This window comes from Numida meleagris, chromosome 1 (genome assembly GCF_002078875.1).
Source record: "Numida meleagris isolate 19003 breed g44 Domestic line chromosome 1, NumMel1.0, whole genome shotgun sequence".
Classification (NCBI taxonomy): domain Eukaryota; kingdom Metazoa; phylum Chordata; class Aves; order Galliformes; family Numididae; genus Numida; species Numida meleagris.
Window position 1 is genome coordinate 83,478,669 of NC_034409.1, and position 72,089 is coordinate 83,550,757.

The 72,089-nt window shown below is 39.2% G+C and overlaps 1 protein-coding gene across 1 annotated transcript; it reads left to right on the forward strand.

Annotated features, from left to right (window-relative positions):
- Positions 26,725–57,513, forward strand: ZPLD1 (zona pellucida like domain containing 1). The gene is made up of 12 exons (XM_021400464.1): positions 26,725–26,918; positions 27,014–27,130; positions 36,731–36,844; positions 42,006–42,226; positions 44,535–44,716; positions 45,384–45,456; positions 48,037–48,134; positions 48,414–48,494; positions 49,333–49,504; positions 50,875–50,983; positions 54,276–54,305; positions 55,797–57,513. The coding sequence occupies exons 3-12, from the start codon at positions 36,739–36,741 to the stop codon at positions 55,967–55,969; spliced, it is 1,245 nt and encodes a 414-aa protein (XP_021256139.1). The 5' UTR covers positions 26,725–26,918; positions 27,014–27,130; positions 36,731–36,738; the 3' UTR covers positions 55,970–57,513.

Sequence of the window (72,089 nt, forward strand, 5' to 3'; positions counted from 1 at the left end):
TTTAAAGATGACAAAATCAGCCACATTTTATTTCTCTTCAAGTATTTGTATATTGTTAGCCTAGTAGTAGCTGTTGAGCAAGATGAGCGGAACTCTGGACAGCCACTGTTTCTCACCATCACAGGATATATTTGGTGATCAGATTTATTTACATTACATCAGCGTATGGAGCAGCAAGTAAGGAGATCAGTAATATGCAGACTAGATGCTGAATCCAAAAGCGATGCTGAATCCAAAAGTGATTGGTACTTTAATGAGCTGTAAGCCAGCTCAGAAACAAGTATCATCGTATTTATGTGATACCTAAATATTTGAGATTGTGCATGTTGTGTATGGATTGTGTATGTTGTGTATGGAGGGAAAGGAGATAAGGAGTGAAATGAAGTAAGGAATAGAACCTGGTTCTTTTTTTTTTTTTTTTTTTTCCTAGTCCAATCAGATTAGAATGCTAGCTTCCTTAAGTATTTGGTCCCAATTCACTTGGCAGAATGAGCCCTCTGTACTCTATGCTGTACGCCTCAATTTCTTCATTTGCAACCACTATTATAGTACTGGAGCTGACTAAATAATTCACAATGACTTATCCTGCAGATAGCTTCTTTTTTTTTTTTCTGCTTGTGGAAAATCTATGAGTAGCTCTTGATTTCTTGTAGTAGTTACTCAATAAACACTATTTTATATTAATACATTGAACATAAACTCAGTTCTGTTGGCATTTATGTGCTGTTTGAATTGTGAAGATGAGTGGTATTTGGGGTTAGTCATTTGGTACTGTTTTAGTTACTAGGATGCACGTGTAGCTTAAATAATTTTGTACGGGCATCTTGGCATTAAAAACTCTGTTTGTAATACTCATTTTTGGCAAATGTGCGCATTGGAAATTCTGTTTCGGGCATTTATGCTAGTATAATTCAGATGCACAAACACTTTAGAAAGTAAATACAAAAGCAGGTCTTGTGAGTATTTTCAGGCTTGAAAATACATACAATATTCAGGCAGATCTTAACTCATCTTTATTCAAAGGAGTTGCAGAAATTACCGCACATCTGTAAGGTGTAATGTGATATCTCAGAGCATACACTTGGAATGGTGTATTTTTTATCTAACCCATATATTTTGGGTCAGAAACTGCATCCAGAGTATAGCCAATTAGAGACTGTCCTGATGATGTAATGATTTTCCTGTTCAGTGCCATTGGTTGCTTGTGGAGAAAGTGGGTGGAGGTATGAGAGCCCTACAGATCTTGCTCTCTGTTGCATGCATTTCATCACAGCTTTTAATCAACTCTTTCTTTCCTCACTCACAGCATCAAACTGGTTTTGGAAAGAGGTGTTAAACCAGCAAAACAGACCCATTCTTCATTCTTGAGAAAATGTCACTGAGCACAGATGACAAAATCTTCTCTGCAAGTGCAGGTAGAATTTCTCTAACACAGCTAGATTTGTGTATAAATAGTCAATGTGAGGGAGTAAGTCATGCTTAAATCTTGCCCATTTCAACTCAAGTGGTTGGATTTTGCCCATTGAAACAAACAGCACAAGTTTCCCTAAGGAAGCAGTATGTGCCCTCAGTGATGGAGGAGCTGCCATATTGCACATGATGAGAACGTCAGCCAGAGAGCAAGCAGTACAGCCGTAAGCATTGACTTTAATTTTTCATTAGTCCTATTTCTGGGAGCTGTGACTTCTGTGAATGTGTAACGTGCATGAGGAGTATCTAGCATTCACACAGCAGGTGAAGATGGCAGGCTTTTATTCATTTACGTCCACTTTATGCAAGTGGATTATGTTCCACAGAGAGAGAATATGTGGCAAATTAATGCATTTTCAGTTAAGCAAAAGGTTATGATTTAATTTCATTTTTGAATTTCCTTATAACCGTAGCTTCAAGTAATCTCTTCTGTTACTTTTCTCATATTTTTCCAGTTTGGTTGTACATGGATACAGTATTTTATGCTACAGTTGCGGAGATGTGTGACAAAGACCATGTGATCTGTATAAGAGAGCTGACGTGCATCAAAATACTAAGTTGCATTCTCTTTGGTGCCACTAATCTACGCAAACTAACAGCCTGCAACTGCATTAAATTGCTATAATTTTTGACAGAAGAGACCTTGTTTGCATAAATCCCTTGAATACCAATGGGAGTATGATTACAGCCTTAACAAAGGGAGAGGCTGAATACAAATTTGGGAGGGCCAGAAAGTGTTTAGTATCTTATTGTTTTCATCAGAATTCTAAATCTCATTCATGCAGATGACTCTGATCTTTATATCAATGCACAAAAAGCAAAGAACAAAGGAAAAAGACTCTTCTCTTTTGACTGAAACGCTGATTTTGTTATCGTGTTACCAATGAGGGTCCATTTGGGATATTATTCAAGCACAGAGATCAGTGCTGCCTTTTTGTAAGAGCCCTTAAGTGTTCGGAATACATTTGCCTTTGAGGGAAATAATCTGAAAAAAAAAAAAAAAGTTAAAAAAAAAATCAGAAGATAGAGAAGGTGTGATTGTGTTTAGAACATTGATGCTTGCTGGCAGAGCACTTCTGCCTTAAGCTTAATACTATCTGTGTTCTTTTGTAACCCTCTACACTTAATAGCTGGATTCTGTGTTTTTGGGTGTGTGTCAGGTTTTGTTCATGAAACAAATTGGCAATTAGCCACTGACCAGGGAAACAAAAAGACATTTGTTTGAAGTAAATGCAATGATCATGATATGTCTTGCTATTTGGTTTCTTTTGAGATCAGAAATACCAGGTATGTGTTTTGGAACCAAACAAGTTAAACAGACTGCTTGTTATACTTAGAAAACAAAATTTCAATAGCTATTATATCATGGTAACACCATATTGTGTGTTTTTGCTTCTAGGGTGGTAGTTTCTTGCTACAAATGGACAATGTCAGGTTGGCTTCTGTATTGACTCACAAGACAAAAGAAAAGATGAACCTTTTTCGTGTCTTGTCTTGTATAACTAGGCCAGTCTTCCACTGGGAAGCGGAGTTGCTCTTCCCTGCTAGCCTCCTGAAAGGAGGCGTGGGGTTTGAGGCCCATGCTGAGAAAACTTGTCATCTCTGAGGCCAGCAGAGCTGCTATAGGAGCATATGCTGCCCTGTATGACAAACAAAATGAAAACTCAGGTTTAACTTGCAAGGCTTGGTCTTTCGGTCCTGCAAAACAGGAGAGAAGGTAGTCAGTCTTCAAAATGGAAAAACTTATTTTTGGGAATGAGTCAAAGCTGGAATAAGTAAAGTGATCCTTCCTGGATTCAGGACGCTCCGTTTCAGGCCTGCAGTGATATGGCTGCTGCTTACATTATATTCTGAACATACCAGTTCATTGTAAATGTGAACCTCAGACTAATTTGAGATTGTTTCAGTTCTAAGCTTATGCCTAGATGGTCTCCTGGCAGACCTGGATGTTACTGAGAGAAAGCCATGTGTTGAATTCCATGCTGGGAGGTATCCTTGTGAAACCTTATGTTCAGGCTATGTTATACCTAATGTGGCAGGTTTAGTGAAACGATGTATTCGTTGTGCCTGAGGATTTGAAAACTAGGCAACTAGACACTCTTAACTGTCTGGGTCACAGCAATATGTTGCATCTGCTACCCAGCACCTGGAAGACCATAATCTAGCATCCTCTACAAGTTTAATGTGCCAGGTGTGTCAGCTCCCGTTGAAATTTAGCAGGATTGGGAAATTTTTAGGCCTTTTTGAAAATTGCCACCTGAAGTCTTTTCTTCCTACAGAATTGTACTACCAGAACTGCACTGATGCAGTGCCACTTCTTGTATACTAGTACAGTCTTACCCATGTAGATACCAACGTTCAGGATTTAGGCTCAACCTTCTAGTTCTGCTTGCTTTTGTTTAATAGTGTTTTATGAACTGCTCTAATTCCTAGAAGTGATCTGCATCCAAAATTACATTCCGTATAGACAATTTAATTATATACTTAATTGTATATTATACAGGCATTGTTTTTCCCATGGTCTTCCACAAATGAACCAGATCTATTTCTATCCGTCTTCTTTTCTCCTTCCTTTCTTCCTCCCTGACATGTCCAAGCCAGAAAAACTGCCAAAAATGAATATTTCTCCTTTCAGGAATAAGACCAACATAATTCAAATGATCTTTTTAAGTGTTAGCTTGGGCCATTGAATAACATTACAGAGAAAAACCACTCCAAATTCTATTACTTGTTTATGCTTTTATCAATACATAATGCCTCGGAAGTCAGTGCTTTACTTTAGGTCATCAGTTTTGACAATCTCAAAGAAACTTGTTAAACAAATGCTTCATCAATAATGCAGAGTTTCTAGGAATGCCCATTTATTCTTTTTTTGTGTGTGTGTGCACCAAGTAGATGTATCAAGAGTAACTAATATGCTCCAATGGAGATGCAAGTATTATCCTACTTGTCCGGTTCTCCCAGTGAACATATTACTCTATACCCTCATATTTTTCTCTGGTGTTTATCCAGACAATGCTACCATGGGATCATAAGTACAAGAATACTTGCAAAGTCAATCATCAGTCTAACTGCAGGGTGCAGTTGCATGTTATGTAGTCTAGTGTTGTTATTTTTTACATTACATTGTCAAAGATGGATCTGCTTGAATACTTGTACATTGAAGCTAATGCAGGTACATCTGTCTGTCTGCCCCTTTCCTTAATGCTGGAGTCCTGTGACCTTCAGGTGTCCTTATGGTTGTGCAAGATGTTGAACTGGAGCAATGTGATGTGCTGTGACCACTCTTTCTGTTGTATAGGTTACGTGACAGTGTATCTCATGTGACAGAACAGCAGTTGTTTTCTCTGATCATGGGGAAATGGTAGACTGCTGTCTAAATATTTCACTGTGTTTGTCCAGAGGCACTGCAAGTTATTCTATGTGATAATACAAATCAGAATGATCCTTTAAATATTTCTTCTTCTTCCATTTTCCTTGACATTCCTAACTAAAGTGATGTTCATATCCTCAATTATGTTTTGTGTTTTTCTAGTTTTTTTTTTCTAAAAAAACTAGGAATTGTGAAGTAATTTAAACTATCCTACTGCTCAGTTACTGCTGTGTTTTGGCAGAATACTTCAAAATAAAGATAATACTTAATCATGTTCTACAAGAGCTGCTCTGAAAGTAACATCTCTTACTTTATGATGTTGGCCCATGACATCAGAGGCAGATGTTAGTGGTACGGCAGTAGAAGCTGAAAATTCCCACCAACATTCCCTTACGTTTTGTTGCCATGTGACAGATGGCAGCAAAGGGACAGTCTGACAAAATGGCATCTGACATGGAAGTGTGAATGAAGCAAAGGTGTGTCACTGAATTCCTCCGTGTAGAAAAAACGGCACCCACTGGCATTCATCGATGTTTGCTGAATGTTTCTGGAGACCAAACAGTGGATGTGAGCACAGTGAAAGTTGGACTGCATGGGCAACACTTTCCTAGCAGCAATGTTGCTATGAGCAGCTGTGAAGCAGTGAATCACCTCCACTGGTTCAGATTTTGACAAGTGCAGTGTGCAGGCTCTTGATCACTGCTGGCAAAAATGATTGTGACTATGTTGAAAAATAGTGTCTTGTTGTTGAGAATTTGCTCTGTAAAAATGTAATTTTGTTCTTTGTATCTTTTGTGGTTTCCATGGACATAAGAAGGAGGCATTGCTTTTGGAGCAACTTACTTAGTTTATCAGCTGGGATTTGCGACATTTAAACAGAATATTTGTAAGTTCCTAGCTGTGACTTTCTTGCTGCACAATGACATGGATAAAGCAGAAATATCTGGAGGTTTGTTTTGATTCCAAGTGGAGTACACTTCCTGACACACTGTCACCTATTTTGTGGCCCTTATCTAGGGCTCTGTAAAGAATTAAACAGGTACCATTTAAAGGACGTCTTTGAGAACTTGCCATGCTTCTCTTATGTCATAGGCAGGCTCAAGTAGCACTCATTTGTTTGTGAAGGAAATTCTCATTCTCTTCATTACATTTGATTTCTTATCTCAAGGATTATAGCCATGCATAGCACATGAAGTCTAAATCCCAGTGCAAAGAAAGAAATGAAGATACTGCGCCTAGCATTCATTCAGCTTCCAACTTCTTCCATCTTTCTCATTTGGTTACATTTTACTTTTTGAATATCGAATTCAGAGGTCTTGCAGATCATTCTAGTTCCTGAAATATCAGCCCGTAGTATGTGTATTTATTTTCCTAAGTAAAACAAATTATTAAATCAACCTCAAAGTCTAATCTCCGCTGTTAGAAGACCAGTTCTACAGTTTCTGTTTTTAAAAGTATTGACTCTGCTTTTGTTTAAGCAGTGGTGTTTGGTCCTGACACTTCTCATACTCCACATACCTAGAGTTTCCTTTCTGGTCCAGTAATGTTCATCCTATTCTGACATTATTTAAACTTCAAGTCTGCTGATGCCTAAGTAGTACTGCTCTCATTGACTTTAGCAGAGGCATGCCTATGTACTCAAGGGCAGAAGTTAGCTCTTAATTAGCATGCTCTGGCTTTTTTTCAGCTCTTTACCCAGCAGAACAAATTCAGAGCAAATGAAGCATCTAGAAATTCCAGAGAACTACTCTCAGTAGCCAAAAGTGATGAGCATCAATATTTAGCTTGCCAGAGGAGACTGATACTGTCTGTAGGCAGAATGTAATCAGTGATTAATGTATTTTTATTCTGCAAAGAGAATGGGACTGACTGAACATATGGAGGTTAATCAGGGGAGATGTTCAAATCTGGGCTAGACAAAGCACAGCATATAGTCATTAGAGCTGGTTCAGGGAATGGATGGGACAAATAATGTGCTGGATTCTTTCAAATTAATTGATTATTAAATTTAATGACATGCATGAAAAACAGAATGTCTCCCTTCCCCTTGTAACTAGGTTTTATGGAGCAATAGTTGTAATGGGGAATAAATATACAGCGGGCACACTGCAACTTGAATTTCTCTAATTTTGCTTTGAAATTCTGCCTTTGCAAGACCCTCCCGGTCAACCATGAAGGCAGAAACTTGTTTTTCAAGTGACTGAGAAATCAGTAGACCTGATGAATGTACTTCAGAATGAAGCTTGACCATCACATCCTAGCCAAGCACCTAGCATGGCAATAGCTTGAAAATCAGCAGAGGGGTGAAAATGTCCCAGTGGTTTTTGTGTTGTTGTTTTGGCTGCAGAGTTCCTACGACATTAATCTTGGAGATGCAATATCACTCATTTGCTTATTCTTTGTATTATGTGAGAGCTTGCACCGGGGCCATCTTGCCAGCTTGCTTCTTGTCAGGGCTTTTGCAGAGAGCATCTGCAGATGAAAGACTGGTGTCCTGCCAATTGTTAGCTAATGGGAAATTAGACACTAGCATAGATCTCAGGCCTTGTAGTTCAGGGCCTGAGCGCCTGTCTGGGTAGGTGTAAGCCCAGCACTTACCATCTCAGTTCTGATTCTCTGTGGGATTAGTGTGTTCCCGTGAGAGAAATACTGTCTGCATCTGCTTTGACTGGCTCTTGATTTGCACTGCATTGCATCAGGGAGAGCAGGATAGCTGTGAAAACCTACTTATGGTGCTCTGAGGGAAATACTGTTTTCTTTAACCAAACATCTTTTGCAGAAAAAGGCCCTGAGGCCCTTTGGAAAGGCCTTATATAGGTTGGCTTTGTCAACTATGTTAGGGGAAAAAGGGAAAAGGAGAGGAAGGAAGCTGTTGTAGAGAACACACAGATTATTTATAACTAAACACTGAACATGCAGGTGAGGTGTTGCATCAACACCTTTTATCATCTAACTTGTGGGCAAACAGTGCTGTGGTTTGGTTTTTGCTCCTAAGGGAGCAAAGTGTTGTGGGGGAAAACCTATCACTGCAAATGTAATTGTAGCAGCCTACACCTTGCAGCAGGTGGCTATAACTGCAAGCATTTCTGAGTACAAAAAGCCTGCCTCATTGCTTAGTGACGTGCAGCACTGCTGTTATTTTGCTGCCTGCATAGGGCTGCCTCTTCGGTCTTGAAGCTTGTCCAGGCTGAGAGAAAGGTACCATAATAACAGTAATAACCATAACAGAAAGCCCATTAGAGTATGATGGAACCTCCTGTTGGGAATGCGTTGTAAGCATGTTGGCACATAGAAATATACTGTAGTCTGTTTAGTTGCTTCATGTTTAGTTTTGTACCTGTGCACTGTAATCACTAAGCAGGAGTAATGCTTGAGTTCTCTCACTTGGGGTATGAATCCCGTGTGCACTGCAGCTGAGCACACACATGCTGGTTTTCACAGCACCAACAAACAACTACATTAGAAAAGCATTAAGGCTGTGAAATAAGCATGGTGAGGTGGAGATGAGGATTGAATCTACAGTTTGCTGATATGGAGTGTGGAGCAATGTAAGACTGCCAAACCACCATCTCTCCTGCAGAAGTTTAATGCTTGGCTGTGTGTTTCTATGCTTATCTCACTGCTTTAATAGTCACTTCCCTGTTCAAGTTATTTAAATACCTTTGTCAGCTGATGCTTGCAGGCTGCTGCTTCTCTGCACACCCCACCATCCCACACTTATTGAAATAACTGAAAAAGAAATACTTTTATGAAAGGGCAACTGTGTGAGAGCAGTGGCTGCCATCCATGTGCTATATAAAATTTTCTGTATCAATTTTTACTTGACGCACGTTTACATAATGTAATTATATGCAGCTAACCATATCATATAATTAGCTACTTACACCTGTTTTATTACTGTAAGTCATTAAGAAATATACTCTTTATTGACCACAAGTTGGTTGTTTTTCATTTTGCATAAAAAAATGTATTATGCAAGGACCTACATATCCTAGGCTTGGACTTGAAAATGTCTCAGCTGCTTGAAGATGATTTTGCTCCAAGGATTTTAAACTTAAAATAACAGTACTTTTCTCATTATTGCATCTGTAACAATTCTGTCTGGAGTTAGTGCTGCTTATGGCACATACAGTACTGTGTTTGCAGCAGTGATGGCATTTCCAGATACTGCTTTACAAAACTGAATCAAGTATCTGTCTTCTCTTGTGCGTTTTCAAGTGTAAACTGCGGTATTTTCATCGTATGGGAGTATTTTAAACCTTGTTTTACAAACCTAGATTTGTAAATGAGGTGTGTTTGTTCAACTCCTTTGGGGTTTACAGAGTTAATCATGAGCCACGGGGAGGGTTTTACTTTATATTTTTTTTAAATGTACCCTTTTCTTGTAGCCTGCCTGGTTGAGAGCACAATTGTTCCTAGAAGTTAGTGAGGTTCAAGCAGTAACAAATACAGAACGATTTTTTGTTCATTTTTAGATGGTATTCCTGGATAAAGGAAAGTATATCAAAATTTAAGATATGCATTATTAACGTATTTACGTCATCTGAGCCTGAAAGAGCTTGGTATTCTGTAATAAAGTACAAAGATTTTTTTGTTTGTTTTTAAAGGAAAAAAAACCAGTCTTTATGCTCAGAATTTATTTTTATCTTGGCTCCTTGATCTCTACTTTCCTTACACATTTCTTCTAACTCTTATTTCTTCTGTGGAGCAGAAGTGTTCAACAGCTAGTGCAGAAAAAAAATGGAATATGTGGGTGCTGCTAGTTCTAGCAGGTAATGTTTGATCCTCTTTTTCTTGCTATGAAGATCATTCAGTTCTTTAGCTGTAGAAAAATCAGTGCTGTGCTTTGTACAGTAAATCTAAATAAAACTGTACATTAAATGTTTCTATAATGATTCTGAATCACTGTCAGGTTCAAGAAAAAAAAAACAAACTACAGGGAAAAAATTTTTACATTAGCCCTCTTGGTTTCTTGAAGGAAATGGTTCAAACAGGACATGGCATTTCTAAAATAGTAAATATTGCTCAACTGAGTTTTGTTGCACTAACAGCAGTCTTGAAATCCAAAAATATCTCCCATGGCTTTATACTGCATGTTCTTATCTCCCAGTTACTGGATGCAAACTGGTTTTATTTTTTGGCCATCCTGATACTCAGTACCACCAAAACAGTTCTTCTATGGCTGTTGTTCTACCACTGTATCTTCTGTTACATTCAGCTGCTCTGCTGCTGCTCCAGTTGCTGCTTTGGTACTTGCGCCAGAGAAGTACTTAAACCACTAATAATGTGACTAAGTGTTGAGTCTGTCAGCATTCATCTAATTACAAATTCTACATTGATCACTGGAGTGTTGGTATCAGCATTATACTGATTGAGACAGCTATTTTGGGAGACTGTAGTTACAATTTAAAGAAGATTGTAGAAGACTTTATGCATCGTGGACACTTGTTTTAGTATACGTGCCACATAGATAATGTGAATAAATTCCTAAACGTTATAGAAAATGTGTAGATCAATGCAATGTTTGACCATTGCTCCAGGACTCTAATTATGGAATTTTTTTTTTCAACCAGCACAAAGATCTTGTTGTTTTTTCTTTGAAAATAACCTAGGAGTCAACAGGAAGTATTTTTGCTGTTTTTTTTAACCTGTCTTTTATCTGTACTATATCTCTTCCAACCTCAGAGCATACATTTTTGTCTGCTTTTATTTCTTCAGTTTATTTTCAATTTTATTTTACTACCTAGAGTTGGCAGTATTCAGTCTTGTGTTACTGACAAGCCCAGTCATGGCTGATTGATCAGGATTAGAAGCAGCATCCTTTTATTGCTTTCAAATCAAGACTAGATATGTTTCTAAACAAAATAAATAAAAGTATTACTGCTCAAGAAGGATTTGAAGCCTGATATAGAAAGAGCTGGGGAAGATTTTTGGTCTGGCTTACAGAAGGTCAGGCGAGCCTTCTGGGCTTCAGTATTGATTTGAAGTTAAAAATAAGATTTATGCTTTCTGAGGATGAATCACTACACAGAGATGGAGTACATAAATGTTGTTCCTGATTGGGGTGGAAATGCCAGTAATTGAATTCATATTATGGAGTATGATACTGAGAACTCACACTGTGTTGTTTTTTTTTTGGCATTCATAAAAAACTCACAGTGGCTATGTGCTGCTGCCCTTCGGTACTTTTTTAAGTTTTGAACAATGCTAATTTTCTCATAAGATTTTGCCTTTTTTTTTTTTCCCTCCATTACCTTTGCTTCACCTGTGTTGGCTCTTTCCCGAAGGCATTTAATGGTTCCTCCAGGGAAAAGACTTCCTGACAGGAATGCTTGACGCAGGCATGGCACAGTATCCCTTTTTAACTGATCTCTGTGGAAGTATTTCCAGAGCTCTGGCGTGAGCAATCAGTAGCTGGAGAGAGTGGATGATGGGATGGAGGTCTTTGGTGGTAACTAGAGTAATTAATCAGCGTGGCAAGGGACCCCTGGCATAGGAAGTTTCTATTATTCCATAACAAGAGGTGGGGATTTTCCTGATTACTAAATAATCTAAAGAGTAGCTAATTCTTTCTTAAGCAGAACTTTTGCATAATCAATGAACCAAACATGAATCGCAATCTGAAGGTGGCACACCTTCCACTTCTGCCTGCTGAGGGAAACGAACTGCTTAATTACAGGACCCTGCAAGCTTCTGTGTTGTTCTCTGCCACCAAGAAGGTGCACATGTAAATCTTCAAACGTTGCTGGCAGGCTGAGCCTCGCAGGGCTGCTGCAAGCACTGCTAGGAAACTGGACTGCTACTTTCCTGGGCACTGCTGGAAAGGGAGGCCCGGATTGACGGGAGGAAAACTTATGTCCTGCACCCAAATGCTAGGGTCTTAGGCACACTGATCGCTCTGACTGTTCCTGCCCAGCTCCCCCCAACTACCAAGTGCTTCTTAATAAATCATAGATGTGTTAATGGTGTGGTAAACTTGGCTACAAATCTTGGTCCCAAATACAATCAATCTGGATTCCAGCAAGGCAAACCAGAAAGGTGTCTGAAACAGTACTGCATGCAGAAACCCACAAAACATGTCCATTGCTTTTCTATGTGACAGGATGAGAGAAAGTGTGTGAACTGGTTGGTATCATCATGCTGCAGGGGTGTTTCAGATCTGAAAGAAGGCTGGGAATGCATTCAGTTGTTTGGCAGTGTCAAAGCCTGGATAAACTATGGCCTTGAAAAATAGGTTTCAGCTTGTGAAAAGCTTTTTTTTCCCCATGGCAATTTTATGCTTAGAAATAAATTGTAGGAATTAATTTTATTGATGTTGCCCATATTAATGTATCACTTGGACTTCACTGAAGTTTCCTTTATGCGTCTCCTTAATGCAGGAGCAATACTTATAGGAGGTATATTGCTGAGGAAAGGGAAACTACACTGATGGAAGTCAACTACTATAAGCTTTTTTTGTGCCAGGGGAAACCAAGTAGTGGCATAAAAGCAGTGTCAGCTTTGCTAACAACTCAGCTTGCTTCCTAGCTGATTGTCCTTTAGACTTTTTGGAATCTAAGTTTTGTTTTAATTTGTTTTCATTTTGTAGTATTTTGCTCAGAATTCTGTTGGAGTTTATCAGGCATTTACCCAGTGCAGAAGCTTGTGCTTCTGATTGAGAAGTGGGAGTGATGTTACACAGAAAAACAGAGGGTTGGAGTGTTGCAGTGTTCAGATGAAAGGGATGTGAGCAGGGATTTAATGCTGAAGTTCTTGGGTATGGAGCATAGTAGTGTTGACGTGGGCTGGTCACGTTTGGTTGGGAGAGCAGGGGAACTTGTCCTTGGTGCATGTAAAATAAAAGACTATCTGCCTTGCTTTACATATTTAAGTTGAATTAATCAGACAAGAATAGCAGTGAAAATTATGGAAATGCAGTTGGGTGATTATAATAGAGAGTGGCTAGAAGAAAGGAGTAGATGGTGTACATTGGGTGTAACATCATGGATTGACAAGGCTCCTAAAAATTTAATACTGCAACTGTGAGGAAAGTGGCAATGTGGATTTTACTTTTCTTGCATAAAATAAAAACAATATTTGTAGGTAGTACGTTTAAGCTCTGATTTTCTGGGCTTCTATTTATCACCCAGAGTTCTTTGAGGAACTACCAAGTTGTTGGGGAAGTCTGTTCATTTGCAGGGAAGTCTCACGTTATGAAACATAAGCTATTAAAAGCGTTGAGAAACTTGAACTTTTGAGGAAAGTAATAATTATATTGTTTAGCCAGTTATACTCCATTTCTTTCCTACTCCCCACGCTGTCAGGGTATTGATTTGTCTTGTCAACTTCTCTGTATTACTGTTGCTTGTAGATAAACATATCTTTTTGTCCCAACATGTTTGCTTCCAAACACCCATCTTTCTGTCCTGGTCTGTGGAATACTGGCATATGGGCACAAAGTAGGAACACTGCAATAGCTTGGATGTGCTGAAAAGGCCTTAGGCTGGATCTAAGACAAGAGAATTTTTGTCCCAATTCGCTTAAAAGTAAAGGTGACGAAATAGCATCTAAGTATAATGTACTCTAATTTAGTAGGGCCAGTAACTTGACTTTGTCAACTAGTTACCGAAGAGCTTGAATACATATATACATACATACTTAGAAATACAGTGAAGTCCCACCTCATTTTTCCCAGCATAAATATTTGGCTCAAAAACTAAATCATCTGAAAAGCTAAGACGGTTGGCAGGCTTTTTTTTTTCTTTAAGGCATGCGAAAACTATCTGGCCCAATTACTACCCAATTACTACTAATACTAGAGGTGTATCTTAGCTCCAGTAGCTCTTAAATTTACCGTGCTAACTTAAGTTGATAAATGAATTCCCATGAAACTGCTATTGAAAGTTAAGTCTGTCTGCATCATTAACTGCATGCTGTCTCATATCCTTGAAACAACCGTCTCTACTGTGAAAAGAATTTGCCCAAGGTCAACTGTCCTTCTGAAGTTACTGTTTGCAAATCAGATCTGGATATTTATGCTGATAGTCAGTTTTGTTCTCCTTTGGCTGTGCATAGTTCATAGGCTTTCTTGAGTTACCAAATCTCACTGAAGCCCAGTATAAGCAGTATTTTCTAGCTGAGAGTCCTCTTCTAGTACTAGTTAATGTAGATTTTTGAAATACAGTAACAAAACAATTTAAATTACAGTGTATATGAAAACAAAACAACACCTTTAGATCATGTAGAAATGAATGAATACTGGGAGTAACAACTTCCTAACATACATACCCAGATGTATTGATCTGGGTTAATGTGATTATCTCCAGGCAGTGTGTAAGTACTGCAGATCCTTTCTGTAAAATCCCTGTGCTTTTCCTGGCTGTGCATGTGGATGAGCCTGTTCTTGTCCTTCACTCGGAGTAGTTGTTCAGAGGTGGGAGCTGCATCATTTTCTGTCTGCTTGCTGAGTGCATTGCATACCCCTGGGGTGCTAAGAGCATGATTTTAGCAGAGAGTACAGGGTTGCTTGTTTCCTTATTGGCTCACTGCTGCCTTCTCTTGTGCACTGACTTTGTGTTTTTAGCTAAGGTCATTCACAGCCTTACTTTTTGTAGCTTCTTCCTTTCTCATTCAGCGTGGAGAATATTATCTTCTTCTTGTAGCCTGCGACTTGTCTTGGTTAAATCTTCAAAAATTATCCATCTCCTTTTGCTTCCTCTCATGCCAGGAAAAATTAACAGACATCTCTAAAGCCATTTCACTGCTCTACTGTCGCAGCTCTCCTTTGCCTCGAGGCCTGCACAAGTCTTTGCTGGACTGTTCATGGTCTAAGACTTTTCTGCTGCCAACATGCCAATGCAGGTGGGCAGTCTCTGCAGAAAAACATGTCAGGCTTAAAAATAACCCAGAAAGAAATCCCTGAAGAGGTACATCCGCAGAGCAGGGAGGGCTGGGAGCAAGGGGATGGAGCTAGGGCTGGGAAGAGTTGAAATCAGCTTGTTTCCCTCAGCTCCCCAAGTGAATGGCCTCTGGTAGCACAGCCAAAAAGAAACCTGCAGTGTCTCAGTCTGTGCAGTGGGCTATTCTGGCTTTCCCAGCTGTCTTCATGCTCTACACGTACTTCAGATGTGATTGTGAAGTCTGAGACAGGCTATCTTAATGGTATTTGTGTAGTATCTGTCACAAATGTGACATTATTAGGGTGGGAACAGTACATAATAGTGGATTTTATAGAGCAAGCTTTAACTGGATTATTTTAGCTGAAGGAGAATAGAAATAAGCTTAAAGAGAAGACTGGAAATGTTGAAATTTAAGAAAAGAATTTAAATCTCCGTGTAAAACTTGTGCATACTGTTGTGTATTCCTTCCATATATTATTTTTATCTCCACTTGTAGTGTCTGATATTAAACGAGACATTAAGTTCCAAAGCACAGTTGTTTTTCCAAATGTACTTATGTTACAAGTAGCAAGCCTTGATCTAGAGAGAGGAGCTTCTTGCATATAATAATAAAAAGCAATAATAATTACTCCTGTTTGGAAGACATGTTGAAAATGATTTGAACTATACAGAAAAAATATTTTCTTACAGGAAGTGTAAAACCAGTAAGTCTTGTTTATGGTCTTCCTTCTTAAACTGCAGTCATGGTTGCTGGAGTTTGCGGGCACATGGACTCAAAAACTGACACAGGATCACATCCTGATACCTTTGTTCAGAAATAATGGTAATGATTAGGGATTAGAGCTGTACTATATTTTAGCAAGAAATCCTACTTTTTCTAGATTCCTTGGGCTGACACCTAATAAGTGATTCTTTATCCCTTATGAGACCCACTCCCAGAGGACGTATGCTGTTGAGTAAAGAACAATATATTCTCATTTAGATTTACTATACAAGGATGAAATTCTATTTTAGAGAAATTTTATGCAAGAACGGTGCATTTCAAAAACACACAATCTTCCGCTTCAGTGCCTATGGAATCTGGTGACAGGAGGTCTCTGGCTCCAGTATTTAATTTCAGCATAGGTCTGCAGCTCTCCTTTGCAAAAAGGATGCTTTTGAAGCTGACACATGTATTTTATTTAGGAGCAACATTGCTAAAGTTCTTGCTGCTTCTCTGTTTTGTGACCATTGTTATTTATGTGTTCTTTTCTCTGTTCTAATTTTAAATCTCCTTCTCTATGCTAATTTAGCTGGAGTGTTCAATTATTTCCTTTTTATGTCCCTTATGTGGTTTTCATATCTCTTAGTGGCTCGATGTCAGAGAGATATCTGTTACAGCCAGTAACTGAGAAATGGATTTCTCCTTTTTCAGAGCAAAGAACCCAAGCTCTTATTTCAGGAAAGTGATTTCTTTTTCTCCCTGATTTTAAACAGAAACAAGCCTGAAAATTTTGTGGAATTCAGATTCTGAAAAAAAATTGTTTCAAGTGTACCTAGAAGTTAAATAATAACAATCTGTGATGCACTTAGTGGCTTATTTAATTAATATTTTATGATATTCTCAATGTTCATTTTAATACCTTGATCCCCTTTAATCTAAATTTATTTAACTGCTCAAACTGTTGAGAAAAGAGAAAAAGAATAAGTACCTTCAGATGCAATAAAAGAAACTATCCTACCAAAATATGAGTACATGTAGAGCAAGAAATAAAATTTGTTTTGAGCATGGCTTTGATAACAATCTTCCTTTTGATTTAAACTTAAATTTTAAATAATGCTAATAATGTCATGAAAAGGCAAAAAAAACCCACTTAACCTGCAATATTTCCTTCAGCCAAGCAGATTTCAAAAACAATGTTGATGTCTTTTCTGTGTGAAGAAATAGTCTGTTGTTGATTTAAACACCATTTTGAACAGTGTATAACTTCTGACATGGTACTGTGTTTAGTCTTCATCGTGCATGTTATGATGAAGTGCATGGTTTAACTGGTGTTTTATAAGGGATATAACACTACTGTTGACTGTAGCATCCAGACAGCTCGCAAATCCAGGAGTTTGCCTAAAAAAGCCTTGTTTTGAAAAGAATTGTAATCCTCCAGTGGCTGATAATGATGGTGGGAGCCAGGGGCTAGCCCTGCGCTATGCAGCCACCTCTGCTCTGCATTTGGACAGCAGCAGCTCGCTTCCTCACAGGTAGGCATGCGTGCCTGAAATGTGAATTCAATAGGATCTCGTTTTTTGGAGCAAGCCTTCAGACTGTGGTGGTTGGTGCAACGTGGCTCTCATGGATCCTGGGATCATGCATAAAGGAGGAGGCTGCCTGTTGCAACAGACAGAAGAAAAAAACACTTGTTTTTTACACCTTAAAATGACTTTCTCAGCTGTAACCACATAATGTGCCCTCAATCCAGCAAGCTTTTTATGCTGCTGTACATCACCATGGGCCGCAAATTGCTATTATCTGTTACTGCTACATTTAGCACTGCACTCTTATTTAAAATGACTTCTGAGCAGTTGTCTTGATTAGAGCACTTAAATGAATAAATAATGCAGTGGACTTCACAGTGAGGGAAGAAATAGATCAACTGTAGCTGTAATTCTTGAGAGGACACATTTTTCTCACTTTCTGATTTTATAGATTATTTAAAAGAAATAGCTCTAATAGCAATGGTTCTTGTAGTGTTTTCATTTAGTATAGTAGCATTGACTTTGATCTGTTGCTATTGTATGTAGCAGGCAGTCCTGATATTTGGCCTATAATATCTTTCCATAGTGTACGGACTAATGAAGGCTTGTAAGCATTCATTTCCTGCTATTTTTTTTCTCCAGAAAATGAATGTAAAATTCAGAACTTTGTAGCTCTTTGTATTAGTTCTGCATGGAGAAAAAGAAAAGTAAATAAATAAGAAGCAGATCTGTGATGTGGTACCGAGATAGTGTTTTAAACACCTGGAACAACTAAGGTGACAAAATCATCAGTATTTCTGAGACTGGCATTTCAAAGGGGCAAGAAGTCATACCAGCTCAGACATACTTGCTGAGGTTTGGGGATGGCATGTTCAGCTAATGAAGAAAAGAAGCTACAGCTTCTCTGAGTTTTCTCATTGCATAACTTGGATAATGTCATTTCTTGTTGTGTGTGTGGTACTTTGCTAATAAAAATACATGTTCAAACAACACAGAGCAGGTGAGCAGCAGGATCTACTGCAGACAGTCTTTTTCCCTGTTTATGTGTAGTCCTGCATTTCTGGTCTTATTTTCCAAACTACTAAGATAAGGGTATTCATCTGCAGTCTAATTTTTAGTCTCAGGAAAGCATGTCTGACTTTTGCAGAATGGATGGAAGAAAAGTTGTACGCAAATCCCAGAGCCCTTATCCCTATGAAACAAGATTATTTTTTTTAAGTAATGAACTTTTCAAAAAAAAAAGACAACAAAAAAACCCCACAACAAACAACTCCCCTACCTGTTCAGCTGTCCGAACCTGCCAGAAGGTTCATTAAGCTTTGTACATTTTGGTGCAAACTGCAAATATGACATGTAGAGGAATGAAAAGAAGAGTGTGGATAGGGGATTGAGATGACAGGACTGTTGTTTCTGATTCCAAACTTTCACCTGAAAAATCACTGCTGTACACTCAGCATAGGGCTCTTATTGGTGGATAATGGTGGAGAGAAACAAGGCTGACTCAGTGTGGCAAGACTGTAGGTACTTATGTGGCTCTTTCTTTTGTGCTGTGATGAGGCAAATCAAATGTGAATTTGAATGGAAAGATCCTTCTATGTCTATCATGTTACTCCTGTGTTGCAATATATAGCAAGTTTCAGATGCCGTAATAGAAACTTGCCTATGCAATGGCCTCTCCTGTTAGTCCAGTGGTCTGGCTACTTGTCTAAGATGTAGAAGACCAAGTTTAATGCATTTCTTATTCTGAGGGACTCTAACTTATTTGTCAGGGTAGTGCTTTAGGCACTGATCTACATCTAAGCTGTATTGTTCTCTCTCAGTTGTCATAACCGATATTACACAGTCCGTGTAAACATTTCTGGTGGGGTGGGGACGGCAACTTGTCACTAACCCCAAGGTAAGTTTTGCTCATCGACCTAATACAGCTGTCCCCAAGGGAAAATATGCTCCCTTGAGCTAGAGGAGAGACCTTCAGTCTACTCTCTCATGTACTTGAGAAATGCCCTACTAGTTATCAGGGTGAGGAGTAACAAGGTAGTGACCATAGGGTTGGTAGAACCATGGTGGTGGCAGCAAGGCTGTTTTTGTGATTTAACTGTTAAGATTAGCCCTTTGCTACCTCTGAAAATGCCTCAAAGGGGAAGCAAAATGTTTTTTCAACATGCAATGAAAACGCTTTGTTTCTCAGCTTCAGCAAAGACCACAAAATATCCATCTTGAGAGGATCCAAACTCATGACCTTTTTGTACCTCACACAGACATTGAACTTGTAAATCCTACTTGTGTAGGTGGAGTCTCACTGGCTCATGCCTCTGCCTGGTGGGAGCCTGGGGCAGAAAGGTGCTCTTGTGCTGGATGCTCATAAATGATCTGAAGACCAGTGAAATCGATGCACCCTTGGCAAATTATGATTTGGGAGCTCATTATCTCTTTGTGAAACTCATTTTCCAGCCTACTGATTAAGCTTATAAAAGCACAGTTTTAATATGCCTCTTGCTCTGTTTTTAATTCCCTGGCTGACAGTAAAGAATATTCTAAGCAACTCTCAGGACAATTTATACCATTCTTTTATCTCAATGGCATATTGATCCTCTTGAACATCCCTTCTGCAAAATAATGAACATGCATCTTAAATCCAGTTCACAGAGGTCATGTAGTGAGCTTTGTTTCTTCCTAGGGGGGTAGTCTTCAGTTCTGTATTCTGATACTGAGAACTGCCTAGGAGGAATGGGTCGAGACTCTTACGTGTAAAAATCTTTCTGATCTCTTCTCACATGTTCTTTCTCCTTGATTGGTTTCCCGACACTTGATGCTATTGGGGTTTTGAAATTATTTCACACTAAATGATAGAAAATCATCCTAGTAAATAAAACAGGAACTGCATTGACCTAGGAAAAAGCTCATGGAAGGTAGTTTTAGAAATCTATCTGTGGCCTGAACAAACATGGGAAGCTCTGTACTTACTATGCTGTTGAGCTTGCGTTGTTCTTAAATAAAAGTAGCTCTAAAAAAAATCAGAACAACATAAATGCTTACATATTAAAAAACAAACAAAAAAAAAACAACCTAAAGGAAGCTCCTAGTGCAATGTCAACCACACTCCAAAAAAGAAAAACCCTCTTACAGCAGCGGAAGGGCTAGCCCGGGCGATCTGGGGAATTTTGCCGGTATGCTAAAGTACATTAAACTCACATCCTACCTTATGCAGAGATCGCTTTCCTTCTTTGAGAAGCCCAAGTGTGTATGCGTGCATGCAGTCGGCAGCAGCATACACTTGGGCTGGCAGCCCCATTTGCTTCAGCTTCATTCAGACTCTTATTGAACATGAGCAGTGACTGGGACTATCTCTGTGTAATTTTCCACCATTGTGAGCATGGACTGTGCTTCTGAAAAGGAAATAAGCTTCAGGATTTGTCCTTGGAATAATGAGAAACTCAGGCATGTTTCTTTGCAATGCAGGCAAAACTACCTGTGTTTTTCAAACGAATTATTATTGCCTCACTCACCCAATACTCTGGAGCCGAACAGGCTCCCAATCACATGAATGAGGTAATCTTTCAGCAACTTAACACTAAACTTGAGAACAGGTGAAAGAAGGAAACCACTTAGAGGAAAATAACCTCTCTGTGATGGCCCTTTCTCAGAAATACAAGATTTGCTGTTGAGCATCAGCAAGTGTGTAGGGAGCTAGCTGAATGGGAGAATCTGTCCACTCCTCTGAGTACTTAATGGGACACTTACTTCCTTTTTCTAAAGAAAGGCTGGTGACATCTGAATTTAGTTTAAGAAACTAATGGCAGAGAAACAAGGAAGGGCTTTGCTGTAAAGCAAGAGAGCCAGATTGATGTTACTTTCAGATTGAAAATAGCCTTTCTCATTTGAAAATCTACAAGCCTCTCTGGAAGATAAATGTTTGAAGTAATGAGAAATATTAGATGTAATCTCGTTCTTATAGGAAAGGAATACTGGCTGTAGATTTAGCTAAAATTTGGAAATGGGTTCAAAAATGAGCATCTTGCAGTCAAGGGTAGGAGATTGTGATGTTCGGATTTAATGTAAAAGTAAGAATGTGTGTGTATATTTAGAAATGCTGTTGAAGCTACTATGGTCTTAAGCTTTGCAAATTGTTTGGATAAAACATAGGTCACTCCGAAAGTAAAACCTCCTATTTATTTCCATGGAAATTGCAAAATACACAAAGAACACAGTAACAGCATTTGGTAGACTAAGTTCTCAGCTACAAAATAATATTTTTCATCACAGTCACCGCCATTAGCTCTGCATTTTCACCAGCAATGTACTAGAGTTTGCATGCCTTGCTCATCAAAATCTGCAGCAGCAGGGGTGACCCACTGTTACCACTGCTGAAATATACCACCCACTGCCTCAGTGTGCTCACATCTGTTGTTTGGTCTCCTCCAACATTTAGCAAGTGTCAATGAATGTCAGTGGGTGCCGTTTCTTCCTCATGGAGGAATTTAACGACACACCTTTGCTTCACGTGCACTCCCATGTCAGATGCCATTCTGTCAGACTGCCCCTCTGCTGCCATCTGTCACATGGCAACAACACGTAAAGGAATATTGGTGGGAAGGTTCCACCTCGACTGCCATCCCACCAACATCGGCCTCTGGTGTCGTGGGCCAATATAATAAAACAGGAAACATTGCTTTTGGAGCACTCCCCGTATAAGTTTCTATAACTAAAGTGGAAATAGAATGATTTTTACTTTTGTGTGATTTGAGGAAAAAGCAAAATTCTCTATGTAAATCCAAAGCAATGTGTGATTCCAGGTTTATTTTTAGATCTGATATTGTCAACGTGAAAATTGTTTTCCGGAGCACCCCTGGTAAACTGAAGCTCAAATGTAACCTGATGTAGATTCCCCTAGTAGGATCCTATGGATATAAAACAAAGAAACAGAAAAAAAAGAAACAAAAACAGACAAACCTGTGAAACAAAATATTTTAATGCAAGGAGCTGACTGTTTTTAATGCTTTTTATATAACACTGTGAGAAATATTTCTTGCTACCAATCAGGTTGTTTTCAATAAAGCTGGAGAAGCTGAATGTAGTCTCATGGGTGGTGGTTTGTTTTTTTTATTTAGTCCCAATTCACAATGTTACCACAACAATTTCTTTTGTAAATTTACCTCTGCTGTTATTGAAGCACGTCAGTCCTTTGATGTATGTTGTTGTGCACTGCTATGTCTAACAGGGATTTATATATCCTAGCTCTATGGTCTTTCTGCAGATAAGACTGGTGCCAGGGTTATTTACAATCTGTTCAGGTTGCATTTTTGCCTTTGGTAAAGATCTGCATAAACTGGATTTGGCTTCTATGTGATGTTTCATTACAAACATAATTTCATGATCATTTTTCTCACATGTGCTTCCTGTTTTTCTAACAGTTTGCATTAGAGAGATTTAAATTACCATTGCTTTGGCAGGATAGAAAGTGAACTGGTTGGTTCTGAGGCAGAATACTCTTCAGTTATTTAAAACTGGTACGCACTCTCTAGATGCCCATGATATAAATAGAGATGACTGTTTTTAAGCTATGTCTTTGTGTGAGTGTATTTGACTACTGCTAGGGAAGAATTTCTCCTGCAGTACTGGTTCTTTTCAAACCTCTTTCCTTGCAGCTACAGCAGGTATTGGCTACATATAGTAAGAACAATATGAGCTGCTAGTCTCTGTTAACTGCATTCTGTAGTACATCAGAAGTTTCAGGAAAGAATCATAGAATAAATAAAGGTTGGAAAGGCCTCTAAAATTATCTAGTCCAACCACCAACCCATCCCCACTATGCCCATTAACCATGTCTCTCAGTGCCACATCTACACAGTTCTTAAACTCTACCTCTGTGGATAGTGGCTCCACCACCTCCCTGGGCAGTCTGTTCAAATGCCTCACCACTCTTTCTGAGAAGAGATTTTTTTTCTAATATCCAACCTGAACCTCTCCTGGCACAACTTGAGGCCATTATCTCTTGTGCTATCAGCATAAAAAGGGTAGGAGTGCAAATTTCTTATGCCAAGGGGCTTAATATGGACTTAATTCTGAGAAGTGGTTGGAAAAGCAAAGTTTGAAGGTTTTAAAATGCAAATAAAACTAAATACATGAGAAAAACAAAGAAGCAGGAGAAGGGGCAAGCAATGTTTGTAGGCCTCTGCAATTTAGTAATAAGGAGAGCAGAAAGTACCATTGTAGACCTGTTTGGAAAAGAGGCAGATAAGAGGGTACGTAATAGAAAGTGGTTACATGTAGAGAGGAATTCCATGAGAATGCTTCCAAATATAGGTCTGTGTATGCTAGTACGTATCCCAAATACAAGCCAATTTCTGTTTGCCTTTTTTTTTTTTTTTTCCCTCCTCCTATTTAACAAGTTAGCAATCTAGTTGGGCTTTGTGGAATTTCTTATTAATGTTGAAGTTCTCATATTGATGTAAATCTGGCAAAAGAAAATCTAGGATATCTCCAAAGCTCTACAGAAGAGGATAATTGTGATACAAGTGTGGGGGAAGATTCTCCCTTTGGCTGATTAAGAATAATATTCTTTTTATTTATTTTTCTAAGAGAAATGTAAACCTGGCAGACTCAGAATTTCTATCATGGGCAAACAGCAGCACAATTTAGCTTGTATATGAGCTGGTTAAGAATCTTCCAATATACCCTTTTTATTAGATTTTTTTCTCTTCGTCTGAGTTTTTTTTCCATTCATTTGCATCCATTCTGTCTCCTTGTATGTATTTGGATATCAGCACGGATTCTGGGTGAGTGGGGACTTTCCACATCCTGAAGGAGAGGATGGGAGAGGTGGCTTTACTTATTTATTGTCTCTGACTACATGAAAAGAGAAAGCTCTTGAGATGCCAGTCACTAAAACTTGCAATCAGATTGTGTCTAGAAATTCTCCAAAATCACTGCTTTGAAAAAACAGCTGTTCTAATATAAAAAACAAACAAACAAACAAAAAAAACACCAAACTCAAAATAGATAGTGAGACAGGCAAAGGGATTTATGGAAAAGAGACAGATTTTGATTTTTATAAATAGCAAGTGTATTATAGTAATAATGAGGTATACTTGGAAAGCTGTTATTTGTTTTTTACTTGTTATATTCATAGCGTTGTTGTCTTATATTTTTTCTGACCATAATGAGTGTTTGAAATCATGCTGAAAAAAGCTTGTAAAACTATTAAATATTTTACAGAGCAAAAATCAGTGGTTTGGGGCAGATTCCTTCAGGGAGCAATGGTGAAATACTTAGGTTTGTTTTATTTTGCATCATGTTAATGAATACAAGGATTTCTTTTTATTTTTAAACCGTAGATAACATTATGTAACAGTGGAATTACTGAATGCCATTATTTATAGAAAACTAAAAACAATTTGGGATTTTATGGGTGCATGTAGCATATCCTTCAGATTGTTTATAGTATTGTGTGATAGCAGCGAAGTGCTGTTTCTAGAAAGCACAGAGATTTGTTCATTGCTTCCTTTAAATACGTGCCAAGTAATTACTGTCTGAACATGTTCGAGCTGTGTTCCTTCTTACCTGTTCTAATGGATTGAGGGTTGAACTGCTGCAATCCCAAGCTGTGTGAGCAGTCTGGGAATGGGAGCACGCAGCTAACTGTACTTTCAACTCACCATATGCTTCTCAGGGAAGGTCGGCAATAATTTTAGTAGAGGTGCAAAATGATGGACTGCCTAGCTGATAGGCCTTGGAAGAGTTATGACCTGCGAGGATGAAGGCTGGTCTTGCAGGCTCCCCTGAGCTGTGCTGCCCAGCCAGCTTTTAATCTTTTTCTGCTTGGAGGTGGAAGTGTGTTCACACCAGCCACACTGCTCCTGCAGCTGATGGGGAGATCTAAGTCTCCTGAAAGTGTGTAGCCACCATTCCTCAGTGTGCGTAGCTCCTGAAATGGCTGGTTTTGGTGTGAGCTAAAGTTGCAAGGACTATCCTGCTGCCTAGTGCATTCAAAATACAAGTGAGGAGAGTTAGATTGGACATAAGGAAGAGGTTTTTTACCATAAGGGTCGTGAGGCACTGGGCCAGGTTGCCCAGAAGGGTGGTGTATGCCCAGTCCCTAGAGACATTCAAGATCAGGCTGGACCAGGCTCTAAGCAACCTGATCTAGCTGTAGGTGTCCCTGTTCGTTGCGGGGAATCTGGACTAGATGGCCTTTAAGGGTACCTTCCAACTCAAATGATTCTATAATTCTATGAAAAACGTAATCTGTGGCAAGAAAAAGATGGGGTGGCAGCTGTGATTCTGGGCAAGAGCTTGATTGCGTGCGTGTCCTTATGGAAGGAAGCAATAAAAACTTTCCAGAAGTTGTACTTGCTGCCACTGGAAATGGAGAGAAATTGCCCACAATGTCTTAACGTGATTTGATGTTTTTTAATAAACTCATCTGAAGGCTATAAGGCAGGGGATAACTTTTGATTTTATAGGTGTCTTTAACTGAGATTCTTGCTTTGGAAACCTACTCAAGGGTAAGACCATACATTAACACTCTTGTTTGTGAAACCGATATTATATTGAGATATTTCAATGTGGTCTTGTGATTTGAGGCATCGAACTTGTCTAAACACTTAATACGAAGTGAAGGTCTTGTCACTGCTGCATATCCCTTTGTTTATCTTTTTATTAGTCCAAGGCTACCCTAGTCCTTGCTGTATTGCACTGTTTATATTGTAGGGTTGGATTTAGTTTCTTGAGCCCCTACCCAGCCAAACCAACATTAATGTTATAGGATATGTGTCTGAAAATAGAACTAGAAACTTACATGTGTAAAAAGCCTTTTGATGTCTGATGATTTCAGAGTATATTAGAAAAGATTCTTTCTGGAACAAAACTGCTGGAAGCAGCAAAAGCTCTGTATGCCTGCATGGAGGGGCAGCACTGAACTCTCCTTCCTGGATCTGGAGCAGCCAGGGATGATCCACCATTCCCATGGGTGCAGAGCACAAGGCTTATATATGAGGAGGCTTGTTGTTCAAGGGAAAACCTGCTTTCCTGCTTTCCTTTTTCATTCACCTGATAGAGCAGGCCTATGAAGTGGGGAAGTCAGCATGTCAAGCCATCAGGTGGCTATCCATCTGGGCTGCCAGGGTCTCTGTGGATGCGCTTAGCAGCACTGATGTCTATGAGGAGCCAGCATAAGTGAAGACATGGCAGAAACCAGGCTTCACTCTTCTGAAAACCACACTATGCCCCAACAAATCCAGACACCTCAAAGCTTCCTCGGAGATGCCAAAGCCGACGAACTACAGTTTTACCTGCCCAAAGGCATAATGAAAGCTTAGAGGCATAGATGGCTGTAACAAAAACTAAAGGGAGAAGGTGAAAAGAGGCAGGAGGGAGAAAAAATCTAATGCAACAAAAGGGAGTGAAACATCTCCCTCTGCCCCCTCTAAGTCCCAAGGATCAGGGAGTAGATGTTACGAAGCAGGTTCAGTTTCCAGCAGCTTGATCTTGCCTTTGTATGCAGTTGGCTTTGTGTGCATTGATGTCCTGTTGGTAATTATCATTCTGTTGTCACCTGTATTCATAGTGACACCCCCATATCACATTTTCATCACAGCGTGAAATGTCGCTCTTTTTGCTTTTGTTTTGTGGGTACTATGAATTTAGCCCAGAACTGAAAAAACTAGACACTTCTCACAACACACAACGGGGCATTGATAACCATGCAGCTTAGTAACTGATCCTATCTCAGTGCTTCCATCTGTCTCTTTCCTCCCACCCCTCTTTTTAAGCAGACAAGGTTTTCCCTCAACAAGCTGATGACAGAATAATTTCTTCACATTGATTGTTTGCCCCACTTGGACCTCTGGAGATCTTTGTACAAGTGGAGAGAAGTAGATCAAAAGGCTGCAAGAAAAAAAGAGGCAGAGAATTGAAAAAAGCCACCATAAAGATCCTGCTCAGATTTCAGCCTGGTGATGAACAGACTTGTAAAGTATTCTGAGACCTGTCAAATTTTCCCATCTAAAATCCAGACCTATTTTAAAAAGAATTTTCATAATGAGTGTCTCTTTTCCCCCATCAGCAGGCTCAGAATGTTTTCTGAAAAAGTTCTGCAGGACAGAGAAGTTGAACACTTGATCACATGCAGGAGCACAGGATAGATGGAGTACAGCTGACTCAACAGCTACAGGGGACTTGGGTAAGTGCCCACTATGTCAGCCAACTAGAACTTACTAAAATATTGGAAAATTTCACATTATTTGTTATTTGAAAAAGTTATCATTTTAACACTTGTTTGACAAATTTAATCTCACTGGGAAATCTCAGAGGGAGTTGGTTGAGGAAGAAGGACGTAGGGAATGGATAATGAAAACAGGAAGGCAAATTATCATCCAACTGTGAAAAGAGTTGTTATTTTTTTTTTCTCAACTTAATTTTTACCTAAAGGTACCCAGACCAGATCCTCACCATTAATATGAGGGGAGGAAGGTTATACACCTTTTGCAGTGCTGAGGTTACCAATGTATGTCAAACCCATTTGCTTTGCTGTCAGGAAGAAAACAATAAATTTCTTGAGGGAGACAATGTTATCCAACTTGTGGTGTCAGTCTGCCTGTTCCCACAATCGTTGCATTGATGGAAGAAAATTTTGATAAGCGAGACTTCTTATCTGTCTCCCTCTGCAATATAATGACATGGGTTTGCTGATTGGAAATGACATTGTCTGCAGTAACAAAGCTGGCTGGATGTGATAATTGCACCACCTTTCATTATTTTTTTTTAAAGTATTAATAATGACAATATACTCATGAGTGAAGATAGTGGGGATTTGAAATCAAGTCTTTAGTTAAGTTGATGAACTGATACAGACCAAATTGACATAGTTATTCTAATTGCTGTGTCCACTGTGAGAGGAAATTTTACCATGGTCCAAGAGCAGAGTAAGAAGGTACTGTTTGCCCTACTTGTGTGCTTTTGATCAAAGAATGTTTTTTAACAGCGCGTGATGTTTTGTTTTCCTTTAGCTCAGGCTTGTTTTAGAGGCTGGCTTAAAAATTACTTCAAACCTTTCTGTAAGTCCAAAATGGCTAAGAGAGGGACTCGAAACATGGTAAAAGAAATATTCATAAGCAAATCTTTTTTATTTCACAGTAAAATAGCTTGTCTTTTTGTTTAAATGTAATCTTTGGAACAGTATGAGCGCACTCTGATTTCACGCGTTTATGAAGTCTGTGGGTTTTTATACTTGTTTAGACCAAGATATTAACAGCATTATTTACCCCATATTTGTTTAACTTTTAAGGATTAGATAAGATTGTTCCATACTACAGTGGCATTCTATAACTTTACTGCTTAATTTCTATTCCTAAAAGTCAGGAAATTGAAGTCATTCTGATAGCATAAACTGTTGGTGCTTTTTGTCAGTGAAGTCTTATTTTAATGGTAACTTTTCAAACTGCAAACAGATGGCTGCACTATAATCTACTTGCTAGTGACATCAAGCATTATTTACTGAAGATTTATATTTATATTGCTCTCTTCAAAAGCGTAAAAAGAGTAATTAAGGAGAATGATACTCATTTAGATCTTTATCTGCCCACGTGACTGCAAGGCTCTAGGGGCAGGCAATAGGATTAGAAGTGTCTCATCACTGTATTGGTGTTTTTGAATCCAGACCATGGTTAGAGGTGACTGAAGGCCATTACCATGTGACGACTCTTCAGTGGCCTATATCAAATGATTTGATAGTCTCTGTAAATTTACTAGCTGATGGAATCCCCATAATAATCAGTGATGTGAAAAAGAAATCAGTAGACAGAATGTGCTTGTGCTGAATATCTTTAAATCTAGAAACAACCTATTCATTCCAGGCTTTAGGGATGGTCCCTGTTTGCCCATACAGGGGACTGCGCAACGGTTGCTTGTGTTTGTCTAAGATGGTCCTGGACTTGTTTTAGTCTCTTATTGTTTTTCAGGCTGCAGTATCTCTGCTAAAATGAAAGAGGAACACAATGTGGAACAGGTGCAAGAGAGCAAAATCAAACTGTTTCTCTATGTAGTCAGTGTAGTTAGCCAATGACTCAAATTTCTGTTGTCGCTGTGTTCACTGCAGATACAAGTTATAGCCAGTCCATAGGTGGCTGCTGGTGGTTATGTGATTAAACTTGTTTTGTAGTCAGTTTTAACTGTTAACTGTAGATTTTTTTCTCTTTTTTATAATATTCTGTGACCAAAGTGAGAAATACAAAATGACTTTCATTTTATGATGCAAGTTAAATACACAGTGACTTTAATAGGAAGTCTGTTTTCAATTGGTTTAAATTCTTGGCTTTTCATGTTGAATCCACCAAAGTTGCATGAAGAATCTAACTTCTAACTCAAGATTAATGAAATACAGGGCAAAACGTCAAATCATGAGTTTTAATAATGAAAAGGATGTCTTGCTTTGTCAAGGATTTCCAGATTTGGAATAAATCAGATCACTACAGTTGTCTCTAAATTCTAATCTGAATTTGCTTCTTTTTTCTCAGTCTCTTTGTGATAATTTTTTTTTGTTATGTAGTAGACAATGTGAAGTCAGAGAAGAATTGTTCCAGAACTCTTTAATTCTAGTCCAAAGCTTTGACAATAGATCACTTCCTTTAGTCCTGTTTTCCTCTAAAATCTGAGTTCAGTGCCAACATTGCACAGTTCATAGCCTATGGGAAACCGTGATTATTCCTGCAGGTCGGAAGGACATCATAGAAATCTGTCTTTCCTGTGTGACTTGAGAGGTGCAACAGTTTTTTTTTTTTTTTTTTTTGTTTTTTTAATATCTGAAGTGTTAAGTTGACTTATGTTCTCACATTTTATTGAGGCATCTGTGAATCAAACATTTCAAACATAAATTTCAATTATTTTATTGGCTTATCTATCTGGTACATAATGTTTCGGTACTTTCTTTGTATGATATAATAGCTATGATTTGGAAAACACTAGTGTTCTCAAAAGCCTTAGGGTGTTAATATAAATGTCTGGAAGGGTTTCAGCAGTATTTTCTGTGAAACCCAGCAAGATCTAAGTTGCTTATTCAGGTAATTTCTATGGGAGGAAAAAGCCAAATATTCTGACAATACTTAAAATTGAACTGATCACTAACTCTAATTACAGTAAAAATAATATAGAATCACATGGAAGAAAGGTAGCCCTTCTGAAGAATATTGGTATTTTACTCATGGATGTAGGAAACAGCTAGAATAACAGTTGTACTGTTGTTTAGCACAGAATAGCAGGTAAACTGCTTGTGTCGTGATTTCAACTGTCTTAAGTGGAGAGTTTAAACAGACCTAGACTGTCAGGATCTATGACTTGTTCAAAAATAGCTTTTTAAAGTGCTTTAATGACTGTTTCACTTTTAGTCTGTTATCTCCTTGGAAGATATTGTGCTATTTTGTATAAATCTCTTGGAAATATTTTATATAGTTGTACTATTCATTTGATTACTGTTTCTCTTTTTACTTTGTAAATAAGCAGTCAATTTCCTTTCAGAATAGAATAATAATAAAAAAACCTCAGTGCATCCAAGGATTTGTCCTAACGGCAAATAGACTTGTATGCTGAACTACAGCATTTAAAAGATTATTTTTATGAATGTTTTGAAGTGTTAAAATATATTTTTTTAATATATAGCACAGTGATTAAATTTCCCTAGCCTTTAGAATGGCAAAATAAAAAACAGTAATAAAAAAGTCTCAGCTAGGGTTTTGCCTACCTAAGGCTGTGAGATGAAGCTGCAGATGTACCAAGGCTACTGTGGATCTCTAAGTATGCATTACCCTGATTTTATCGGTTGAAGGGCACTGCATGGGTTTAATATTATCTACCCAACATACATGTTTAATTCTCGTTAACAGTAATATGATTCACAAAAGATAACCTGAGCTGTGTCTTTAGGAACCAGATCTAGATTTTCAGCCTCTCGGTGTTCAGCAGGGCTTAGAATGGTTATTTCATTTCAGTTCAGAAGAAAGCTATGTATTACTTTTACATTACTATTTAATGGTCTTGAATTATCATTGCCAATGTAGCATGCTGGTCCAAATTTGAAGCCTTTATGGACTGACCACCTTCCAGATTAAATTCTAGCAATTTTGACATGGGTTACTTTTGTAGAAAATTAACATGTCTATCTCTTAAAAATATATATATCTTATTATTATTCTGCGTGAAAGAAGTTGTTGTAGAGGGACTGGAAAAAAACCCAAAACTTTAGAATAGAGCCAAAAATGTGATTTATTTTTCCTTATATAAAAAGAGAGTCCCTCCCAAATTTGTTTCCAGTCTCATTTTCTTTGGATACCATAGGCACCTGAATGATTCACCAAATATCTTGGCATTTGAGATTTTATCTATGATTTGTTCTTCATCAAGTACAGTTCCTGTTTGGTTCTATTAGAAGTTTAATTTAGTTGGTGCTCAGAGCTTTGACCCAATATTAATTAAAAAGCTCATATAGTGTAGAGACAATCCTGGATTTCTGTTTTAAATTCTCAGGAATGGAGTGTAAATGTATGACTAGAAAATGTGCATGAGTCATTTCTGGGACCAAATAATTGCTACTGAAAGCAACTGTACATTTCACGCATGGTCTTTCCTGCATAGTCCACCACTGCTGTTTGTGTTCTGAATAGTTAGTAGAGAGATTTGCTTGCCTATTTAAAACAAAATTATTTTCCCATCGTATTGAGAAAAGAAAAATCAGATGCATTTTTTACATTCACCAGTATGCTGATTTCTAGTGTTCTTAGTTTTATTATTTCCTTGTATATGTTGTGACATTATTATACTTGTATTCCTGTGCTGAATACCTTCAGATGCTATAATTTTGGGAACATCCAGTCTGTTTTGCAGGTTTATGACTGTCATCAGCTTTGCTTTGATTAGAAAATACTAATCTGTGTGTGTGTGTATATGTGTTATGTATGTGTGTGTATTTCTGTACACATATTTTCACCTTCGCAGCTTTTGCATTATGTCATAAATAGCATGGTACTAGAGTCTGAAGTCTGAGGCATTTATAAGAAAGAAATTCTGATTTTCAAAGTCTTGACACCAAAGATTGTTCACAAGTGGATAGAAATACAAAACAAAAACAAAAACAGGAATTATACCATTTGGTGGCTTTGTCTTCAAAACAGATACTGTAAAGATCCAAGTCCTGTTTTATCTGCATCAGAAGCGCCAAGGACGTAAAAAAGGTGATGACAGAGAAAGCGTGGTCTGGATAATCTGTTAGAGTGGGATGTAGGAGCTGAATTGGAAAGTTCAGCTGAAGGGCTGGATGTAGAGAATTATTATTCTGGACTTGTTTGTCACATTACTTTTAAATGCAAGTGGTCTGGTGTATGTCTGGGAGGAAAGCAGTTCTGGAAGCTCTGATGGAGGTACAGTTAACACAACTCTAGTGCAGATGCAGAAGCAAGTTTAACAGTGAGACAGACATGAACCAAAAGGACTAGGGAACTATTTTGTCATGAAATTACTATAAGAAGTACTTTTCATTGAACAATATCATGATAACTTCAAAAAATTTTTAAGTAAAAGGAATCATTTTTCTATTCCATTACTTGTAGACACCTAATGTATGTTAGATGTAGGCTAGAGAGCCTTTAGTCAGTTAATAGATCTAAATGAAAACACTTGTAAATGGAACATTTATTCTGCTAGTTTTATTATGCACCAGTCAAGAAACATAAATATCACTGTATTATTTTGCATTATTTCCACTCCATAAATGGAAAATGAAGAACAAGCAGCAGATTATAAACAGTTCTTATAAAATATAGGATGAATATTTGAAATAAAAATTAAACTCAAAAGTCAGAATTAGCTTACAAGTGAATTTAATTAAAATGAAGGACCGAACCAGTAGTGAATGCTGTTCAAAATGGGAAATCATTGAAGATCATTTGAAAATGAGAGGATGAGAGAACAATTGAATTGAGTGCCAGGTAATAAAAGAGGGAATTTAGGTAGGTCACTGCTGTTCCACAGTATTTCTAAGCTGAATACAAAATGGCTTTTATTTAAATTGCAAACATCTTTACTTAGAAATTTTGTGTGGGTTTTCTGACACGGCAACATTTGTGAAAGCAGGGAGAGGGCTTTGTAGAATAATAACAATTAAATTGAGGGATGCATGTTGCAACTGTTACCTCTTTGTACTCTTCAATGACATGCAGCACAGAACAGTAAGGCCTGCAGATATGACTTGATGCTGCATATATAAACAACTTCAGTTGCGCAGAGATTCATGCCCGGTCTACTTCAGCATTCTGAAAGCTTATTGTCCTTCTGTTAGATTGGAACCCAAATATATTGTGCTCTTTTTCCACTGAGTTAGTTGTTTTAGAAATCTAAGTGATCCACAGTCTCTGAAATTATTAATTAACCTTTTTTGGTTGGTCTTCAAATCTCTGTCTCTTTGTCTATACTCATCCTTTAGATCTGTTCTACTATGAACACTTAAGTTAGTTGCCATGTGAACTTTTTGGGTGTTCATGGAAGTCCTGTCCACAGAGCTTACCTCCATCTCCAAATCAATGGAAAGAACTGTTCACTTGATAAATAGAAAATACTAAACCTTGTTTAGAAGATATCCTTCGGTGTATATGTAGAAGCAGAAACTAAGTGAAATTATTTATGTGGCTTTGAAAGTATTTTTTTTTAAGGTGATTTGGGCATTTCAGTGAGTCCAAGCACTACACCGATTGTTGTAAACAAACATAGTAAACCATGTAAACATCAAGAGATCCTCGAAGATGCTCAGCAGAAAAAAATGGAGAATGAGGGCTGAAGAAAACAGAAGAGTACTTTGGTTACAGTGGTGAAACCTGGAGTGAAGGAATACATTTTCTGTGCAGTTTGTGTCTTTGGAATCATGAAAATGCCTTTTATCAAGCAAATATATTTGTTACTGGACCAAAAAGCACTTTTTTTGGAAAAGCACGAAGAGCTGTATTCTTCAGAAATGACCCAAAGAACTCCATTACGTGTTAAAGAGCAGGGGGGAAGGAGAGCAGATGTATATCATTTGTATCTTTCATATCAACACGTCAATTTTTGGATTATAAATCACCCTATTCCAGAGGCTTGAATTTTACCTTCCTTTTTTTTCCTATGTGCATATTTCATTTCATAGGCATATACAGACAAATGCCATTTTTATGAAATAATTAGATGAAATATTAAGCAGTGTCTGTATGGTTGGGGGCTGCAACTTGACGATCCTTGGGGTCCCTTCCAACCCAAGCCATTCTGCGATACAATCTTTTGGTCTGGATGACTTGTACATTTAGTTGGCTGAGGTTTTAGCATTTTTTACTGAGAAGTTGCTGGAAACATTTTAAGAGCAAGTTGGGAAGGAATCGTTGCCTTGATTCTTACAATGGTAAATGGATAGGTGAAGTTGACCTCTCAGGGTGTTTTCTAGCCCTGCAATTCTCTCACAAGAAATAAAAAAATAATGCACACTCCTAACTTATTTAACTGAGATCAGCAGGAGTCATCCCAACTGGTGCTGTGGATCTGCATGCTAATCCATATGCAGATGAGTCAGTAGTTGGAGAGCAAGAAGAACATTACTGGTTGTGTTAAAATTTGACTCGCTCTGAATGCCACTAGAGAACTAATGCAATAAATACTTAATGTCTTAATTCAGTTTTGGTCTTTAGCAATCATCTCTCCTTCTGCTGAAACACAGCAACAGAAGTTAAGTTTAATAATTAAAATTTTAGGATTTACCTGAAGGTCTGTTTTTCATCTAAAGTAATAGTTACAGCTTTGTCAGTGTTATTTTTCATTAAATCATTTTCGAACTTTTTTTTTTGGTAGCAAAAAATAATGTAGTAGTTAGGAAATTGAAGTCAGACTTAGATCTTACTAAATTGCCCTTCATTTATACAGACATCAGGAACTACCACATTTACAAGACAACAGAAACAATCATTTTAATGAAATCACAGTTGTACAAGCAGAGCTAAGGCTCCAATATACCAGAGAGACGTCAGTTTTCCCCAGTAAAGATTGTTTACAAAATAAAGGTTGAATTTTCCTTGTTCTAAAAAAAAACAACCCCCAACAAAACTCCAAACACCCTAATTCTCACTGAGAGTAATAGAGAAGGTAAGGAAATGATGAAAATGCAGAGGTTCCACAGCAACCCAGTTAAGAATTTTATTTTCTTTGTTCTCACTTTTTTTTTTTTTTGGTCAACATTAGCTGCAAGTGTTGTCAACCTCCTCAGGAGTCTAATGGAAAAAGGTTAAAGGATCAAAGAATTGTTTTATTTAGAGTTTTGTATCCACTTGAGACTAAAAGAAGGTTGCAGTGTTGCTATAGGTGATACTTGGATCAGGAAGATGTGCAAAAGTGACACTGCACAACTGCTTTTGGAGAGGATGGCAAAAGTTGCACCTGACTTATTAAGAATAGAATAGCTTCAGTTGGCTGGGACCTACAAAGATGAAGTCCAAGTATCAACATGCATGCTTAGCAGGAAGTTGGTGCTGCTGATTCTGTTTTAATCCCGGGTACTTCCAGGCAGAATTATGTAGGAGTGAATGACTGGACTCCTCTGGTGACACAGGGACATTCCTTTGGCTTCTTCAGTAGCGTGTGGCTCAGTGCTTTGCTCTAGCTGGCTAGTTCACTGCTGAGGAGCGTTTGGAAATGCACTGTGTGGGTCTCTGTCTCTCAACACAAGGCTTTAAACGCCAAACTCCTGTACAGTCACGAATGATCCAGATAAAAGAGTGGGAGTTTGTCCCAGATGTTCTCCCCATGTGCTGTTGCTAGCTTCTTCCGTGGCTGCATGGAGGTGTGCTGTGTCTGTGAATGTTCTTTCTCCTCTCGGAGAAAGGTGATGACCAGCATCACCTGCTGTTGTGTTAGAGGTAGCAAACCTCCCAAATCTCTCAGAATTGCTAAGTTCCTGTGTGGGAAAACAGAGTATTGTTTCAGGTCAGCAGAGATTTTTCTGTTCATAAAATAATTAAAAGAAAAGAAAAAATGAAGCTTAGATCCATGGACAAAATCTCTGGTATACTGGGATATTTCTGATGAATATGTGAATCAGATGTTTATTGATTGTGCTAAATATCATAAATTTTACACTTTGGAGAACTCCTCCTAGGAAGAATAATTACTCAAGGCATGAAAAATTCATTTGTTCTGACCTTCTAGTCTGGTTGCCAGGTATGATTCAAGTAGATGTAATTTCTATGCCAAGTCCTTACCTGAGCTCAGTGCAATTGCATGCATGCCTCAAAGAACAGATTTTTGGCAATTAGATATGGACTGATTTTATTCCGGGACCTTGAGCCTGGGAATTGCTCAAAACGACATTTATCTGCACTGTTTTCAAGGACGTGGCTGAAATAAAACATTGTTCTGCTTAATTCATCTTTCTCAATGGATTTTTACACTGAAATTTCAAAAAAGCTGCCAGCGTTCAAATGCGTAAGCCCTCTCCTATCAATAAATTTTAGGGGACTTTTTTTTTTCCACTTTTCTTTCTTTTATACCATCCATGAGCATTTCTTTGCTGCAAGTTATGATTAAAAGCTGTAGAAGTTAATAGAAATTACTCGTGACTCAGAGAAATGGGCCCAGCTGCCTGTGGCCTCTTCCCATACGGTTGTGAGCTTTATCCATGATTCCTTTGCTGGAGGCCATCACCTCCCAAGTGGTAAAATGTCTGCAGTAAGCATCTTCAACGCAATGAGCAGATGTGTGTAATAACCACCTAACGTTTTGCTAGGTTTTGCAATGGAACAGGTATGGTTACTGCTCCTGCTGACGATTAAAGTGCTTTCGGTGACTGCTCAGTTCAACGGCTACAACTGTGATGCTAACCTCCATAGCAGGTTTCCTGGTAAGTGTTTAATAGACTTTTTTTCTAAATGGCTTCTTTATTGTCTTGATTCAAAGCAGCACTTATTTTTAAATACAGAGCTTTAAATCTGTCTGAAGCCTAGGGGTAGGGTTTCACATTAAGTGAATATTAACTACCTGAGTGACAGTGAAACTCCTGTAATGTTACACTTTACACTCTTCTTAATTGCACACTGGGTCAAATCCAGCCTAGTATTAATGAATACAACTACCTTCACATCAGTGGGGTTTGACCTGCTTTTGCCAGAGCTCTGTCCTGTTCAAGAAATTCACCAGAAGTCATGTTGTTTGAAATGTTCTTTACAGGTTTAAGAGTCTGAAACTTCTAACTAGGTTTTCTTTCAAGTTCTATCTGAGTGAGGTAATTATGTCCTTTTAATGAAATACAGAAATAGATACATATTTTTGAGCAAAAATGAAGTTGATGGCTAAATTTAGTGCTTCACTTCACCATTAAGCTCTTGCCTGGAGGCAGGTGAAGCAGTGTGATGTATCTGTAGATGATCTATATTCATGCCTCAAGAAAATAGGAATTAAGTTTTTCTAGAGACATCAGACGTCCAAAACTGTTAATGCGCTGAGAAATAGATATGTATATCAGAATTTACTCAGCTGAAGAATGTTGTTAGCCTGTTACATGATTTATCCTTCCTGCCTCCATAGGTTCTTGGTCAGAATAATAATAATGAAGGGCTGATTCTGCCTGACTCACATCTTGTGTTTCTGAGGTAGTGATTTAATCAAACAGTAAAGTGATGAACTCTCAGCATTATGCTGTAATATCTTTTAGTATTTTTTTTTCTAAATAATAATAGTTATGATTCTTCTTCAGGAAAGATCACTTTTATTAAATTGGCTGTTTTCACTGTTTCCTATTATTAACACACTGCTATGTGCTTTGCTGATATAAAAGACCAGTGTGTTTGACTAATCTTTCCCTTGATTGATGTGAATATGAAAAGTAGAGAAATACAGGACATACAAAAAGGATCAAATATGTTTTGTTCATCCCTGACAAAAATCACCGTTAGGCTGAGTTTTTTCACAAACTACTTCTATATTTCTATTCCTAGAGTTTTACAGACTTGCCTGAAAAGTGTGGGTTAATTGTGCCCACCTATCTCAGATCTACCTTTCCTTGTTTTCCATGTATTTTTTTTCCTGTTTCAGACTTCTTAAGAGGATTGCAGCCACTAGAGGGAAGCTTAGATTCTTCTTTCTGTGCATTGTAAAAGCTTCTCTGGTCACCTTTCTCACTAACCTCGTGCCATGGTTTTATATTTGCTACGTGATACCCACAAATTGAAGCCAGCTCTTACTGTGGGTATTTAGGGACCACTTACAGTTCTGTCTCGTAATAATGGCTATATCAGATCCCATACCTGCTGAATCCCAGAGACTTGGGCACATCTGTTAGGCTACAAGTAAACAGATTATTGTTTTTTTAAAGTAAATTCTAATCATGCTGCACTGCCCATAGCAGGTGAGAGCAGAGTCTTGCTCCTTCCTGTTTGTGATCCCAAGCAGCAGAAATTCAAAGGCTGAAGTTTAATCAGTGCTCTTAGTGCTGATTTTGAGAGCTAAGAAAGAATAATAATTCTGCTTATGTTAGCCATGTATTTGAGTGAGAAATGAAAAACCAAAATGCTTTTGTCCCAAAATATGACAAGTATTTTGTGCAAGAGGGACTGCTAAGTGATGCACTGAGGCTGGTGGAGCTCAGTAAACCCCCCAGAGCTCTGTTTGATGGGTTCAAGTACCCCAGGAGATGGGCCAGAGCCTGTGCAGGGAGTGGGGGGCTCGCTTTTCCTTTGCTTGCTACTCTGGTGTTTGGCTCAGGCTGCGGCTCTCTGAGTGTAGACCTGACAGCCTTCAGGTGTAGACACTGTTCAGGTGTAAGGGGAGAATGAGAGGTCAGATAGAAGAACATGTCAAACAAGTGTCTTTGAGGCCGAGATACTGCCTTGCAGAGCCTAGTTGTGGGTAGGATTTTCTTTCCTGTTCCTTATTTGTTCCTCGTAAGAAGTATCTGTTCTTGTCAGCTGAAATTCCAAACACGAGGTGACAGTGGACTTTCTAGCTGAGGTCTGTGGTGTGCAGATACCTCAGAAGCCATTGATTTTTTTTGAAGTTGTTTGCTCTTTTATTTAATGCTGAGAGGAACAGAAGTTTAGGAAGCTTGTCTCCAGCAAAGATGAGAAATTAAGCCTTCCTAAAGACCCTCAGAGCTCATCCATTTTTCATTTGTTTGTGCTTTTATCATTCACTGCTTAGATGACTTTTGCATAGGGATGGTGCTGCATAAACAGGGTGATAAATAATCAGACAGGACTTTTTTTTTTCTGCAGTTTGCAGGTTTGTTTTACAGCGTAAGCATACAATAATCAGCAGGGCTGAAGACAGAAATGCACTTGGTCAATCAAAAATTTGGTGACATTTTGTACTGAAAGGCAGATGTATTCTTGAGTATGGAACAAGGTCAAATCCTGCTGACCTTCAGAAAGCTGCCTGGAGAAAAAAGTTCTGCATCGTAATGGAGCATAGCTTTTAGAAGGCTTTTGGAGTGTATACCCATGTTAGCGCAGCTGTCTTCAGATGGAAATGCACAGTTTTGATTCAGGGCTCTTGCTGAAAGTACATACTGAAACTTAGTGAAACTAGTTCATCTCCAGAATGTGCTGCAGCTATTTCACACGCTCTGTGCATTTTAATTCACCACTGAAGCTGTGACTTAATCAAAGCGGACGCTTCTGCAGAAAAGCTGGTTTGGGGCTATAAATGTCCTTGCATTCTTCTCCTGGTGGGATGACTTCTTCCAGCACTTTTCTGGCAAATTCTTGTCTTCTGCAGGTTTTTACTGTCTGGTCCATTGCAAGTCTTGGCTGTGTATGGAAGGGCACCAGGCAGAAGTGGGCAGTGGAGCTGTCAACAATTGGCCTGAGCTGCCATGAGTCCTTGACTCAAGATGATCTCTGCTACTGTAGTTATCTCTGTACCTCATGGGTTTTGCTGTTTTGCACATTACACTCTTGTGAGTACTCTTGCCTATGGCAAGCTGGTGTGGTTTGAGTCAGAGACCAAGTGCTTTGCCTATGCGCAACAGGGATAGTGGCCATTATACTGAAGGTCCCATCGATTCTCAGCTGGGTGGCCTTACCTCCAAGCCATCACAACTATCTTCATCAGAAAACCAGAAGCTTTTACCACAGGAATGCAACTATTTTTGTTTAAACATACATATATGAGTAATATTTAACTTTCTAAATTCACAAAAAAATTTGCTAGATGTTTAGCATCTAAAGGGGCACTAGATCTGTTTGTATTTAGTTTCAGAATTGCTTCTAAACAAATGCTGTGCTTTTTGAATTGCAGGACGGACAGATATAACAACAGTATGTCCTTGAAAAACAGTTAGCAAAAAGGTTCAGTTTGGGAAAGCAGCTTATCCTCCTTTATAGTGCAAAAGTGGCTATTGTACCGTATGGTCCCATTTCCATTAGTGTCAAATGAGAATTTTGCAAGTTATAAAGGTACCATAACAGGAAAAATAACACTCTGCTTTTTAAAAGGCTTGAAGTGAGTTATAAAATTAAGTGAGCTATTTTATATTATATCCTGCAATTTATTACAATCAGTGCATTGCTCTGAATAAGTGTAGAAGCATATCCTTTGCTATTTACCTTTTTTGTATTGTCCCCTCCACCTTAGTATACCCATTAACTGAATTATAACAGTCCTCTAGCCATGAATACCAAGACATGCTTCTTGATCTTTGTACATTATGTTAGTGAAAATATGTACATGTACAAACCAGGAGAATATCACGCCACATCACTTCTACTTATGTTCTGCCTCCAGCACCTTTCTGCCCAAATTTACACCCAGCGAGTAGCGTTTATCACCACATTAGTTCAGGTCAGAGTTTAGCCTGTTATTTTCTGCACTTGATTGTTTTGGCTTTAAAGCCACCGTTAAAGCTGTCTAAATTAAACTGTTTGTGCTCCTGTACCATGGGGGAAGAGCTAGTTCATTATAATGGAGATTTCATTTCCTCTCTGTTTTGTCAGCTCAGTGAAACAATTCATTTCAGCAGGCTTAATGGCATAGTATTGACTGAAGTTGTTCTGCAATTTTTAATAGCCCTTAATCTTTAAGCAGGTGTAATAAATGCGTTGTTCTATAAACGAGTAATGACTGTGTTTAACGTGATGCAGTACACTTTTTGCAGAGCACTTAAGGAAAAGAAACCCAAACAAAATGCCCCCCATCATCTAAAGGCAAGAAGAGCTTGTAGAAAAGTTATATAACAGCTAGCTCTAGACCCAAAGAAACCATCCCTTGTCCCTATATTCTAACTCGATGCTTTGCTATTCAAATGCCTAAAAATCCTCAGTATATTCAAATTAAATAAGTGTACATTCATCCAAGAAGGACTTTCATAGAATCATTAAGGTTAGAAAGACTGCTAAGATCATCTAGTCCAACCATCAACTCATCAGCATTTTGCTGCTGTTCAAAAACTGATTAGTTGTCACAACTGCCATGTTCTAGGCCATCTATGTTCTTTTGTATTGTAATAATGTACAGAATGAAAGACTGCAAGACACTCTGTGGTTTTAGTCATTGTCTGCTACACAGCCCGAGAATGTGGTCTGGTACAGCATAGAATCCAGACAGCCTCAAATGTACCCCACTTCCATGCCAGGTGCCATCTGGAGTGGGCTGGGGGGCAGAGCTTCCCTCCCAAGTTTTATCAAAATTGCTGGGAATTGACTGTTTCAGAAGAGGGCTGCTTAATCAAACTCCAGATATTTAATCGCTTTTCCAGTCCTTTGCCGTACTTCAACTTATGAATGTGCTACTGAATGACTTGCTGGGGTAGTTTAGAATAGTGGTTTTGTTGCATGGTGGACTACATTTACAGAATCTTTAGTTTTCTTTAGTGAAGTTGTAGGTTCAGATATACCTGTTTTTCAGAGCAATGCAATTCTGTTCTTTATATTTCAATACCTTGCTGTGACTGAGGTCTAAAAATTAATTTGATAGGAATTTATAACACCAGACCAATTGCTGCAGTAGTTATATGCTGTTTAATTTAAATACCTCTTTTTACAATACTTTTGCTGTTTTTTTCCTTGCAGCGGAACGAGATATCAATGTTTTCTGTGGAGTACAGACAATTACTATGAAGATAAATTTTTGCACAGTTCTTTTCTCTGGTTATTCTGAAACAGATCTGGCACTGAATGGGAAGCATGGGGATGCTCACTGCAGGGGGTTCATCAATAACAACACCTTTCCAGCTGTGGTCATTTTCATCATCAATCTGAGTACTTTGGAATCCTGTGGAAACACTTTAGTGGTAAGATGAAATCAGAGTGAAATTGTAGCATGGCTGTTTATGTGTAGGTTCAAGTGAATGGCCTGACAGCATTGCATCTTTTACGGATAATGTTTGCATTGTCTTTCCCAGTGAGCAATATAATGTGTACATCAAAGAAAACCAGAGAAAGCTGAAAATTTATCTTGATTTCTAACAAGAAAACATGATGGGTCACATTGGCCCTCTGATTAGATAGTACATTTCTCATAGTAGTAATTATTTTTCTCTGGAAAAGATGTTTTCATAGGCATTCTTAACACCTTTGCTGAACATATTTTGTTTTCCTGAAACTTTTCAAATACCTGCTTGGGAAATAAAAGAAAAACATTTTTAAGAGGATGAGAGTTATAGTCTGGGTACTTCTAGGATCTCGTGTGAAAGGACTTGCTGACTGATCCTATATATTCTGTGGTAAGGCAGGGCCTTCAGGCTGAATGTCACAGGGGAAATAATCTGGCCAGAGGATTTAGCCCCATGAGGGAGGAAGCTCACAGCAGGCATCTCTGCAAGTAGTGCTCTCATGGCATGCACCTCCTTGTAGGCTTTCTTCTCTGTGGAACTGTCTGGCTACAAAGGGAAGATTTTAAGCAAACTTTGAATTTTTGACAAGAACAAACACAAATTCACTGAACACCCACAAAATGAGGAACAACAATTACCTATGTGCTCAAATTATATATATATATATGTATGTATGTATACATATAAAAGTCAAGATGTGGGCCTGAAGTTCAGATTTGTATGTTCAGCTCAGATCTACTTGGTGCAGTACCAATCTGTGCTACAATGTTTTGTCTAGTGGCATGACTTCAGTGCCTACATTTTGTTACTGCTTTGTTTGTGAAGGATGCGTATCTTTATGCAACTAATGACTAAATGTAATCTTTAGCTGTTGGTTAGTTTTTTCAACCAGAATCTGATCCAGGACCTGACTTTGAACTCTGTTTCCTACCAATATAAATTCCATTCCCTTGAAAAGGAGTTATCTACCAGTGAATGACTGACTAAAAATAAAAAAGGTCTCAAACCTTCTAAACCAAGGGAGAGTGAGATTGCACAAGTTGTGTATGTTGCCCTGTACAAGTCGTCACTGTTTGTATCAAAATGCCTATGACTAACTTACAAAAACATGTGTAAAAATATATTATTTTTAAGGCTTATATTCTACGTGGAATTCATACAATCAAAGTTAGCTGTCAGTTTTCATAACAACCCTGCTGTTTTCAGTTGCTAATAATTTTGTCAAACTGTGCTGAATTGTTCAAAATGCTCTCTGACCTATTTGCCTCAGGCTGAGTTTTCTTTAAAAATTTCAACAAAACCCAGTTCACCAAGCTCAAGATTTTCTTTTCCCAGTCTCCGAGTAGCTTCCATCACCTGTGTTAGAACTTGACAGGAAGGAGCCTTTTGCTCTTCATGTGGAGTCAGTCACATTGTCAGCTCTGAGAACTTGCTCTTTGATTATAACTTTAAGAACACGCTGTCTGATCAATCCAAATAATTGCAGATTGGAGATCCCAATGGGGCTCCCACAAGGCTGCACAGAATAAAAATATAACCAAGAATTCCCCTCAACCTGTCTCTGCATGCTGTGCCACAAAGAAGATGAAGGAGCTCGGAATTTTAAGGTCCCCACAATGGACTAGTATAATCCCATGCAACTTTTTGGCTGTTTTTCACAGTGAAGGGCTTCAAACTTGCTTTCCCTATAAGTAAAGGGAAGATAGCATTTGGGGCAGAACTTAGGTAAAACCCTGGTCTGCCAAATGGCAGACAAACCTTTTTCATGTTGGGAGGATGAGGTGGGGAGAAAGCCAAACAGCAGTAGCAGGTTATGCTACCTGGGTGCTCTAGGCTGTGTTTCTTAAGCAAGGGACAGACCTAGGAAATCTGATTTTGAGCATTTTCCTGCCATTGACTGAACAATTAGTCACATACCTTTGGCATTGTAATAGAAAAGTTCCTTCAGCATTGTCCAGTAAAACACACAAATCCATTGAGAATGCTCAGTGAAAGTGCCTACCCAGATTCATCAGTTTTACTCAAATGTTGCTCAAAACTGTGTTTTAAGAACAATGGTATCCCCTGTGAACTGTATATGCTTGATCTTGGGGAGGTGAGAGACAGAAGATAGGCAACGTGGTGTTGATAAAGCAAACTCATTTTCAAAAGATCTTCCTGAAGATATTTCCGGGTAAATGATGGGTAAAGCTTCAGTGTTCTTAGTTATACCTCTTGTCCCATATTCAACTTCCTGGTAATACTTGTTTTCTGTCTCCCTCAATAGGTGTCCTCAGCTCGAGGTGTCAATGCTTATGGAAATATCTCAGTGGTACAGATAGGTAATGTTTCGGGCTATATAGATACACCAGACCCACCAACTATTATCAGCTATTTACCTGGGCTTCTGTACAAATTTAGCTGTAGCTATCCACTGGAGTACCTGGTTAACAATACCCAGCTTGCTTCGTAAGTGTCCTTTTCATTCCTATGTGTTTCATTCCCATGTTTGTATAAGCCTGTATGTATGCATATATATTCATATCTGTGCACACCTAAATATTTGCATGCCATAGCAGTACTGTCAACATGGTGATACTTAGCTTTGTATAACAGTAAAGAGAAAGAAAAAAAATACACTGAAAGAAGAGGTGATGCAAAGGAAAAAGGAAATTAATTACCATCACTGTATGAGATACCACTGTGTTTATGAAGAGCTACTGTTGGCTTTGTTGTAAAGCTTGCCTTCAAGTTAGTGTATTCTGATGACAAAATGACAGCAGCAAACTTGGAAACTCTTCTTGAGATTGTTTGGAGGCAGGTGAATATAGAGAAAATATTTCCAATAGTAGATCCTGTTCATCATGAAAAGCAGGCTCTTTTTTGTCACTTTGCCTCTCTGCTAATTATTTTTCTGATTCATGTTTTTGACAGTATCCATTATTTTCCATATAGTTAAGGTTCTGTCAGTGTTTCCACTATAAGCTTGTATTTCTGAGGTTTATAACCCAAACAGATAAATTAACTTCTTGCGATATAGCTCATTGAGTTTTTTAACAATAAAAAACACTGAAGTGTGTAAAGACAAAAATAAAATGCATTTTTGATCTTCACGATTCTTCTGGTTCTGTTGTAGGTCATCGGCTGCTATTTCTGTAAGGGAGAACAATGGTACATTTATCAGCACTTTGAATTTGTTGCTTTACAATGTGAGTATAAAACACAGTAACATGACATAGACTAAATCCACCTCTGCATTCTGTGGGTGCAAGCTGGATTTGTAGAGCAAATTGCAAACTCCTCCTTGTTAGGTGTTAGTCCCCTCCTATTTCTCCTAAGAAGGACCAAGCCTTTAGTCTAGACAGCCTTCATCTAGATTCTCTTGTCCTTTTTGTTTGCACGTACCTCTTGCCTTGTGTTTAGATAGCTGGTCTTTGAGGGGACGCAGTCTTTTTGTTCCGTATTTATGCAATTCATCAGTGTACATCTCTGGCTTTAAGGTTCTAATGCCATGCAAATAATCAGTTGTAGTAGTTATAATTTTACTTCAGAGTGCATACTTGTGTTTTCATTCATTATGTTTATGGGCATATTTCTATTTATCTGTGCGTATATGTGCATAAGTACATTGTAGTGATACAGAGAGTAGTCTGTAGTATTCTATAAAAATATTATAGACCTGTTCCCTTAGCAATAAATGGCAGCTCTTTTCTGGAGTATTTTTATGTTCGAGCCTCGTAAAGCGTTTTGATCATCTTTAATTGTCATGAAGGATGTGGGATTTGTTACAAACCGGAAGCCCACTGTACTTGTTACCTCATTCTGTGAACTTACACGATTTTAAGGGTTAATAATTCTAATAGGTTTCAGCTAACCTCTCTGTCATAGCTTTTAGATAATTTAACTTGGATATGCATTATTGTATAAGCTTTTCCTGTGTAAATATGGATGGTGACAGTAAAATGTGAAAAACGTGTGGACCTCTACTTAACAACAACATTAATCCCTGAAATGATTTTTTCCTGTTGATTAAAATTTTTATTCATACATTTTAAATACCTGATTTAAATATCAATTTCTCAATCTATCAGGCAACATTTTTGTAAATTATGATTCTGATTTTTTGCATTATTATTCATGTCATCATGACATTGAGTTATAATTCATGCAACCGATTTAAAAGTCAATGCTTTAAACTTTGAACATAATGAGCTATAAATATTGTAACAGGACATTTTCCAAAGGCATTCTTTAAAAAATCATGTTTGTTTGGCAGAGCTCTGAAAAGCAATTCTTAATCTGTTAAAATGAAGATTATACTTCTCTGATTTTTAAATAATCCTGACAAAAAGATGAGGTAGAGGGAGCGTTGCCAAACTTTTCTGTAAGAACAGGAACTGACCATCACTTGTATGTTGCTGCCTTTCAGGGCCTAATTCTGCATTCACTCAAGTATAAGTGCTATTAATGCTTGTACTAAGAGTGCATTTCTTTCTCAGTAAACACCTAGAAAAATAGGTTCTATATTCTCTACACCAATGGGTTTACAAGTTGATCATGAACCTCCAAAACTTACAGAATGAGGGACTTACTGTAGAATGTTTTTCATTATTTTGGAAAATTTGACAGTTAGATATTAGAGATATGTATAATTGACCTTATAGGTCGCAAGCTTACCTGTTTAACATCCTAAGGGATCATGTATGCATGCATGGTTCCCAAGGCCTCCAGTAATGAAGAGGGTGGATATTGAGCAAGCCGTAATTTTTCGCATTATTTCCTTAGAAAAATCACTTGATTTATATTCTTAATCCTTCTTGTTACTGTCGACTGCTGCTCTTGCCTACCACAGTGAACCTGGTGTTATTGTAGTACTTTCAAAATTCTACTTGAGTGCTTTGACCTCTCACAAGACGTATTAACATGCTGAGTTTCTGTTCTTTATGGATTAGCAACCTTATTTGACATAGGTGACATTAACAGTAAGTGCATTTTGATATGCTAAATTAACATCTGTCATTCTAAATTTATTTCATGGCATCTGTGGGTCATTGCTAAAGAGAAGTTAATGATTCAGCCTGTGAACAAGAAACTAGCAAAGAAGCTGTGTCTATGTGTAGTCATAGTTATATATGGTGAATTCTTAGCTGTTTTGTTACATATTTTTCTTGAAACACAATTCTTGAAATATTAGAATTTAAAAGAAAACATTTGCTACTTAAAACCTAAGAACTTTCCCTGAGAAAGGGTGCCCTCTGACAACAGTTATACTCCTCCTTTAGAAAACCACAGCAGCCATTTGACTGCATGTAGGCACTGGGAGACATATGAGGTGTTAATTTGCAGTAACCTTGTTCATGAATAGTACCTTTTCTTCAATCACTGATCCAGCCACTTCATATAATGATAAATAAATAGATAGTGATTTAGTGAGAACTATTGGTGATAGGTGGACGGTTGGACTGGATCATCTTGTAGGTCTTTTCCAACCTTGGTGATTCTATGATTCTATTATTCTATATTCCCCAATAGTTGCATGGAATAAGACATATGAGGTGCTGTTGGTCTTTACAGACAAACTGCCTAGACAAATTGCAAATGCCTACAATGCAGTGCTGACACTGCTTTCTACTTCCTCCCAGAAAATGGACAAAAAGAGACAGAAAGTCTCTTTCTGTCTTACTCGCTCTTACACTAGTTAGAAAAATTAGATGAGAGACTAGCTTGTGAATGCAGATGATTTGTCACAGTGGGATTTCTGGTATACTGGGTCAATGTTTCTTCTTCAGGACTCAACCTACAGCCAGCAGCTCCTGATCCCGAGTACAGGCTTACCTTTGAAAACTAAAATATATGCAGCTGTGAGAGCAACCAACCTTGATGGCAGGTACCATAAAGGATGTTATTTCTTGTTCTGTTGCCCATTCAGCTCTTGGGTTTCTAAGTTATTCTGATTTAGAAGCAACTGTCTGTCTTTGTAACCTTTTGTGCATTAAATGGGTGGTTAGTGTTTGACAATCATTGCCTTCAACTGAAGGACATCAAATCCTCGATATTGAATGCATATCTTGCTGCTGTCCTCATAATGAAAGTTTTCCCTCACTGTCTACTCCTGCTCTTACACTGCCAGTTCCCATCATCATCTATCACTTTGCTTCTTGTACAGGTGGAATGTTTTGATGGACTACTGTTACACAACGCCGTCTGGTAATCCAAGTGATGATCTTCGGTATGATCTTTTCTTCAGGTAAGTCCTGTGCAAACCCAGTATTTGTAGGTCCTTCTTTTAAAAAATGCAGTTATAAATCTCTCAGATAGCAGTTTTCTATGCTGCCTGAAAACTCTAAGCAATATTAGTAGAGAGGTTGAGGTCTGGACTTCTAGATAACATGTCAGGACTCAGCTTTTTTTCAACATAAATGTAGACTCAAGTTCAGAGTTATGAGAATCATGGTGGAGATGTGTACATCTAAAATGTCTCTACTAGAGACAGCAGAAACCTCCAAACTAAGCAGCCAAGCTGGCCTTTGTTTTGCCAAAGGTACTCTTGCAGCGAATGACAATAGTATAAAACACTGTAGACTGCAATTCAGGAAAAGAGTTAAGCAAATGATTAAAGTTAAATAGATGTTCCTGCTACTCCCAGTAATAATATTTTCTTGAATTGGAACTTTGAAAAACGTAAATAGTCTCTTGGCAGTATCTCAGATTAAATCTCACCAATAAAGGTTGCTAGAAAGATATTGCCTTCATTTGGAGTTACCTGTCTATACTAGTTAGCATAAATGGGTACTTCTTGCTTCTGCCTTTAGGTTTTTTTATGTCACTGAAATTAAATGGTACCTCAGTTTGCAACTGTGAAGCTGCAAAGCAAAACACAATGTTCCTGTAGCAATGAGCACAGAACTTTGCAGCCTAGTAGGGAGAGTGTGGCTGCACGTGTTGGACATAGTGGCACTATGTTCTTTTTCAATGACCTAAAGCACTGACTTGGCTGCCTAAGTTATCTTATTCTCACCTAAGAGCTTTAAAAAGCCAGCCATCTGTCTACTCATCCTAGTTTTAATCTTCTCCACAAAAACTAGCTGTGACAAGGACCCGCAGACCACTATCATTGAAAATGGCAAGAGCCAAATGGGACGGTTTTCTTTTGAGGTATTCCGCTTTGTGAAGCACAAGAACCAGAAGATGTCTACAGTCTTCCTTCACTGTGTGACAAAGCTGTGCAGAGCAGATGACTGTCCCTTTCTTGTGCCAGTAAGTTTCAGTTGATGGAAATTGCTGCTAATTCTCTGAATGTCATACAGTCACACTGGAGTTGTTCTGCATCCAAAAGTAACAGATGCTTGGAAGAAACAGAATGAAGGTGACTTCTATAGTCAGAAACAAGGATGTGCTTTGTACATCTGAAGGAATGTAAAACAATGGATAGTGAATATGGTAATGGATGTGGTGATCCATAGGTACAATAATAACAGATCTGCAGAGCACAGGTTGTTGGATGTGCAATAAGTCATCTTTTTGTCTTTTGATCTTTAGCTCATTATTAAAAGTCATGACTGAAACATCTTCAGAGCTGATAGTCTTAATGTTGTATCTAAGAAACAAAGATCCATAATCATTGCAGATGAATATAAATATCGTAGAATATAGTTCATGGAAAACTTATGGTAAGCACACTTATTCTGATAAGGGATATTTGAAAGTGTCCTGACAGTGGGGAAAAAATAATGCCTCCCCTCTCATTTATTATCACCTCCCTTCTAGTTACAAAACTGCTGTTTTGTTGAAGATCAAACATTCAATTCAGTTCAAACATAATTTCATTTTGGGTGCATTGGAAACAACAAATGTATTTTGGAAATTGAAACACTTCAATATGTATATTGAACACAAAATATTCTGTGCTGATGTCTTCAAAATGCAGTATCGTTTCCTGCTGAATGACTTTCCATTCAAAATTTTATAATGCTCTCAGTTCTGACATTTTGTGCCTTATTTTATTACTTAATACATTATTTAAATGCAATTATTTATTTCTGTGGAGGTGCATGGGTTTTGAAGTTCTTTCACATAAAGTTGAAATCCAAGAAATGGTCTTGTTTGAAGCATTCTTGGGTAACCAAGATTAAGATAGATAAGAGAGAGATGCTAATTAAAAGTGGATACCAGATGGTAGAATGCTGGGAATTGTTTTAATGTGTCATCGCTATTTAGGAGTCCATGGAAAAACATGAAGTTTAACTTAAGAACTCTGCTAGAACAGGAACTGTAGCATGCTGTCTATCCCTAGTCAAGCAAAACACATTTGTTGGAAAAACTGACTGTAAACAAAGCATTGGGAAATTAACTACTGAAAATTTAATATACTAGAAGATGGATCTTGTACACAACAGCAATGCAGCTCTGTAAATGAAGAAAGGCAAAATACAACAGGAAGCTAGGCATTTACAAGATACACTTCTACGGAATATTGCAGCTGTTTTTATTGCAAAGTAATTTAATGCATACTAAGAAATAAAAGTTGTAGTATTGCTTGTAAAAGAGCTTCCATTAAAAAAGGAAGCACAGAAGGGCAATAATTCCATTCCACTCTGAAACAGTGATTGTTTTGATTAACCACTCAGATTTGCAGTCACAGAGAAAGAAGAGATGCTGGTAGCAGAACAACTTGGAGCCCTCAGAGCATCTCTGGCAATGCTGTGATCACTGCTGGCCCCATCATTACGAGGAGTGGTAGGAACAAGCAAACTTTTTCTATGCACTGCAGAAATTTCAAAAACCTGGGGAAATGTTTTGCAGTTTAATAAAAATTGTTCATGACGTAGAAAAAGGATGGATTCTCCATGAGTTTGGGTGTTTTTTTCCTCAAGTACTGGAATCTTTAGTAGAAAATTTGAACTAATATTTCTGCTCAGCACTCGCACTTCATCTTTACTCCATGAAAATCACTGTGGCATACTGTTATGCATGTAACTTCATTATAAAAACCCAAACTCAGTGGTTTGACTTTTTTTTTTTTTTTTTGTTGGAAGATTTCACTGCAGGTAATGGAATTTAAGGTACTATGTTCAGCATCACAAGTTAATTTGGACAGCTAATAAATATTCAGTCATTTTCTATTCACTGTTTCTTCCATCTTCACCTGTGGGTTTCCATTTGTGTTAATACATGCTATTAGCCTTCAGCTTTCAGATCCAGAGTGAAATTCTAAGGAGGTCCATTTTTATTGTCAAAATGTAGTGGGGTTTTTTTGGTTGGTTGTTTGTTGTTTTTGTTTTAAAGCAACCTGCAGTCTCGGAAAAGTACTTATGTGGCTGCTGTTGACAACATAATAAAAATAAAACAATTTAAAAGTATTGAACGAATTCTGTTTGCAGATTCCAGCAGCCTTAGACTTAGGAACCTGAGAACAGGACTGAGTCTTGTCTAGGAAAAATAACTGAAACACTTGAGAATAAAATCCTTCTTTACATGCAAAGTGGTTATGCCCACACGTCCAAGGAGAGTGACTGACCCTCCAGAATTGGGAACCATCTACCAAGAGACTTTTTTTTAGAATCAAATACCCTCGGTTATAAGCAACATTTCTGCAAGGAAAAACAGTATTTTTTTCTGTATTATAAATGGTCCCAATTGAGCACCCTTACTGTCATCTGATTAGTCAATAAAAAGTGAAAAAAAACCCTAACTTCAAAGTTGCATGCATGAATGCTTATTGAAAATAAATAACAGATTTGCTTAAATGCATGCTAGGGAAATGCTGCCTTAGGCAAGGAATGAAAACTATATAAAGCTTGGTGTGTGAGCAGTCCCTTTTAAAGAATAAAGTTTGATTCACATGCTGTGAATGCTTCTTTTTAATAATAATAATAAAATATATTCATCTATTAGCTTTAAATAATGCATTACTTCAAGCAAAGCAAGATCTTACCATGGGTGTTTAATGATCCCAATGCAACGATGAACTAATATGTATAATTTGTTGACAGTTCTTCAGTGATTTTTTTTAAATGAAAACATGAATAAGGCTGAGAGAGCTGGGGCTGCTCAGCCTGGAGAAGAGAAGGCTCCGAGGTGATCTGATAGCGGCCTTTCAGTATCTAAAGGGGGCTGTAAGAAAGAAGGGGACAGACTCTTCAGAAAGGTCTGTTGTGCTAGGACAAGGGGAAATGGTTTCAAACTAAAAGAGGGGAGATTTAGACTAGTATAAGGAAGATCTTTACAATAAGGGAGATGAGGCACTGGAACAGGTTGGTGGGTGCCCCGTTCTTGTAGACACTGAAGGTCAGGGTAGACAGGGCTCTCAGCAACCTGATCTAGCTGTAGGTGTTCCTGTTCATTGCAGGGGAAGTGGACTAGATGACATTTAAGGGTGTCTTCCAACTCAAATGATTCTATGATAAAGGAAGAAGTATTCTTTTTAGGTGTCTTTTAATTGAGACATATGACTAAGGCTTTTATAGATTAGACAGATTTCTTCATAGAGCATGCTTTTGGACTATCCCACTCCCACTGTCAGAAGCATGCTTTGATGGGATTTACTTTAGAAAGCAGTGATTTAGTTCTGAACGGTGCAACCAATTTCCTGAGTGCTATTGGTCAAGTTAGCCTGGCTTAATCTTCACTTTTTCTTCAGGAGCAGAGAGAGAGGTTGCTATTTCATCCCACTGTCCTTTCCTGTTGTGAAAATAAGTGATAAGTGCACTGATGATGTGAGGTTCATGAATGCTGCAGTCAAAATAAAAAAAAAGGGGAAGGTCATGGGAAAACTTCAAGCTGAACAGAACTGACTGCTTTGTGGATGAGGAATCCCATGGGTGGCAGTGCTGACTTTGACACTATGCTACGTGAAGGTGCTTAATACTATATTCAAGATCAAGTCTGCTCCAATTTTAGTAAAGAGCCCATAAAACTTGCTGCACCTGGCTGAGCGTAATACATATGCTTGTCATATGGCTGCAGATGTGCAACCCCTTGCTTTCTTCATTTGAGTTGGTGCTGTATCTATGCCGGGACTGGTCCTGTGCCTGTCACTGTGTCGGCAGAAGCACCTCAAGTAGTTAGCCAGGCCTTCCCATTACTCTAATCACCAGTTGTTCTGGTAACAGCACTGTTTATGTAATTACCCTAGTAGGAACTGGATCATGGTACTGCAATTGAATAATGGTCCTTCTCCTGTGTATTTCTGAACTCTTATTTCTAACGTTGCATTCTTTTCAGAGGAACTTCATTCTTTTTTGTTAAACTAAAATAAGTCATTGAAAGAGAAATACACAGCAGAAAATGATTTGGTCTCTGTGTTCAGAGACAAAGCAAGCACCTATCTGTGAAGGTGAGACTGTACAGCTTTTGATGGTTGTCTCACTTAAACATAGAAGGTAGCTGCTCAAAACAGATGTATACACGAGCTGTGATTACAAGTTGCATGAAAAAGCAAAAACAGTGACAGAAAGTGTAGTTTTGAGATGGACAACGGTAAGTTTGAAAAAAAAAAATTGTAGACAGAATACAAATGTTTCCCTGAGTACAGTATGTGGCTGCCAAGAGCAGAGCGTGCATTGAGAAAGGGTGTTTTTGTTATCACTTGAGGTCATTGCTTTACTTTTCCTTGGAAAAACTCAGGTTAAAACTTTTTTCCTATACAGATCATCTTGTAGCATGTTTATAATACAAGGGGCTTGTGTATAATATCATGGTTGTCATTGTATTTTTATTTAAAGGAGCAGAATAGAACTGTGACTCTTTTCAGCTAAATAGTTCCTTCACTAAGGTGTTTTTTTGTTTGTATGCTCCCACCCCCCGCATACTAAATAACTTTGCGTTGTTGCACTTGCCTAAAAAATGAAGAAACTATATGTAATTCATGTTGTCATCCTGATTTTACCAGAGATACTAAAAACAGATAGTCAATGTTGCAAAGATAGTTGATGTGTTTTGAAAATAAAGCCTTTGTGTGCAAAGAGGGGAAGGGAGAAGGCACCAGGTGTTTATAAAATATAATGCATGTCATTTTTGTTTTATACAGATGAGTCACCAACCAACAACTCACAGCTTGGTAAGTTAATCAAAATTCCAAGAAACACAAAAGAGATGGTTATAAGCGAAACAGAACTGAGGAGAATGAACCCTTTTGATTCAGTTCAATGCACTGAGCTAGAGCGTTTTGTTGTTTTTTCTCCTTTTTGGCTTTTGTCTAAGTGAATACTGACTTCCTGCCATAAAGAAAACATTTGGTGAATCTGGAATGCTCAGTTTAATTTGTATATCCAGCCCCACCAACGAGGCAACTTCTAATTCCTATAATGGAGTTGAAGTGAAAATCTGTTGCTATGACATATAAGGGTGAAGAAGCATTGCAACTGCCAGAAGCAAAATTGGACTTAAGCCGTAAAATCTGCTTATGCCATATGGGAACTGTGCAGCAAAATGGTTGTTACGGTGCAGTTCAGTTCAGAGCTCAAACTCAAAAGAGTCCTCCCTTAGTTCTTTTTCTCCTGGCATTTAACCACATCAAGAGCCCATGAAGAACTTTAGATAGAACTAGTGGTCTGTGGTAGGGTGAGTAAGGAAATAGGCTGCTGGGAAATCTGTGCTTTAAGTTTTACAGTGCTTCTCCTTTGGACACTTGGAGGACTTGTTTCAGCTTGTATGTTTTTCTGCTGGTAATGAGTAGCTAATGACTAGTAAAGAGAGGATGGTCTGTTAAGCCATCCTGCTTCTTACTTGCTCATAACAGGACCCAGTTGCAGAAGCAACCTACTCTGTCCTCAGAACTGTATTAGCTATTTCTTCCCTTCTCTTTTCAGTTTAGACAGGAGGGACTGGTAATATGGAGGCAGGTGGCTGCTTCTGGGAGGAGTGGTCTCATTCCCCGTGTAGGAGCTGCCTAGTCTTTTCACTTGAGTGTCTAGCATTGGTAGTGGCAAACAGACACTGGTGCTTTGGATAGCACCTACCACTCAAATGTTTTATGTCTCCTGCTGTTAAAGATGGTATAGGCTGGAAATGTGTGTTATCTGAGATTTGGTCCATGAACAGTCTTAGAGCCACAAGTAAATAGTAAACATGTGAAGGGGCCTCTTGTGAAGGCATGTAGACAAGCTTAGTGAAGCTGAGAGATCTGACATAGATATTCCTGCTAAGGATTTATATACCCTTCAGAATGAAATGTAGCTAAGGATATCAGGGAAGAGATGCTTTCATTAATTTGCCTAGGCCACAAATCCTTATACCTCTGCTTTGATAGTTCTTGGGCAGTGGCAGTTTTCTCCTAAATATAAAAGGTCAAGATTGGTCACCCAATGTGAGGGATTATGTGTTAGAAGTATCCTTATTGTCTTTATTCCCCAGTATGATGGGTAGGGAAAGAAAAACTATTTTCTAAGTACACTTAGATAAATTCTATCCAAGTAGACAAGTACTCATTTTGAAGTATAATTTTAGTCTCTTCACTGTAATTGTTCTCTATATAAAGAGAAAGACAGAAGCATTTGGCACTGCTGAGAAATTCTAACCAGAGATTACCTGTGCATTTTTGTTCTTGCAGCTCAACACGGACCTCCTTTCCAGCTGAATTCAGTCACCAGTGCACTGATTTCAGGTGTGGTCATCCTTGGAATCACAAGTGTTTTCTTTTTTGTGTGCTCCCTAACTCTACTGCACAGAAATTGGCCCAACAGCTCGGTCTTGAGTGGCATCCGAAACCCAGTTTTCAATTGAAAGTGATTTACTTGCACTTTTTGTTTGAGGTTGCCTTTCTTGTCCATGAAATATTCTTCCATTAAAAAAAAAAAAAAAAAAAAAAAGGCAACATTCCATCTGTATCCAGCTTCTATTCCAGCTATTCTTTACTTGTAGACATGTTAGACATTGATGTGTAGGTCAGTAGCAGTGATATTGGTGACAATCCTAGGAAACTAAGAATCTCAATTGTGTTTGTGATCAGACTATATATGACACTATGCCCATGGGTGTGCTGACAATAGAGCTTGTGTCTCCAGCTTCCCAATTAGATCTTAAAGCTGAAGATGCTTAAGGTGAGAACCTATCAAAATGTGCCATGCAAAACCTGACACATTCAGAAACATTCCTACGTCCATAAATATCTGTTAAGATGAGGATCACTTATATTTTTTCATGTTTTGTCACAAATTTGAAAAAAACAATTGTGGCTCAGGAGGAAACTGTTATCATCTGTCTTGGCTAAAACGAACCATAGTCTTAGAGTAATAAGTGACTTTTGCTTATTATTCATTTGAAAATGTTTTCTTAAGATATGTCTTCCACTGAATTGTGGTGAGAGCACACTAAGTAACACAGAACAGAATTTGGCTGGGTATCTTTGAGTCAAATGGTTTAGGGCAAATTGCTAGAAAAATGCTGTGAGTTTTGAGGTTGAAATCTTTTTTCCGACCAAACCATTGAGCGAGAATATGGGTGAGTTTTAAATCTAACTAATATTCAGCAGAAAGTTAATTATGCACATCTACAACCTTCTGTCAAATTCTAACCCTGGGAAATTCTCTAAGGGGAGAAAGTATTCCTTTACGCCATGCCTCCCTGAAGAGGCAAGCAAATAAATGAATAGTAGATCAATGCTTATTTCTTTAGCAGATTCTCCCCATGGATTAGACTTCTTCACTGCATGGATGAGGGGAAGAAGGCAACTAGAAGAATAACAGGCCACAGGCAGTACCATGCTGTTGACTCTAGTTAATCTGATAAACAAAAGACTTAACTGAAGTGATTGAGAGTGACCAGGTGCCTTCAAACAGGAGCATAGGGCAGTGGTGTAGCTGTGTAGAATAGACAAAAGTTCTGGTATACTAGAGAGGCCGCAGTAGACATGGCATATATTAAGCTGGACTGGATAGACAGTTGGGATTTTGGTCACAGATTCAACAGTTAATTTGGAATTTATTTTTTTCATGTACTGTACATACTGGCCTAGAGAAACACCTCTTTAATATTTATCCTCATCCTATTTCAACAAAGTATGTGTTTTCATTGGTGTAACACAACTGGATAACGATCAGGGCTCCTTGGCTCTCAAGACTGAAGACGTTCAGACTCTCAGTTTTCTGTGATCCTACAAGTGCTGTGTAAAAGCCTGGTGTTCACAAAGTCCACTGTGCTGTAATGTGGTGTCCCTAACAACCAATACCATGCCTGTTTTCCTCCAGTCTTAATACCTCAAAAACATTTTTGCACTTCAGGGGTTAGGTCTGATGACATGTAAAACATGATTGTTTAATAAAATTATTTGAAACACTTCAGAATGAATGTTTTGTGTGAAGCATTTTTTCTCCCTTTTAAAATATGAGGTTTGTATATGCATGCAGTGACCTCATCCTACAAACATGAAAAGTGAAAAAGTTTCTTTAAAGTCAGTTTGTAAGAGCTTTCAATATAGAAGATAAATTAATATATCTCTACTGGCCCTTAAAGTGTAGTGATAAAACTCAAGAGATTTCTATTCCAGTCTGGATAAAAATAAATTCAGATAATCTGTTGTAATTAACTCAATAATCTGTTGTAATTAACTCACAACCAAAGAAATTCCATAAATGTAATTCATACTACATAATCACCAGCTTTAGTTGGAAGTTTCCAGTGATGGAGATAGCCATTACCATCCTCAGTAAGCTGTTCCAACAGCTAATTACTGTCCCTGGTACTTTTAAAGACTATTTCTAATGTGCCCAACTTAACTGACGGAGAGAATTTTCTAACTGAGATCTCACAAAAACAATAGTAAATGTTGTCACAAAAACTGGAAAAACAAAAGTCACTGAAATAATATACTTGTCCTATTTCAGTTTCTATTTCTGGTAAGAAATTGTATTGCTTTTAACAAAGGCTTGTCCATTGAACTTTTCAAGGTTTGGTTAGTCTGTTGCAAAGATTGTGTTATTGCTCAATAACATAACATGCAAACTGTGTTTTTCTTAAGTAAAGTAAAATTTCTGGAGTGGTTTTTTTTGTGAAGAACAAGATAAAATGTTCTGTGTTGTCTGGGCAACTTGTCTGGGCAACTTGTCCTCATGTGAACCCATGCCAGTTAAGTTTGTGAAGTGAGTTCCTGCAGTCATCTGTAGGGTCCGTTACTGAACATGGCATGGATGGAAAGTATCTCCATCATTCAGAGAGAGAAAATTCATTGAGGTGCACGCAGAGGGCATAACTCATAACCTCACCCCTTTGATGAGTTCCAAAAATAGGGTAAGCAGGTGCAGGGTGGATGTGCAGAAAAGTTACACTTTATGGAGAGGCAGAATGTTAGGTGAGAGAGGAGGGGAGATGGCTTGAAAGGGTAAGTTACAGCCAGTGGGAAAAGACTCCTGGCGCTTGAGATACTGGGTTTTAAATGAAGCAGTGAATTAAAAAGTCTCCATGCACTGTATGAGGAGGAACTCTTCATATGGATGCAAAATCCTTTCACATCCATAATATGGGCCTCATATAGGCTTTAAAGTGAAACTATATTACTTAATATCTCCTCTAATAAAACCTCTTCCATTAGCAGTGCCCATTACCAGTGTTAAAACGCTTTGCACAGAGGTCAGGTTTCTGCAGGCAAGTGCGATGTACTGAAAAGTACTCAGACTGGGGACCCAGACTGAGGAGGAAACAACAGAGACACCAAACAAGCTTGGTTTAAATCCAATAGAACTTAGTAAATCTATACAGAGGTGGAAATGCTTGCCGACTTCCTGTCTTTGGAAGAAATAAATGGCTTATCCAGCTGGAGCTAAGCACATCAGTGCTGGGGATAAATTCAGCTGATATTTGGCAAACAGGCCTTGGGAAATAAGCCGGAAGTTATTCAGGTTTCCTGTTTCATTTAGCAGGTGGTGTTTCTTACTTTTGGTATCTCTTAGGCTCTACAAATAAGCCAGAAACAGCAGCTTTGCCCTGTTAAACTGCTCATCTCTCCATTTGGAGGAGACACGGGCAGGAGTATTGTGATAAACTGAGAAATGTTCCAATGGTGGCAAATTGATCCTGCCTCAGGTTACACCAAGTCCTTATTTTAGTACCATTTAAACAATTCCAGGGCCTCTCAGGAAGAAAGATCATATCTTTTTCTGATAGGTTGGAAGTGGAAGGGGCACTGCAGAAAGCTACTATTGGCCCAGAATGGAGAACTGTTCGGAAGAGCCCCGTGTTCCACCAGCAGGGCACTCAGCTTCCAGTCAGGGTGGAAAGGCTGAGTGATGTCCACTGCAGGTATTGCTCAGGGCAGGTGACAGCACAGCTGTTGTTGTGACTGGTTTCCTCTCAGGGCTTTAATCAGTTGTCTCTGAAATCAAGCTGATGTCTGCCTCCTCTTAGTAGCTTTATTATTTATTCTTAGCAGGTGGTAAAATCTGGCTGTGCAGTAGCTGTTTTGAGGGACAGGAATCTTTTTGGTGTCTTTAAACTGTTCAGAACACTAAGATCTTTTTCATCTTTTGAACTAAGTAGAATTCATTCAACTAGGTTCATCTGCGCGTTCACAAGTTTCTTTATGCAGCAGATATTTCTTTTTCTCTCCAATTTGTAGCAAATGAAGATAACGGTCCTGTTGATTCAAATGCTAACTTGAATATAATGCTAAATGAATGTAAGGGCCAGAGCTGGGTGTGGGATCTGCACTGGGCCATTCATTGGGTGTGCATAGTTCTGCCCATTCACCAGGTGAGCACACTGTGTGAGAGATGCGTCAGGGGACAAATACGTATGGTGTGCACACTGTTAGCATCTCATCTGCAGCAGCAAATCCTGCTTGCCAGTGAGTCTGCCATGCGATGGAGTGGTTGCATGTAGTCATCACAGCACTGTAACTCATCTGGTCACAGGCATGCACTGGTGCCTTCTAGGCTGTCAGGGCCCTCTCTGGTAGCACTTTGCATGTGCTTTGTAACATGGCAAACCAAGAACGTAGCCTGGGTAATGCTTTTCATTTGCATTGCTACCCATCAACATTGTTGAGTAGTTTGTTCTGCTACTGGCAAAGAGCACGCAGACTTGCTCTGATGAGAGCGCTGATTACATGCGCTAATAGAAGCGTATGAGTTAGGGGGAAGTCAGTGAGTTATCTCCTCTCTGGGTAATTGTGTTTGCTTCTGTAAAGCAAGGCAGAGCAGCAAAAGTGGAAGGCAGGAGTGCTATGGACTCGAGCACAAGAGATGCAACACCTGCAAAATGAGCTGTTGAGATGTCACGGTGCAGATAAGAGGTGTGGCTTTATTCCCTGCCTGTAGTCACCTGGAATTCAAAAGCTAGTGCCGTGTGATGGGAGCAGAACTGGTTACATTTTAAGGTACTTACAGTGCAGTCATGTATCCTTGTCCTGGTATGCTCCTGGGGCAGTTAGTGGTAGGATAGGCTCTGTAGCATACACAAGGAAGTCCTGTGCCATCCTAGAGAAATCTCTTGATACTGAGCCTGAAATGAGATCAGAAGTGGGCAGAGCTGAAGCACTCACATCCTTTCCTCTTGCTCAGATCATTTCTGCAGCAGGAATAGGCTTCTCACTTCAGCAACATTTTGACTTCTTCAGCATAGCTAGCTGGAAAATCTATCAATACTTGCAGAGGACTGCACTTACATAATGCTTAGATAAGAATCTTGCTGTGAGTCTCTGTTAAATTAATTGCACTTAATAAAGGTGTTTCTAGTCTGTCAGGCCAAATCTGTGGATGTGGCTTGGCTCTTAAATTAGATAACAACTCTCACATGCTTTGAGTATGGCTCTATTTCAGAAACTACTCAATTTTTAACCTTTTAGTGTAGAAAATGCTATGAGCTCATGATGGCATTCAGTCTTAACGTTTTTCAGTTAGCAATTTGCAAGTACTTCAAACATATTAGGTCCCCCAAAGACTTCTCTGCAAACTGAACAAACGCCATTCCCTCAACCCTTCCCCACAGGGCAAGTGTTCCATCCCGTGGCCAACTCAGTGGCCCTCAAATGGTCTTGTTCCAGCCTACTGATGTTTTCCTTTAATTGGAGTAAGCAATTGTAGATGTGGTACAACAAGTTGTCAGTACTGGGGATGACTGCTCCCCTCAATCTACTGGCCATGCTTCTGTTAGTACAGCCCAGGACACTGCTGACCTGCCGTTCTGCCAAGGCCCACGGCTGGCTCCAGTGTGCCTCACTGTCCACCAGGATCCTGTCCACCAGGATCCAGCAGAGCTGCTCCCCAGAATGTGTCATTGCAGGGGTTGTTCCTACTCAGGTGCAGGACTTTGCAAATGTCCTTGCTGAATTTTCTATGGTTCCTGTTGACACATTCCTTCAGCCTGCCTTGGTTCCTTTGGATGGCAGCCAGATCTTGAGTGCAATCCCACAAATTTGCTGTCATGTGCAACCTTGATGAGAACACTGCCACTTCTTCCAGGTCATCAGTGAAGGGGTTAAACAGGGCAGGCTCCAAGACAGAATCCCCACAGTGCTCCGTTTGCTGCTGTTATCAGGTAGAAGAAGATCCATTAGCCACTTCTCTCTGAACTCAATCATCCATCCAAATTTTCCCCACCTAGCTGCTCACCCACTTAGAACATAGCATCCTAATTTGGACAGAAGAATACTGTTGGAGACCACATGGAAACCTTGCTAAAGTTGGAGTGAATGACACCAGCTCTGCAGTCACGGATCTGTTCATTTGAACAGATTGGTCAAGAACCATTTTACCCTTAGCAAATCCATATTTACTATTCCCTGTTACCACCCTCTCCTTCATGTGCCCATAAACACGTTCCATGCTGTGTGATTACTCTAAATGCTGAAAAGCACTTGGAATTCAACCCAGAAGGCCTGAGCATTGCTCCCTGCAAGTACATATTAAACTCATGGTTGAAGTCTGTTTGCCATCCACCAGTCACCTTTGTTTCGTATGCACTCCCAGGTCAGATGCCACTGTGTCAGACTGTCCCTCATCAGCCGTTTGTCACACGGCAATGTGGCACGGGCCCACCTCATAAGATAGGAGGCATTACTTTTGGAGCAGACATCAAATGTAACATAGTTTGCACATACAAGCACAAAACTTACTTTTTTTTTTTTAATTAAAACATGAAAAAAAGAGAGAGCAACATAAAACTGGTGGGATACTGACTGTATTTTTGTGAGACTAGCGTCTCAGGCTGGTTGGATGGCAGTGGCCACTGTTCCCAGTGAACTCTCAAGGCATTCATCAGAAATTTTTTTTAATGAAATATTACTCTTCCTGTGCTTCTCCCTTGAAAACAGTTGCTCACAAACGTACATACTGCCAAAAGCAATGACATGGATAAGGCGTGACTGTGAAGCTAGGGATATCTCTCTGGCAAGAGAGGGCTTATAGAAGTCCAGTGGAGAGATATGATCAAACTTTTGAGTTGAATGTCTGATTCCATTTGGAAATTTGCAGTTAAGGTAATTGTGTTGACTAAAATAGAGTTGCAAATTTACCAAAATTTTGATGATTTTTAACAGCAGTCTTGAAACCTATTCTCAAATCCCTGCATCACAATGGGAAGCACCAAAGCAATTCAAGAATGGGAAAAGCTGAGGATTATAAGACCCGCACACAGCCCCTACAACTCTACTGTATGACTGGTCTGGAAACCCAGCGGCACCTGGTGAATGACAGTAGATTACAGGGAAATCAACAAAGTAACCTTGCCAATTCACACAGCAGTACCTAACATTGCATCCCTTATGGACACATTAAGTAGAGAAATAGAAACCTACCATTGTGTCTTAGATCTGGCTAATGCGTTCTTCAGTATTCCAGTCACTGAGGAATCGCAGGACCAGTTTGCGTTCACTTAGGAGGGTAGACAGAGGACCTTTCAGATCCTGCCACAAGGATATGTCCCCTCACCAACTTTCTGTTGTAATTTGGTAGCATGTGATTTGGCAGATCGGAGTAAGCCTGATGGTGTAAAAATGCACCATTATATTGGTGACTTGATGTTTACTTCTGCCTCAATAGAAATGCTGAAAAAAGCAGTAAGTTCATTATCTGCCTACTTGCAAGGAAAAGGATGGGCAATAAATCCACAAAAGGTACAAGGACCAGGACTTTTAGTCAAATTTCTGGGGGTCATTTGATCATTTGCAATTATAGACAAGGTGGAGGCGTTCCCAATACCTACAATAGCAAAGCAGTTGCAGGAATTCCTCAGCATTTTGGAGTATTGGCAACCATTTATACCTCACCTTGTACAACTCTTGACATCCCTATACAGGGTAACCAAAAAAGGCCAATTATGAGACTGGGGACAGATGGAACAAGACACTTTCCAGCAAGCCAAACTAGCTGTGAAACAATTGCAAGCACTCAGTATATTCAACTCCACTCTGTGCGCCAAATTAGATGTACATGTAAGCCAGGAAGGGTTTCGGTGGGGATTATGGCAGTGTCAGGGTTCTGTCCATACCCCAGTTGGGTTCTGGTCTCAGGTCTGGCACGGGGCAGAGAAGAGATATAGCATGATAGAAAAACAGCTATTAGCAACATTTTCAGCATTACAGGCAGTAGAACCAATTACTCAAACAGCTGAAGTAATAGTAAAAACAAAACTACCCATTCAAGGTTGGGTAAAATAATGTATTCCTAAAATGAGGGTGGCCCAAGAGCAAACAGTGGCACTCTGGGTCGCCTATCTGTGTCAACATAGTTGTTTATCTCCATCTCCACTAAAAGAAGAACCACAAAATATATTGGGCCCAGTCACATATCACAGTGATGTGCCAGAAGAAACTGTGGTTGCTCTGCCAGAGAAGAGTCCCGTAATAGAGGGAAAGTATCCAATCCCTGAAGATGCATGGTGCTCAGATGGGTCCAGCAAAGGCAATCTGAGCAAGTGGTGAGCCATCACATACCATCCCTCAACTGAAAGAATGTGGTCTGAAGAGGCAGATGGACAGAGTAGCCAATGGGCAGAGCTTTGGGCTGTGTGGATGGTCATCACACAAGAACCAGGCGACTGTGCTTTGAACATCTGCACCGATGGTTGGGCAGTCTACAGAGGGCTCACACTATGGATAGCACAGTGGGCCACCCAGAACTGGGCAATTAATGCCTAATCAATCTGGGGCAAGGATATGTGGGTAGATATCTGGAGCATGGTCAGACATAGGGCAGTACCTGCTCACCACATATATGGACACCAGCCCATGTGGTCACCAGGAAATGATGGAGCAGATACACTCACCCAAATTAGATGGCTGGAAGATTCACCTACAGAAAACATTGCCCACTGGCTACATCAAAAACTATGGCATGCTGGACAGAAGATGATGTGGGCAGTGGCCAAAGCGTGGGGGCTGCCCACACAAATGTCAGATATCATCTAGGTATGTTGTGATTTCAATGCTTGCTCGAGGATGAGACCAAGACCTTTGCCAGAGATGATAGCACACCTCGCCAGTGGACACAACCCCTTACAACGCTGGCAAGTCGATTATATAGGCCCCTCCCTTGATTTGAGGAGGCCAGATATACATTGATACCTGTGTTGATATGGCGAGTGGGATGATGCAAGCCTATCCAGCACCAAAAGCGAACCAAGCCTATACTATCAAGGCCTTAACCAGACTGAGGGCAGCATATGGAACCCCGCAAGTCATGGAGAGCGGACAGGGTACACATTTCCAGGAACAACAGTACAAAAATGGGTTGGGGAAAATAACATTGAGTGGCAATTCCATTTGACTTACAGTCCGACAGGAGCAGGTCTGATAGAACGGAAATGGAATTCTCAAGGCTGCTCTGAAAACAGAATCACAGTCCATGTGGGGGTGGACTAAGTGATTTCATGAAACACTGAAAGATCTGAATGAGAGACCCAGAGATGGCAGACCCAGTGCCCTGTGCATGCTATACAAACAACTTGGGCCTGTCCTCTTAGGATACAAATAAAAGGAGGTAATACTTCTGTAAAACCCCAAGTTGGGACAATGAACAACCTTCTGCTCCCTGCCCCTGAAGACTTGGAACCAGATATGCATAAGATAAAATGGCCTTGGGAGGTGCAAGTAGGACCCAAGTGGTGTGGCCTACTTGCACCTTGGGGGAGCCTGTTAGAAGTACGGGGAACAGTCATCTCACAAGTAATTGGCAAATGGCTCTCAGAAATTATAGTGCAAACCCTGATTTGCATCACTAAGGCCACACTAATCATAACATTGTAGCAAATTAGAACCCCCCCCCCCCCTCGGTACCCAATATAGTAATAAAACAATCAACATGAGGCCAAAGGGTATGGTATAAGAGACATGGGCATGATGCTGTGCAAGCAGAAATATTAACACAAGACAGAACTACCATGTGCATTCTACCGTGGAGAGTGGACTTGCCCATACTGGTACTGAGTAAACACTGACTCTACTCCTCATGGGATCCGTTGCCCACCAAGACCACCAGCAGAGGCAGAAGAAGAGGCATAAGCGAACACTTATGTCACAGTGCCACTGAAGGATCCTCACCACATCCTGATCCTGTTCTTCAATGCCATTTAACGGTGGACTTTTTGATCATCTTTCAAACAGAAAAGATATAATTGAAAACCCTGGACTCTTTACATCACAACAGGAAAAGTTGTATCTGCGTTGTGATATGAAATAACATCTGTTACGTTATAAACTGTACAGAATAGCTTGCCCCTGATATGCTCAATCATTGGGTCAAGCTGTGACTTAGCAGTTCCTACGCACTCCACTCCTTCATGGCCTGACCCAATGATTGAGCACCTGGTGAAGGGACACAGCCAGCCCTGGGAGCCCACGTGAAAGCAATCCACCTGTAAGCAATCCACCTGTGCGAGCGGAAGGGGGTGGAACCTATTTCTACCCCCCTCCCTAAGGCTCATTTTAAGGGCTGGCTGCCAGAGGGGAGAGCCCTCCCTTTGGAGTATTTGGCAAGTGTTCATTAGAGATTTTTTATGAAACATGACTCTTCCTGTACTTTTCCCTTGAGAACAGTTGCTCACAAATGTATGTACTGCCAAAAGTGATGACATGGATAAGGCGTGACTATGAAGCAAGTTGTATTTCTCTCTGCTAAGAGAGTTCTTGAGTTCTTATAAAGGTCTTGTGAAGATCCATGATCTGATTTCTTGATTGCAGCTCTATACGTTCAACTTGAAATTTTGTAGGTAATATGTTGACTAAAAATGGAGTTGCAAATATACAAAAAAATGCATAATTTTTGGCAATCTTGAAATCTATTCTCAAATCTCTGTATGACAACGGAAAGCATGGCTGTACATTTCTTGCTGTTCACAGGACTGTGTTCAGCTAATGTACCAAAACATGTAACATTATTTGTCATCACTTGATTCATTAATGCACTTGTGCCCCATGTTGTGGTTTCAGCCCAGGCAGTGGTGCTTGCACGCTGCTGTGTGGCTGTTGTGAGCAATGGGTGCATGCCTGGGGCCAGGCTGGGCCACTCAGTGGGGCAGAGCTGCTGCCATGATGGTGTGGGGCAGGAACAGCTTCAGGATGGGATAGGATGGGCCACAGGCAGCCAGCTGGCTGTGGCTTGAACAGGTCTTGTTATACCACAGCTCTATGACAGTGCTTCTTCTTTCTCACTTATCATTTAACTAGGATAAGGCATGTGGGACCACACAGTAATGAAAGTGTATAGTGACTAACACTCCAGAAAATGAGTTCTTGTTTTGGTAAATGTCAAACTTACCGTTCCTCCAGGTAAGTTTTCAGTAAATAAATCTTCATGCTCAATATATTGAGTATGCACTGTAGCATGGAGGAAGCAAAAAGTTATAAGCAACAGTAAAAACGTAATAGTTTTGCTTTTATCTCACAATCGAAAATAAACCAACATCTGTGTGCTTCAGTAGCATTTCTATCTATTTTGTTTTGGACTGGGTTTGCACAAAAAAATTCACTGATATACTTTGATTTACATGGATGTAAAACCAGTATGTGGGGCCTCTACAGTTAATAAAATAGAGCAAGCAGGATAGTTGTGTTCTCAGAAGATGTCCCTCATGCATTTCCCCATCTGTTTGTTCATATGATTTGTAAAGGTTGCTCTGATGCTGCAGAGGCTATTTGCTATTCTCACTGTTTTATGAGTTTTGCAGAGGAAGAAATCTGGAGAGACTCTTACATCCTGCCTCTTGTTCCTGTTTCTGTGATTGACTGGCTTAAATCTACTTATAGGTGTGCTGGGGCTGCCAATAATCTCTTGTAAGTTGGGTATGGCGATCGTTTGTCTTGTCCTGCCTGCAGACAATGAAGCTGAGCTTTGCTGCTGTTCAAGCTGTCTCAAAACAGCTTCCCCCTGCAAGAAATACATCTGTAACAACTACAGGGGAGTGAAAATGCAACAGAATACCTTAATAGGATCCGTATATGTGGATTTAATGTGGTAAAAACAGCCCAGCCTCTCAAATAGTTGCCTCACAAATGGATCCCGTTTGAATTACTGAGTGAAACATGGAAATATGTGTGTTTTATAGGGAAAGGTACATTTTGTACTGCAAGCTGCGTGCTTCCTTTTCCTCATTATTTTCATTCTATTAATACTTTTCTTTCCTCTGATGCTTTGGTTTCCTGCCTCAGAAGCTCTCTGAAACCTCTTTCCCTCTCTATCACTCACCTTTCAAGACCTTCCTCAGCGCTGTCTAACTTGTGCTGTAGCTCAGTGGAGTTGGTAGCGCTCGTTTCTTCCTCATTTTTAAAGTAATGAGGGACAGTCGGCAAGTGGAAAATGATAAGCAAAAATCTGAACTTTCTTTCATTTTTGTTTGACTATGTATTTGCTGAAGTATAGTAAGGAAAGGCAAAGTTTGCAAAGTAGCTTTTGGCAGGTTTCTCTTGAGAAAAAAATCTGTGTGCCCTTCCAGCTTTCCTGAAACTCCTCTCTTGTCTTCTTTGACTTTCAAACGTGCTTTAGGGCTTGAAAGTCTGTCCTCATTTTACTGTAACTGGGTGACATAGCTCACCAATGAAATATGAGTGTGGAGTGCCAGTGTACAGAGAACACAAGAACAGTGAAGCCTGTAAGGGAAGCTTAGAGTTTATTCTCACTTTGGTCATCAGATGACGGAGTGAATAATGTTACTTCAAAATCAGGGAGAGACAAAGGAATTTCCATGACACTGGTCATGGCTGGTAGGATGCCTGGCATGGGTACCTACCAAAAGGTAACTGAGATGCTGTAAGCACTCAGCTTGGGGTGCAAAGTCTTCCTGAAGTGGGAGGAGGATGATGGCCTGCTTTTCTGAGTGTGTATCTGTTACTTGTATTATACTTGAACAACAGCAGAGCATCTTGTATAGCATCTTCCTTGAAAAGCGTGTCCTGAGGGGAGTGAACATTTAACACTGAAATGATGACAGAAAACAAGGAAGGAACCAGAATTATGATCAACAAGCAAGAATGAAGAGAGGTTTTGCAAGTGAAAGCTGAGAGAACATCGGGTCCAGATGCTTCTCTGAATCCACACTGAAATTTTGTTAAGAAGGTACTGTAGCACCTTCCCCTTACAGGCACATCAGCAAGGTAGTCTACAGTCAGAGTCAACAGGGCTCTGAAGCTTGTGTGCTTCCTCTGGCTATGGGGGAAGACGTGACACCTGTAAAGTAGCAACTATGATTGATAAACAAATGTAGTCAGATTGTAGCTGTTGGGCTGTCTTACTTCTGAACCAGCATGTTTCCAAATCAATACGAGCCAGCAAGAGGGAATTCCAAGCTGCTGCTGTTGTAAGTTAATGCTGGTAAATTTACTAAGGCAACATATAATGGGAATCATTAATGTTTGTATGCTTAATGCTGTGGTGTCAGCGATGTAGATGTGAAGTCAGAAACTGCTCCTATTAGCTCTGCATATAGCACTGATGCATGAGACTGAGCTGCTGGGAATAGCGTTGGGGAAAATACTTCTGAAGTTGTCACACTTTGTATCTAGCAGTAGGGAGAAGACACACAAAGATATAGGATTATATTAAAAATGAAATAAAACATGATATATCAGGAACTTACGTATTTGTACATAAAGAGATTACCTAGAACTCTTGATCTTATCTCTTGCCCTCTGTTGAAAGATGTGGCGCTGCTGTCCTGCTGTTTCTGACAACAGCTCAATATCTCTCTTCTGTTGGGACTGGCTCATCCCACAGGCGGTGGGAGGATTTGGAGCCCTGCAGCTAACGTTATCCACCTTGGTATTTTATATCATGTCTGTCAATCACTGGAGTACTGAACAAGGCCATTGCACATCACCTGGATGAGTTCTGAGAAAATGACTTTGTGCTGCAAAATAGTGTCATGTTTGCTTTTGTACTACTTACTGCACATAGTACTGCAATATTGTGAGAGTCTTTTCTCTTAGGACATGGTGATGGTGGTATTGTTTGTCTCTTTTTCCTGTGGATAAAGATCAAGCAGATGACCTTTGTTATCTGCATAATAAGCTCCTTGGTGGCAGCAAAGAGGAATCGGTTGCTTTTTCAGGGGTAGTGACAGAGCAGTGAAAAAGCCAGCAGCAAGTTTAAAGATCAGCCCTAGAGCAAACTCCCTCAAGGTGGACATCCCTCTGCCTTGGCGTAAAGGCAGGAAAGCTACTGCAGGAGCTGGAGCTGCTGAAAGCAACTGTGAAATAAATAACAAGTGGCAGGAATGGGTTCCTTGATCTCTGTCAATGAATACAGGTTTAGGATTAATTAGATGCGTTGCTTTGATTTTGTTGACCACCTGCTATCAATCATTTGCAAAGACATTTGCTTTGTACCCTTAGTTAATAAGGAAACTTTACTTGTTGGTGTGCTTATGTGCAGAATGGTCAGTAGTCTGCCTGAATGCATTTTAAACTCTTGATGGCAGACCTGGGAACTTCTGCTCTTGCCAGCCTTATTCCACAATGAAGCTTTTGGGTCCAGGTGCCCCTCCGCATCTGTCTTGCAGCACCTCAGATCTGACCATGATTTTTAGAGGTCAGCTATGCTGCCTGAGGGTGAGTGGAATGTAGCATCACCACTCTGTTAGTGTTGGTTTAGAAATGCTGCCATGTTTTGGGTTTAAAAAAAAAACTAAACAGGCAGAAGTCTAGTACTTACAGCAGCTTTTCGACTGTTTTATCTCAAATTGGGTTCCTGTAATTGTCTTCCGTCTCTGCTCTCTGTTCTCATGGGAATGAGATTTGGGACCTGTGAAGTTCTCTAAGAAGTGAAACAAGAGCTTTAATTCCCAGAAGGCTCCTTTGTATCCATCAAAGAGTATAGTTAACTGGCTATAAATAGGATTTAAGTGTTTCTGCTTTGTACTGGCCTGACTTTTCAAATGACTTACTAAATACCCAAGCTCCATTAACCTTAGAGGAAGCTGCTGAAGAAGACATCTCAAAACTGTTAGAACAGTAATCCCTTTGTACTCAGACTGAAGTGATGGTCACTAAGGATGACCAGCAGGCGCCTAAGCACAGGCCTCTACTGACATCTTAGGCATTCTCTAAAGACATGTTTAGACATGTTCTGCCTTGTCTCTGGTTTCTGCTCCATAAACATGAACATCTCCTGTAGGTTGTGTGGTGGATATCTTGCTCACGCTTGTGCCCTAAATGTCCGTGCTTAAGCGCTGATCACCAGCTCTCATTCACATAAATGGTTCAGCTGATAAAAAGCATCATGAGCAAATAATGGCAGCACTGAGTTTAGCCCAGCAAAGGATACTGACACCATATATAAGTATTCATCCCTGCAAAGTCATGGAGACGGGCGGTATAGGAAGGGCTGTGTATTGTAATGTCAAAAGATGTAGAAAGTGCTCATTATTTACTTTGGAACAGAGAATGCTAGAGAATCCAGAGCCAAGCACTGATGAAATGATAAAGTACGAAGAACATTCCCACACTCTTCTTGTTTTTGCCTCTTTTATTTATTCATTTCAGAGACAATGTGAATGCATTTGGACTCTTGAGTCTGTAAGTCTGGAGGTGTTGTAGAGTGCCTCCAGGAGCAAGGAGATGCCTGAAGCAGGATGGCAAAGAACTTTCAGCTAATTAAGAGAATTGCTACTGCATGTGTCCTGACACCTGGAGCTGACTCACTGTATTTTCTCCTGTGGTACCAGGTAACAGTTGTAGCAAAGAAACTCATAGAGCAACTATGGGGCTGCATGGAGCAAGGAGCTGCTGACTGCTGAACTCCTTAGAATATGAACAGACAGCCTCGGGGATTTGAGGTAATAACCTCTGGTTTGGTGCTATTTCTTGTGCTAGACTAGCCTACCTGGAAAGGCAGAAGATGACCTGTGAGCTTATTGCATTTCACATTTTTCTCATATTCTTGGTGTCCTCTGTGAGAATGGCATGTGGGGGGGAAAAAAAATACAGTTTGGGGACCTGTTAATATCTTCAGACATCCCCTGCAAAGGAGGGAACAATCTCTCCCTCCATGTGAGAGGAGACAGGAATATTCTTTTATTTGTAAGATGGTGGGAGGTAAAGGGTGGGAGAACAAATTGCTGAAGCTTTAACACAGACTTAATCTATGCTTAAGCATAACAGGGAGGGTATTGTAGAAGAAAAAGGAAAAACATCTTAGAGATAAATAACAGAAGACAACTAACCTCCCTAAATGTTGACATATGAGGAAATGACATATGAGGAAACTCAGAAGTGTTATTTGAAGATATCTTCCCTCCTCCTATTTCTTATAACAATTATCTATCAGCAGACAGGGCAAAGTCAGTATTGCTTTCTTGAGATGCCATTGATGTTTTAGGAAATTGCTTCTCTGTGTTGTTGTTTCTTTTTCCTTCTGTACTAGAGAGATTCCTTTTACTAGCCAAGACCTGGTGGTGATTGATGCTTGGAAGGAAGAAGTGATAT

Bases quoted from the DNA above. Each gene is read 5' to 3' on its own strand.
- ZPLD1 (XM_021400464.1), top strand. From the start codon at position 36,739: ATGGAACAGGTATGGTTACTGCTCCTGCTGACGATTAAAGTGCTTTCG. The intron at 44,717-45,383 runs GTAAGTGTCCTT...GTTCTGTTGTAG, and splicing joins AACAATACCCAGCTTGCTTC to GTCATCGGCTGCTATTTCTG. The intron at 50,984-54,275 runs GTAGGAACAAGC...TGTTTTATACAG, and splicing joins CCCCATCATTACGAGGAGTG to ATGAGTCACCAACCAACAAC.